Here is a 72089-nt window from a genome sequence, read left to right as displayed (position 1 = left end):
ATCTCAATGTGGTATCTCAATGTGGTTTTGATTTGAATTTCCCTGATGGCTAATGATGATGAACATTTTTTCATGTGTCTGTAGGCCATTTGTATGTCTTCTTAGGAGAAGTGTCTGTTCATGTCTTCTGCCCACGGTATCTCAATGTGGTTTTGATTTGAATTTCCCTGATGGCTAATGATGATGAACATTTTTTCATGTGTCTGTAGGCCATTTGTATGTCTTCTTAGGAGAAGTGTCTGTTCATGTCTTCTGCCCACTTTTTGACTTGATTATTTGTTTTTTGGGTGTTGAGTTTGAGAAATTCTTTATAGATCTTGGATATAAGCCCTTTGTCTGTAGTGTCATGTGCAAATATCTTCTCCCATTCTGTGGGTTGCCTCTTTGTTTTGTTGACTGTTTCCTTTGCTGTGCAGAAGATTTTTATCTTGATGAAGTCCCCAAAGTTCATTTTTGCTTTTGTTTCACTAGCCTTTGGAGATGTATCTTGAAAAATGTTGCTGTGGCCAATGTCGAAGAGGTTACTGCCTATGTTCCCCTCTAGGATTTTGATGGATTCCTGTCTCACATTGAGGTCTTTCATCCATTTTGAGTTTATCTTTGTGTATGGTGTTAGAGAATGGTTTCATTCTTCTATATATAGCTGTCCAATTTTCCCAGCACCATTTATTGAAGAGACTGTCTTTTTTTCCATTGCATATTTTTTCCTGCTTTGTCGAAGATTATTTGACCATAGAGTTGAGGGTCCATATCTGGGCTCTCTATTCTGTTCCATTGGGCTATATGCCTGTTTTCGTGCCAGTACCATGCTGTCTTGGTGATCACAGCTTTGTGGTTTAAAAAAAGAAAAAAAGGAGCTAGAGAGAGTGCCTTCCCACCAGGGATCAGGGAGTCAGGAGCCGGGAGAGAACAGCAGCGGGTGACCAACATTTTCCCCACTCATACTTCACTGTGTGCTTCCCTGTCCCAACCCTTGCTTGGTTGTTTTCTGCACCATCCTCTGGGGGGTAATGTGGTTCCTCAATCTAAATATTAACACAGAGGAGAAAGAAGCAGTCCAAGAGCTCCTCTTTTGGCTACTCTCATTTTCCAAAGTAAAGAGAACATAATTTTCTGAATATATGAATACTTTTGGGAATTATTTCTAAGGAACTGGCTTCCAAAATAGATTGGAACTAGCTGGTTAACACGAGATGTTAAATATCATTTTCCCAAGGGAGAACGCAGGAACACTGAACTTACCTTTGCTTACCCCTTAACACTCACAGCAAAGGCATCCATTCCAATAGTTTAAGTTCAAAAGTGTGGCATGATAGTAACTCAAACATTCAGTCTTGTTTCTTTTTTCTTTTTTCTTTTTCTCTTTTTGAATTTTTGGGATAAATGCAAAGTCAGAATGTGAAGATAATAAAAGGATCTGCTGGAAAATTCAACAGCACTTACTGAATACCAATGATACTCTGTAAGTATTCAGCACTTTATATCTAATGGCAAAGTGCTTGCTTTTAAATATCATGACATAAATGTGTCATATTTTTCAGTTAGCCTAACAGATTAGAGAAGCATTTCCAAATTAAAGATGTAAAAATGACAATTCATAAGAAACACTGTTAGGCCACACTGTATCTCTTTGGCGGTTGTTACAAGGATACTTCTTGCTTCAGTCTTGCATAATATCAACAGCACCAGGAGTAAAGAAAGAAACCAGGGCTTCAAGTCTGTGAGCCCCCATCCATAATGCCCTCCCTGGTCAGTATAGCCACGAACCCCACCCCACCACCAACCCCCCCCCCCGGACTTAAAAGTTATTTTGCATACTTCCAGCTAATTGACTGACAGCTAAATAAGATTTAGACCCTGAAAGCCACAGCAGCTTGGAGCTATTTTACCACACATTGCACGGGACGGAAGTATCACAAAGTGTCCTATTTGCATACCTTGAAGTCGAATAAAAGAAGGTCAGGATGGACAGAGAGACAAGCGTTAAAAAAAAATGATCCCTTCAGTTATTTGCTTAGTTTCTAATGCATGTTAATCTCCCTCTGTTGTATCTGTAGGTGTGGGAGGTCTATGCCCAGAGCCAACAGGCAGCGCTTTGTGAGAGGCACGGCCCTGCCGTGTCAGCAATGGGGGCGGGTTCTGCCTCGCTGGCCTGGCTGGCTCGGCAGCTCTGGGGTGCGGGCGGGACTGGCTCCTGTTCCGATCAGGCCACTTCGCAGCCTTGCTATTGGCCTACGGAGCAACTTGCTGCTGCCACGGGGCAAGCCGGGGTCCTGCTGGCTGGCCGGTACCTGGTGCTGGGAATCCTCCATTCACTATCCGACTCAGTCACCATCACACCACTTCTACTATCTGGCATGGCAGGCACCCAGACACCTCAGCACATTCCAGGAGAAAAAAAATAAGTCTGAACGATCATGGGGGATTTTTTTGTATAGCTCTCATGCCCATCTGCTGAAGGCCTTAGTATTTGCACAGTCAGGGAGAAAGAGAGAGAGCAAATCACCTTCCCTTTAGAATAGGAGGGAAATTATGTGCTGTGTTGCAAGATAATTAAGAAAGCAGCCAGACTCTTGTAAACTGATGCTTTCTGAACTAGAGAATTTCCAAATGCAAAGTGTTCCTGATGGCAAGATTAATTTCTCCCTGAGTATCCCGTGCATTCTTGATGTGTTATATTTCCTGGGTAAGGCCTGGGGCATGCTCCACAGCTGAAGTTTGCCTAAAGATACCTTCCTATATCCTGCCTTCCCTCTCCCCATTCTCTCCGGCCTTTGGAAAGGAAATGATTCAGTTCATTTTTTTCATCCATTACCAGCTATAGAAGATAACAGTTTATTTGAGGCAATCATATCTTCCCCCTTTAAATCAATAGAAGTTTAAAGTGATGCAGATGTAAGTCAGAGACAGATTCATCTCTCAGCACTGAATGTCTTATAGGAAATAACGTAGAGAAGTGCTAATCTGGGTCCAAAGAAAAAAATGATCCATTTTACAGTAAAGTGATTGTACCTAAAGAATGTTCTTCTGACATAATAGACTCTACCATAAATCTTCCTTGCTCTGACTTTCTCTAGCCAGCTGTCAGCTGGTCAGCTTTAGGCACTGGCCCAGGCACTCTGACCCCCCTCGGAGAGGAAGGCTCCTCCTATCCCTCCTGCCTCTGGGAAGAAGAGGAAAGGAGCACTCTCATGCTGTCCTGTGTGTGCTGACTAACTTCCCAGTGACAGGACTCCCTCCATTCTTCCGTTCCCCACCCTTCTTCCCTTTCCTCTAGCTCTTTTTCAGAAGATATGCACAACAGTTGATTGCAAGACTGCTGTGACTGCCCAGCAAGCATTTCAGATAATTTCTGGTTATAAATAAAACTTGCTCCTTTGTGAGCAAGGAACTGGAAGACAAATTTGGAGGTAATCTTAATTTACTGAAACTGTTTAATTAGCAGTCCTGTAGAATGATGACCGCTGGACTTTAGAATCAGTCTGAGTCCACATTCTCTCTCACTGTTAGTAGCTACAGACCTTGACTTTCATGGAACCTTCCACAGCCTCAGCTTCTTCATGTGTAAAGTGAGAATAATTCAGGAATTAAATGAGATAATCTGTATAAAGATCTTACTCTGTTCCTGGCACATAATAATGGTTTAACACATGTTAGTTGTCATCGTTAAATTCCAAACCTATGAATCCTTCCTAACAAAAACATCATATTTAAGGACCAAAAAATTATTAACAATAGCAAAATCCTCAAGAAGTCTTGGAAAACTGAGATTAAAATTGAAGAAATGGGAGCACCTGGGTGGCTCAGTCGGTTAAGCACCTGCCTTCCGCTCAGGTCATGATTCCGGGATCCTGGGATCAAGTCCCACGTCAGGCTCCCTGCTCAGCAGGAAGCCTGCTTCTCCCTCTCACTCTCCCTGCTTGTGTTTCCTTTCTTGCTGTCTTTCTCTCTCTCTCTCTGTCAAATAAATAAATAAAATCTTAAAAATAAATAAATAAATAAAGGTGTTAAAACTACAGAAAAGGCCCAGATGTCCATTGACAGATGAATGGATAAAGATGCAGTATATATATAAAATGAACTATCACTCAGCCATCAAAAAAATGAAATCTTGCCATTTACATTGACATGGATGGAACTGGAGGCTATTATGCTAAGTGAAATAAGTCAATCAGAGAAAAACAATTATATGATCTCACTTATATGTGGAATTTAAGAAACAAAACAGAGGATCATAGGGGAAGAGAGGGAAAAATAAAATAAGATGAAAAAAGAGAGGGAGACAAACCATAAGAGACTCTTATTCATAAGGAACAAACAGGGTTGCTGGAGGGGCAGGGGGTGGAGGGATGGGGTAACGGGGTGATGGACATTAAGGAGGGCATATAATGCAATGAGCACTGGGTGCTGTATAAGGCTGATGAAACACTGACCTCTACCTCCTAAACTAATAATACATTATATGTTAATTAATTTAAATTTAAAAAAACAAAAAAATTTGTGTGTGTGTGTGTGTGTGACACACACACACATACACACACACAAAGATAAAGGTGTTAAATAGCATGTGACAAAGCCAATATTTTACCATGGAAGGACTTTATATTTTACAGTAAACATGAAACTAGGAACTTAGCAGAATTAACGAAGGTCAGACCTCAGGACATAATATCTGCAGCCTTGGTATTATCATTTGAGCCTAGGAAAATCATTAAATTCTCACAAACCAAGCTATTTCTAAATATGAAACAATGCTGAACATGCTTTCTGGTCCCCAGAAAAAGATATTATAAATAACGAAGTAGTATTCTTGATTGATAAAAAGCATTCTCCCTGTTTAGGCTTGAACTACATCTCCCTAAAAGATATGTTTAAACCCTAACCCCCAGTACCTCAGGATGTGACCTTATTTGGAAATAGGGTCTTTACAAAAATCAATTAAAATAAGGTCATTAGGGCTTCCATCCATGTAAGTACCTGACTTATGGACTTACATAAAGGGACAGTTTGGACAGAGCCAGACATGCACACATAGAGACCACCATATGAACACGAAGGCAGAGATCCAGTGCAGTGATACGTGTACAAGCCACAGAATGCCAAAGATTGCCAGCAAAACTGGCAGAGATGCAAGGAACAGATTCTCCCTCGGAGCCCTAGAAAGGAACCAACACTGCCAACACCTTGATCTTGGACTTCCGGTCTCCAGAACTGCGAGCTAATACATTTCTGATGTTTAAGCCACTTAGCTGTAGTACTTCATCACAGCAGCCCCAGCAAAATAATAGACACAATGATCTCAACCACGACTATACTAAAAACCCTACTGATCATATTGAAAATTCTGTTGAAGACTCACAGATTCCCGGCCCTAAATACAAACAAACAAGTAACATGCGTTTAAAACCCCACTTGTTTTCCTAAACTGTTGGAGCTGCTACACTGGCAGCAACCTTGACCGGTCTGGTTGTCACTGCATTATTTTGTTGTGCTGTGTTTTGCTTGTTTTTAATTTTTTTTTTTTGAGTATGCATAGTTGGCACGCAATGTTACATTAGTTTCAGGTGTACGACAGGATGAGTCACTATCTCTATATGCTCTGCTATGCTCAGCCCAGGTGTAGCTCCCATCTGTCACCATGCAACGGTATCGCAATATCATTGACTGTATTCCCCATGTTGTTCCTTTTATTCCCGTGACTTACTCCTTCCGTAACTGGAAGCCTGTACCTCTCAGTCCTCTGCATCTATTTTGTCCGTCCCCAAGCCCTCTTGCTCTCTGTGTGTAGAGGTCTGATTCTACTTTTTGCTTGTTTATTCATTTGTTTTTTTTTTTTTTTTTAGATTCCACATATGAATGGAATCATCTGGTATTTGTCTTTCTCTATCTGACTTATCTCACTTAGCATAGACTCTTGGTTCATCCATGTTGTCCCAAATGGCAGTATCACATCCTTTCTTATGGCTGAGTAATATTCTGCTATATCCATGTATCACATTTTCTTTTTTTTATTATGTTATGTTAATCACCATACATTACACCATTAGTTTTTGATGTGTTCCGTGATTCATTGTTTGCATATAACACCCAGTGCTCCATGCAGAACGTGCCCTCTTTAATACCCATCACCAGGCTAACCCATCCCCCCCCTCCCCTCTAGAACCCTCAGTTTGTCCATTCATCTATCGATGGATAACTTAGGTTACTTCCATATCTTGGCTATTGTAAATAATGCTGCAATAAACATAGGGGCACATATATCTTTTTGAATTAGTGTTTTTGTATTCTTTGGGTAAATATCCAGTAGCCACTGAATTATTGTTACTTTATATTCTCTTAGATATCCATTAGCTTTTCTGTTGTTATTGTTCTGTTTGCTTCTCACCATTAAATCTTGAAAATATTTGACATGAAGACTTATGTTGTATTTCACTAGTTAAAACTGAGAATCAGCTTAGTCTAGAAAGCAACCTAGAATGTCTGTGGAGTCAAGTTAATTATAACCTAGTGTCTTACCTCATCACCACCATCCCTCAGACTCCCTTTCACCTTGATCATCATCAGAACCCTAATGTCCCATTAGGGATGTTCTTAACTCTAATATCCCTTTTGGGAAATTCCCCAACACTGATTGCCTCCTCTCAGGAATGAAGAGATTTAAATCCTTCCTGGTCCCTTAAGAGACCATCAAGCCTCCTTCCTGGGATGTGGAATCCTGAGCAGGAATACTTTTGAATTTCAGAGTTATCCCAGCAGCAACACAAAGGCCAGATGGTTTCTGCATCATGGCTGCTGCAGCCAAGCCTCTGGAGCTGGCTGGGACTGTCAGTTGTCCAAGATGGGTGCTTCAGCCTCTTGTTAATACCTGAGCCCCTGATATGTTTCCAATACGTTCTGGCTTTCTTTTTTTTCCTTCTTTCCTTCCTTTCTCTCTCTCTCTCTCTCTCTCTCTCTCTGACTTAAAATGACTGGAGTTGGTCTCTGAGCTTGAAATCAAGAAACCTAATAGATTATAAGAGCTAATGAAGAGAAACTACCAGACTAGGTGCAATTTCACCTCTACAAGTAGTGAGACATGAAAAAAATTTAGCCAGTCCGAGCCTGTTTGCTAATGCAGAATGTGAGTCTGCCACTTGCTTCTTAACCTCTAAGCCTTGTTGTGCAATCAGAGAAAGCTCTTTGTTACAGTTAGGCATGAGGAAAATACAGTGGGATAATGATGATGGTGATGATCCTCCATAGAGTCTCATAAAATAAATATGCCAGTAAAAGAATAGAGAGAGAGGTGAGGTGTAAAGTGGAATACTTAATTTACTTTAAAAATTACATAATAGAATTCTTTGTGAGGGTTGGAACAAAGTATTTGAAAATCACATTACATTTTCATGCACAATAAAATAGAAAACTCTTAAAAGATGCACTTAATACTACATAAATAATATTCCTCTGGGTTTATTGTCTTGTAAATGTGGATTTCTTTGTTTCAGATTTTCTTAAGGGAAATTCTACCTCTATGTGTACAGCTAAACCCATGAAGCCACCCATATCAGACTGTATAATCACAACCCCAAAATGCAATGCCTGTGAGATCTTTTATTTACACTTTAATGGTTGGTTATGTTTTTTCAATAAACATTTTATTGAATTATACATGCAAAAAGGTATAAAAGTCATAAAGGTACAGTTTACTGAATTATCACAAAGGGAACACCCCCACATAAACACCAGCAAGGTCAAGAAATTGAACATTCTGACAACCCCAGAAAACATCTTCATGCCCCTCCCAGGCCATATTTTAACTGCCTGAATTGCCCTGAATTTTAATACCCCAGAAGAATTTTTCCTGTTTTTTGTATTTTATATATAAGTGGAATTATAAACTATGTATCATTTTGTTTAAGGCTTCTATGGGTCAACATTACATTTTTGAGATTTATCCAGAGTACAGCAATGTTTCCTTCATTGCTGTGTATTATTCCATTGGATAAATATACCGCAATTGATTTATTCATTCAACTCTTTTTTTTTTTAAGATTTTATTTATTTATTTGCTAGAGAGAGAGAGCATAGGAGAGAGTGAGTGAGCAAGAGCACAAGCAGAGGAAGCTGCAGGCAGAGGGAGAAGCAGGCTCCCTGCTGAGCAAGGAGCCCGATGTGGGGCTCGATCCCAGGACCCTGGGATCATGACCTGAGCTGAAGGCAGACGCTTAACTACTGAGCCACCGAGGCATCCATATTCATTCAATTCTTTACAGAAGTTTGAAATGTTTCTAGTATGAGGCAGTCACAAATGACATTATTTTGAACATTCTTTACTATCTTTTGGTGTACATATGCATTTCTGTTGGATATTTGCTTGGGAAAGTGATTGCTGGGTCACAAGAGTATGAATATGTTCAAATTTTGTAGATACAAAACAATTTTCCCAAAGAGGTAGGGATCACCAGCAACGGACTGCATCTTTGTCAATACTTGGCATTATAAGTTATTTTAAATTTTAGATATTCTGATGGGGTTTACTGTTATGTCCTTGTAGTTTTAATTTGCACATCCTTGATTTTAACACAAAAGAGAAAAATTACAACATTTTTCATGATTTACACTCAGGGATACGTAGAGAGAGAAACTGTATCCCAAAATAGCTCAAAACATTACAACCTTGTCCTCAAGATTCAAGGTTGAATCTGTATGTGTGTAGGAGACAAAGTATATGACTGAGGAGTTCTTCAAACAGCTGCCGCCCAGAATTCAATGTTTATGAAGGGATAAGTAATAAAAACGAGCTAATTTGAAACTTACATATATTATTAAAATTCCCCAATAATCACAACTGTTTAAACCTAGACCAACAAATGTGTTTTTTAGGGAGGAGTATTTTGTCATGAAGTCTCTTCAAATTGCCTGTACATGGTGATTTTCTTTTCTTTTTTTTTAAGATTTTATTTATTTATTTGAGAGAGAATGAGAAATAGAGAGCACGAGAGGGAAGAGGGTCAAAGGGAGAAGCAGACTCCCTGCCGAGCAGGGAGCCCGATGCGGGACTCGATCCCGGGACTCCAGGATCATGACCCGAGCCGAAGGCAGTCGCTTAACCAACCGAGCCACCCAGGAGCCCTACATGGTGATTTTCAAAAGCAGATCACTTAGCTGATTTCATTATCATTTTAAAATTCTCTGCAGACAAACACACCCACTTACTGCCTGCACTCAGAAGGGACCACTCTCACCAGCCTGCCTTTGGTTGCCACTAAGGGGATTTTATGCCTATTTAGGGATGCTAATATGTTAAAAGCTGAAGATTTGCCAGTGCTTTATCTCTGTATTAATACAGACTAGTAATATCAATTTTTTTCTACCTATGCCAGTTAGAATATTTATTTCATTAGCAAAATCATCTGAAGTATCAAATTCTAGACATCTTCTGTTTATACTATTACTGTAAAAGAAATCTTGTCTAAAATAGAGTTGTGGCTCATTTAGATGATCATTTATTAGATGTTATATTCGATGGGGTTCAGTTATAGAAAACAGACATCACTCCAGGTACTTAATGATAAGGATTTAATATAGTGAGTTAGGGGCATATGAACTCCCTCGAAAGGGAGGAGCAAGATCTGGGATGCTGCAGATCAACATGGACATGGCAGAACTGGCCCACCAGAGCACTGCTAACTATCATAATTAGGAAGTTGGCAAGTCAGGGACCTGCAGTCTCAACTGGACCACCATCTGGGTCATGCTATAGGCAAAGTGTATTTCCTATAATTGTTGATCAGAGGATGGGGAAGCTACCACCTGAACTGTTGACTTTAAGACCATGCATGCATGATGAATTGTAGAAGGGCAAATGCAAATTAAAAATAAAAAAAACAAGTTTAATTCTTCTTACTGAAAAAAGTGAAGCACTTCTCCCACTCCCTTTTCTTAGAGCACTTGTTTTAGAAAACATGTAACTTCTTTAAAATGTATGTGACTGGGGGGATAGGAGCAAGATGGCGGAGGAGTAGGAGACCTGGATTTCGGGTGGTCTCAGGAATTCAGCTGGATAGGGATCAATCCATTCCGAACACCTATGAACTCAACAGGAGATCGAAGAAAAGAACAGCAACAACTCTCTGAACAGAAAAGCCACCACTTTCTGGAAGGTAGGACGTGTGGAGAAGTGAATCCGAGGCAATATTCAAGATGATAGATGCAAGGGTGGGGGCCTCCGTCCGCTGCTTCTGGCAAGTGATAGAGCTGCGGAGCACAAAATCAGAACTTCTAGAAGTCGGCTCCGCTGAGGGACGTTGCTCCGGTGGCTAAGTGGGGGGTGGAACCCTCACGGGACAGTGTGGTCTCGGGCCCCTCGGGGTCACAGAAAGACCAGGGGTGCCTGAGTGCGGCAGAGCTCTCAGGTATCAGAGCGGGGAAGCCGGCTGCAGAGACGGAGCCAAGGCACGGGCACTCATCTCGGGGTTGCCATAAACCGTGATCCGCAGCACAGTCGGGCCACTGCTCTTCCAGCAGGGACCCAACAAGCTGCAGATCCGGGCAGACTCCCCTTCCTGTCCCAGGAGGAACAGCGTGGGAGCGCACCACAGGGATCTGCTGGGTTTGGAGACTCCACACGTGCCAGAGATAGAAATGCTGGGTCACAGGCCAGGGGAGCACGGAGTGCGGCCGGAGACCAGGGAGACGGGAGTGATTGACTGCTTTTCTCTGGGGGCACACTGAGGAGTGGGGCCCCGAGTTCTTGGCTCCTCCGGGGTAGAGATTGGGAGGCCTCCATTTTCACTCTAGTCCTCCAAAGCTATACCAAAAGCTTGCAGGGAACAAAAGCTCCTGAGAGCAAACCTGAGCAGATCACTTAGCCCAGACTAGGCAAGGGTGGGGCAATTCCGCCTCCAGCAAAGACATTTGGGAACCACGGCAACAGGCCCCTCCCCCAGAAGATCAGCAAAAACAGCCAGCCAAGACCAAGTTTACCAAGCAACAAGAAAGGCAGAACTCCAGCACTAGGGGAATACTGCACTTAGAATCCATGGTTTTTTTTTTACCATGATTCTTTAGTCTTTCAAAGTTAATTTTTTTAACTTTTTCTTTTTCTTTTTTTTTTGAATTTTTCTTTTTCCCTTTTTCAACCAACACCTTATCAATCCCTTTTTTAAAAATCTTTTTTATTTTTCATTTTTAGAGTCATAGTCTATCCCTTCATTGTAGTTAACTTTATTTTTGGTATATATACAAGTTGTTCTCTCTTCAAAATTTTGGGATACAGTTGCTTCTAACAGACCAAAATATACCCTAAATCTCTAGTGTATGGCTTTGTTCTATTCTCCTGCCTGATCACATTCTCTCCTCCTTTTTTTTTTAATTTCTCTTCTTTCTTTTTTCAACCAAGTTCTTATCAATTCCTTTTATAAAATCTTTTATAATTTTCATCTTTACAGTCATATTCCATCCCTTTATCATAGTTACCCTTATTTTTGTACATATATTTTTCTTTCTTTAAAATTTTGGGAGGCAGTTTCTACTAACAGACCAAAATACACCCAAAATCTAGTGTGTGGCACTGATTTTGGCACAGATCACCAGTCTGATCATATTTGATCATATTCTTTTTTTTTTTCTTTTTTATTTCTTTCCCCCCAGTTTCTGGTCTCTTCTGATTTGTTTAGTGTATATTTTTCTGGGGTCGTTGTTACCCTTCTAGCATTTTGTTCTCTCATTCGTCTATTCTCTGGACAAAATGACAAGACAGAAAAACTCACCTCAAAAAAAAAAAAAAAAAAAGAACAAGAGGCAGTACCGACTGCCAGGGACCTAATCAATACAGACATTAATAAGATGTCGGAACTAGAGTTCAGAATGACGATTAAAAGATACTAGCTGGGCTTGAAAAGAGCATGGAAGATATCTCTCCTTTCTGAAGAAATAAAAGAATTAAAATCTAACCAAGTCGAAATCAAAAAGGCTATTAATGAAGGGCAATCAAAAATGGGGGCACTAACTGCTAGGATAAATGAGGCAGAAGAGAAATTAGTGGTACAGAAGACCAAATGATGGAGAATAAAGAAGCTGAGAAAAAGAGAGATAAACAACTACTGGATCACGAGGGCAGAATTCGATAGATAAGTGATACCATAAGACAAAACAACATTAGAATAATTGGGATCCCGGAAGAAGAAGAAAGAGAGAGAGGGGCAGAAGGTATATTGGAGCAAACTATAGCAGAGAACTTCCCTAATTTGGGAGGGAAGGAAACAGGCATCAAAATCCAGGAGGCACAGAGAACCCCCCTCAAAAGTCAATAAAAATAGGTCAACACCCCAACACCTAATAGTAAAACTTATGAGTCTCAGAGACAAAGAGAAAATCCTGAAAGCTGCTCAGGATAAGAGATCTGTATTCTACAATGGTAGAAACATTAGATTGGCAACATACCTATCCACAAAGACCTGGCAGGCCAGAAAGGACTGGCAAAATATATTCAGAGCACTAAACGAGAAAAATATGCAGCCAAGAATACTATATCCAGCTAGGCTGTCATTGAAAATAGAAGGAGAGATTGAAAATAGGAGAGATTAAAAAGCTTCCAGGATAAAATGTATGTGACTCTTTTTAAAAGTAAAATATCCCTCTAGCCAATTTTATCACCCAGGAATGTTTCTTCTAGGACCTGGAAACCAATTCTTTGAAGTACAATCATCAGGGAAGATAGTGCCCCTATCTTCCAGTTTCTGGGAGAAAGAGACACGAGGCTCCACATTGCAAACTTACCTCCTGTCATAACGATATGAGAGATTACTTTCCCTTTGGATAAAGGCAATGAGCAAACCCAGGTGGCTGCCCCAATTATGGGGCAAATTTAGGATCAGCTATGTGTGATGGACAGTGCTATGCAGTCCTCTCACTTAAGGACCAGTTAAGTGTTTACCATGAGAACATGTATGGTATGGGTTGTGCCTGCTTGGCTATGTAAGGGTAAGATTGCTTTTTGTCTGCAATCTCTTAGTGATTGTCTGTAATTCACATCACATCCCAGCTTATGCTTACCCAATAATAAAACTGTTTTCTTTCTTTTAGAACTTCGTGGAGAGGATATCTGAGTTGGCAGGAGATTTTGTTTTTATATTTCCCCAACACTGACATGCCTTTGCTCTGTGTCTCTGCCCCCATTTATTTTTTCACTAATTCAAGTCTTACATGAGGACATCTAATAGACAAAACCTAAATCACAAACAGAACCCTAACTTTTGGGTGAGCCTGGAAATGTAGTTTCATCCCAAAGAATAAAGTTCTAAATTTCTAGATAAGTAGTGAAGGCATTATAAAAATTATGTAGTCTACAGGAGCTTAAATGTCTCCTTCAACTCCTGGAGGAACTCCAGTACCTGATTTTTTTCTAACCACAAGCTGCAGCTAATACTGGTGTCAGTACATGCCCAGTGGCAGTGATCATGAAGGACCAGTTCTGAGCATCTGCCCTGCAATAGGCCCTGAGTGAATCACTTTATTTTTAGCTATCCCAACCCTGCAAATTGCATGTAATTATTTGAATTTTACTCATGAAGAAACTAAGGTTCAGGTTACATGTCTTGTCCCAAACTATACAACTAGACAGTAGAAGAGTCGGGATTTAAATGTATATGTTTTGATCCATTCCCCTACTTGTTTCATGATTTCCCCTTTTTACCCACAGGATCCGAGACAAAGCCAGTGGGGTTTTCTCCTGCAGAACCACATGGAGTCTCATTACCACTACTAAAGTTAAGAAAATGCTTTCAAGATAAAGAAATGGAGACTTTCCCAGATGTGGCTTAACTCGGGAATTTTATAGTACTGCCAGTCCATGCTCCCCTTCCCCCAGCCCATGCCTGCCTGACCATGTCCATGAATGGACAAGAGAGGGAGGCAAGGCAACATCAGAGCCCGGCTCCCCCTTTCACCAGCCAGATGATATTGGGTAGGTTACTTGACTTTTCTAAACCTCAACTTCCAAAATTTTTCAGAGATAAAAATAGCATCTGCCTCACAGGTTTGTGAGGACTAAATGAAATAACACATACAAAGGGCTTGCCTCATAGAATGCACTAAATAAAGATTAGTGCTCATGATTCTAGAATGATCACACTTAACACCTCACCAAGCAGTGCATTCTCATTCAAGACAGCCTTAGTTACTGAGAAATTATATCTTATATAGAACAGAGTTTTGCCTCTAGTACCTTTCATTCATTGCTCATAAGCATGCCTCCTGGGGAAAAAAGCAAATAAACAATCCTACTCTGTCTTCCGCGTGACAACTCTTTGGATATTTGAAGCTACATTTCCCCTACATTTCCCTATACCTGCTCCTCTCCGGGCTAATTCTTCACAGTCCCTTGTATTGACTGTGATAGGATTGTCAGACCCTATGCTACCCTGTTTGTCCTTGAGGCCCTCCCTAGTTTATCACTGTGAACAATACGGGGCTCAGAAGTGAGCACGGTGCCCCAGGAGTGTTACAGCCAACACGGAAAACTGAAAGTATTAACCTCCCTTGGTCTGTACAATGTAACTTCGCCTAACATAGCATTAGCTTTAAAAGCCTCGTTACACTGTTCACTTGTACCAACTTTGTGTCTGCCAGCTTCCCTCCCCTGACACACACTCATGTCTTTTGCATACGAATTACTCTTCAGCCAATTCTTCTCAATTTTATATTTGGAAATATTTAAGTGTTGGCATTTCCATTTTATTCCACTTTGTTTCACAACAGTTTTGACTATCATTTCAGTCTGTCAAGAGCTTTTTAATCTTGATTTCACTGTTCAGCATATAAGCAAGCACCCTGAATTAGCTGGAATTAGATTTGGCTATGAAAAAATGACACTGAGATACCATAATGTAAACAACACAGAAATGCAGTCCTATCTGATGTGAACAAAGACCGTAGATAAACACTTCAGCACTGAAGTGATAACTCTATGGTCGTCAGGGACTCTGGTCCCTTCAACTTGGTTTTATCATCCTAAACGCCTTCTTCACTTCATAGTTCAAGATGAAGGCTAGAGATTCAGCTGTCCTACCCACTCTCCAGCCAACAGGAAGTAGGAGAGAGCCAAGAAGTTGGTCTCCAGCCTATTTAAGATGACCATCCCAAAATGCCATTCCATATAACACTTTGGTTTATAGACCTTGAGTGATGATTTTTTTATAGAGGGAATTTTGCCTCTCGTACCTTTTATTCATTAGTGAGAATGTAGCCACGTGACCACAACTACCTATGAGGGAGGCTGAGAAAAATGCTCTCTCTGTCCTGGGCAGTTGTGTCTCAGGTCGAAAAGAACCATCCTATTATTAAGTCAGAGGGTGAGGAACAGGTACTTGGGGACAACTAACAGTGTCTTTCACAGCCTCCCAGATTTGTGTTCTTAGTAAATGTGAGAGCTTTCTTTCTATGACTTCATTCACATTATTGACAAAAATCTTCTAAGAGGACCCAGCCAGGGGCACATTCAGCCAGTGAGAGCTCCTCCCATGTCCAGCGGCGAAAGGTGCCTAAACCACACCGTTCATTCACCAAGTCCCCTAAATACGGCAAGGCTGGGCGTGAGGACTGTAGGATGGAATAGAGTTGGCAATGTCAACGCTTGCACCGTATCCCGCACAAATGAGGAAATGAGGGCGAGAGAAAGAATTCAAGAATATGCATGCCCTTGCTTTTATTGCTTTTCTCGTCATCATTTTCTCTGTAATACTTTGGCCCGTGTGTCTTATGTGATTTCTTTCTGCTAAATTAAGGAAGCTAAAACCAAACTCTTTGTAGCTGGTTTTCTCTACATTTTCAGTTCTGTATCTCAGATTTACCATCTTCTTCAATGCAAGAACACTCCCTGGACACCTGTAGGTACCAAATGGGGTGGAATGTCATAGACGCCACTTCAGGCTCAGCAGAGCAGTGCTTCTCAGATATTAACGAGCACACGAACTGTGTGGCAGACCTTGTTCAAATACACATTCCGATTCAGCAGGTCTGGGGCGGAGCCTGAGCTTCTGTCTTTCTAGAGATCTCCTTGGTGACGTCAGTGAGCGCCACACTTGGAGCAGGGAAGAAATGAGGCTTCACACTCATACCTGAGGCCACAGACCTTGTCTGCTCTAGTCCCATCTTCCTAGCACCTGGCAGTGTCTGTAGCACATAGAAGTGGCATTATAAATATTTTTTGAATAAATGAATTAATAAATAATAACACCTATGGCTCCATGAGGCAGCATAAGCTATCTATGGAAAGTAAAATTCAACTTAATTTAATTCTACTCATAATTACCACGTTATAAGCAATTACCAGGTAATGCCATGAACTGCACTTGATACTTTCATGCCATTCATTATTTAGTGCTCACAAAAATCCTGAGCAGTATGTATTATTTCTGAAAATGAGGAAGCTGAGGATCAGAGAGATTGATTTTCCCAGAGTCCCAAAACTAGAAATTTTTTTTTTTAAATGATAGAGCAGAGAACACACAGACCTGTGCAGTTCTAAGATTCCACCGTACTCCGCTGCCTCCTTCCTCTATGAAGGAAAAAATCCTGACCCCCATAGTACCAAGCTCATTTGACAGGGTATTTCCCATGCTCCTACTCAATCCCATCTCTTTACCAGCTCTGGAAACAAGGAGGAGTTAAGGGGACTGTTCCAAAACCTGTCACTATTCCCGTGACAGGCTCACCCAGCAGTTTCCTGTCCACACAGCCTCAGCTCAGGGGCAAGCAAGGCTCCAGAGCACCAAGCGTTGCCTAAATCTCCATGCGACTCTGGGTTCAGCTTTATTCACTGCCCCCAACAGAATAATCCATTCCACAAGCAACATTTGGGGGAAGTTTCTATACCTCAAATATGTCTGTTGGACTTATCTCTAAAACTCAGAGCTCATGGACATTTTAGCAGTATGAATGTTTTTCTTCTGTTTGGGTCACTGCATGCATAACATTGTTATAAGTTTTTATTTCTTTTTTTTAAAGATGTTATTTATTTGAGAGAGAGAGAAAATGAGAGAGAGAGAGAGAGAGAGAGAGAGAGGGAGGGAGAGCACATGAGAGGGGGGAGGGTGAGAGGGAGAAGCAGACTCCCTGCCGAGCAGGGAGCCCGAGGTGGGACTCGATCCGGGGACTCCAGGATCATGACCTGAGCCGAAGGCAGTCGCTCAACCGACTGAGCCACCCAGGTGCCCCATAAGTTTTTATTTCTTTCCCCTACCTCTTTGTTGTGCTCAGTGGAAGATGGTGAAAATAAAAAATTGATAAATGAATAAGCGTTTACTGAGATTTCTCAAAACAAATAACAAATGGCTCATGTGTAGGATTGTGTGTGATAGATTTAAAAATGGCCAAAAATTCTTGGCAGCCCCTTCTACCACAAGATGGAATCTGTTTTCACACTTGCTGAATTTGGGCTAGTCTTGCCACTTGCTGTGACCAGTAAATGCAATAGAAGTGATGGCGTTGGGTTCTGAATCTGGGTCTCAGGAAGCTGTGCAGCTTCCATTCTTGCCTTCTTGGGACACTACAGCCCAGGCTGATCTGTTGGAGAAAGAGAGACCACGTGGAGCCAAGACAAGGCATCCTAGCTGAGCCTCCCTAGACCAGATAGCTCCCAGCCAAGCTGCTCAAAAACTGCGTCCACATGAGTGACCCTAAGCAAGCACAACCTAGGTGACACACAGAACTGGGAGTCAATAAAATGACCATTGCTACAGTAGTTAACCGGTACAGTATGTATTATTAATCCTTCGTGTTGCTATGGGGATCAGAAACCATGATTGTAACATACCTAGTCCAGGGCCTGGTATATATCATGAGCTCAATAAATGTTACACATTTTATTGGGTTGTTTTATTTTTTTTCAAAGATTTATTTATTTGAGAGAGAGAGCGAGCGAGCAAGCAAAAGTGAGTGCAGGTGGGGAGGGGCAGATAGAGAGGGAGAGAGAATCTCAAGCAGACTCTGCACTCAGCATGGAGCTGGAGGCCAGGCTCAATCTCACCACCCTGAGATCAGGGTCTGAGCCAAACCCACAAGTTGATTGCTCAACCAACTGCACCCACATCTTATTATTTTTCAACAAATTGTGTATTTTAGAAGTTGTGGAGAGTTAAAAGTTAAATAAACTTTATAAGACCAACTTGATTAACTTATTTTAGACCAATTCAACTTATTTTATAAGAACTGATGTTATACTTAATAAACTATGGTTAGAAATAAAAATTTACATTGATATTTTAGGTTGCCTAAAGATAATTACATTCATTACAGAAAAGCAACGAATTAAATATTAGAAGGAATGATTTGCAATCATCTAATCCACTCCCTGATTGCAAATAATTCAATGAAGTCAAGCAATGTTTGATACTATTTTCAAAGTTCTTAAATAAAAAATATTCCAAGATTTCCCTTTGTGACTTTTTACTCCATTAGGCATGAGTACTCCTTTATTCTCAACAAATTCCATGTAAGACCCTTATCATCTGGTTGCATGCTCAACTGAAAGACCTTATTGCCACATTCCCATCACTACTGTGCAAACATCTGAGGTTCTTTCTATGTTAATTATATTAAGACTCTGGTTTTGTGAAGAAAATGCTGGTAGGCAATCTTCTGGCGAGCCCCATCTTGATAAATAAACTTATCTCGGGAAAAGTTGCTCTCACAACAACCCTGTGATGTTAGTCAAATAAGATATTTTCCATCTTGTTTCTTTGTTTGCTTATTATTTTACCTTACCCTATTTTATACATGAAGCATTGACATTCAAGGAAATTGAATACTTTTGCTAAAATAAGAGTGATAGTACAAGGTAGAGTTGGTATTCTAATCCTCCATAATCTGCAACTGACTATAAATTGAATGTTCTTTTTACTCTTCCACTAATTATAATGACATTGAAAGCAGAGCTTCACCAAGGGGGCAGTACACCGTACTAGCAAAAACTGGTTCTTGGGGGTGTAAAACATTTTGTTAGATATTACAATGGCTTATGGCCCTCTGAAGAGCCACAGAACATAAACAAATATAAAGAATATCTGTGGTATTACAATGGAATATTATGCAGCCATAAAAAGGAATGAGATCTTGCCATTTGCAACGACGTGGATGGAACTGGACGGTGTTATGCTGAGTGAAATAAGTCAATCAGAGAAAGACATGTATCATATGACCTCACTGATATGAGGAATTCTTAATCTCAGGAAACAAACTGAGGGTTGCTGGAGTGGTGGGGGGTGGGAGGGATGGGGTGGCTGGGTGATAGACATTGGGGACGGTATGTGCTATGGTGAGCGCTGTGAATTGTGCAAGACTGTTGGATCACAGATCTGTACTTCTGAAACAAGTAATGCAACATATGTTAAGAAAAAAGAAAAAGAAGATAACAGGAGGGGAAGAATGAAGGGGAGTAAGTCGGAGGGGGAGACGAACCATGAGAGACGATGGACTCTGAAAAACAAACTGAGGGTTCTAGAGGGGAGGGGGGTGGGGGGATGGGTTAGCCTGGTGATGAGTATTAAAGAGGGCACATTCTGCGTGGAGCACTGGGTGTTATGCACAAACAATGAATCATGGAACACTACATCAAAAACTAATGATGCAATGTATGGTGATTAACATAACAATAAAGAATTAAAAAACAAAAACAAAAAAAGAATATCTATGGTATTAAAATTTCATAAGGGTATGGGTAATAAGGGAAAAAATGTCCAAAATGTTTCATTAGGGGGTGATAATGAAAAGAAAGTTGAGAAACACTGGCATAATTTTTCCCCCTTTTCTTTTCTCAGCTTTACTTAAGGTATCACTGGAAGATATTTAAAATGTACAACATGATGACTTGATATACATATACATTGTGAAAAGATTTTCCTTATTAGGTTAATTCACACATCTATCATCTCACATATTTACCTTTTTTTCCCCTTGTTTTTGGGTGAGAATATTCATGTTCTACTCTTAGCAAATTTCAATAATACAAATACAATTATACAATACTATCAATGACGGTCACCATGTTATACATTAAATTCTCAGAACTTATTCATCTTTTTTTAAAAAAAGATTTATTTATTTGATAGAGTGAGAGAGCACAAACAGTAGAGGGAGAAGCAGGCTCCCCCCCGAGCAGGGAGCCCGATGCAGGACTCGATCCCAGGACCCTGGGATCATGACCCGAGCTGAAGGCCGACGCTTAACCATCTGAGCCACCCAGGCGCCCCAGACCTTATTCATCTTATAACTGAAAGTTTGTACACTTTTACCTCTATTTTCCCCACTCTGACCCCTGGCAACCGCTTTTTCACTCTCTCTTTCTATGAATTAAGTTTCTCTTCTCTCTTTTCTTTTTTTTTTTTTCTTTTCTTCCTCCTTCCTCCCTCCCTCCTTCCTTCCTCCCTTCCAGTTCCACATATAAATGATATCATTCAGCATTTGTGTTTCTCTGTCTGGCTTATTTTGCTAAGTGTAATGCCCTCCAGTTTCATCCATGTTGTCAAAAATGAAAGGATTTCCTTCTTTTTAAGGCTAAGTTATATATAACATTCTTCTCTATATAATATTCACTTTCTGATATAAATAATTGCGTTTATATATTAATATAATATATATCAATATATATATTATATATTACATTTACTTTACCCATTCATCTAATGACAGACAATTAGGTTGTTTCCATTTGGTTATTGTGAATAATGCTGCAACAAACGTGGGAGTAGAGATAGCTCTTGAGTTAATGGTTTTATTTCCTTTGTACATCAGGAGTGGCATTGCTGGATCACATGGTAGTTTTATTATTATGTTTTGAGGAAACTCCATAGTGTTTTTCAGAGGGGCTCCACCAATTTACATTTCCACCAACAGTTCCCAAGTGTTTCCTTTTCTCCATATCCTTGCCAAAATATGTTATCTCCTGTCTTTTTGATAATAGCCATGCTAACAGGTGTTTGGTGATATCTCATTAAGATTTTGATTTGCATTTCTCTGATAATTAGTGATGTTGATCACCTTTTCATGTGTTTGTTGGCTATTTGTATGTCTTCTTTGGAAAAATGTCTATTCGGTTCTTTGCCCATTTTTCAATTCAGTTAACTGTTTTTTTGCCATTGAGTTGTAGGAGTTCTTTGTATATTATGGATATTAACCCCTTATTGAATATGTGGTTTGCAAATATTTTTTCCCATTCTGTAGGTTTCCTTTTAATTTTCTTGATGGTTTCTTCTGCTGTACAGAAGCTTTTTAGCTTGATGTAGTCCCACTTGTTTATTTTTGCTTTAATCTATTTTTAATCCATTTAATCCAAATCTTTAATCCATTTTGAGTTAATTTTTGTGTATGGTGTAAGATAGGGGTCCACTTTCATTTTTTTGCATGTGGCTGTCCAGTTTTCCCAGCACCACTTATTGAAAAGACTACCCTTTCATCATTGTATATTCCTGGATACTTTGTCATAAATCAATTGACCATATATAGGTGGATTTATTTGTGGGCTCTCTATTCTGTTCCATTGATCTACATATCTATTTTTATGAAAATACCATATGTTTTAATTACCATACCTTTGGAATACGAGAAATGAGAAGGTGTGATGCTTCTGGGTTGTTCTTTCTCAAACTTGCTTTGACAATTTAAGGTCTTTTGCGGTCCCATACAATCTTAGGATTCTTTTTTTTCTATTTCTGTGAAGAAATAGAAAAAATAGAAAGCTATTAGAATTTTTATAGCGATTGCATTGAATCTGTAGATTGCCCTGGATAGTGTGTACATTTTATTAATTCTTCCAACCCATGAACATGAAATATCTTTTCATTTATTTGTGTCTTCTTCAATTTCTTTCACCAACATCTTATACTTTTCAGCGTATAGAACTTTCACCTCCTTGGCTAAATTTATTCCTAAGTATTTTATAATTTTTGATATAATTATAAATGGGATTGTTTTCTTCTCTTTCTGATCCTTATTTGTTAGTGTACAGTAATGCATCAGATTTTTGTATATTGATTTTATATTCTACAACTTTACTGAATTTGTTTATTAAGTCTAAAAGTTATTTACTGGAGTCTTTCGGGTTTTCTGTATATAATATGTCATCTGCAAACAAAGATAATATTACTTCTTCCTTTTCAATTTGGATGTCTTTTATTTCTTTATCTTGTCTGATGACTCTGGCTAGGACTTCTCCTACTATGTTGAACAAAATGGTGAGAGAGGGCATCCTTGCCTTATTCCAAATCTTGGAGAAAAAGCTTTCATCTTTTCATCATTGAGTATGATATTAGCTCTGGGCTTGTGATATGTAGCCTTTACTATGTTGACGGACATTCCCTTTGTTCCCAGTTTGTTGAGCCTTTTTATCATGAAAAAATGTTGAATTTTGTTAAGTGCTTTTCCTTCATCTATGGAGAAGATCATATGATCTTTTTAAAAGATTTATTTATTTATTTGAGAGAGGGAGCAGGGGGAGGGGCAGAGGGAGAGGGAGAGAATTTCAAGCAGCCTCCCTACTGAGTGTGGAGCCTGATGAGGGGCTCAATCCCACAACCCTGAGATCATGACCTGAGCTGAAACCAAGAGTTAGACACTCAACCAACTGAGCTACCCAGGCGCCCCTGTCCACTTTTTTATGACTATTCCCAGTACCTAGAAAATGGTACCTAGTATATAATAAATGTTCTTTATAAAACTGAAGAATAACGAAATTTTATCTCACATTATTCAAAGGTGGGAGTATAGCTAGCCTACAAGAAAGACTAGAATCTAATCAAGAATATACACAAGAATAGGGGCACCTGGGTGGCTCAGTCATTAAGCATCAGCCTTCAGCTCTGGTCATGATCTCAGGGTCCTGGGATCAAGCCCTGCATCAGGCTCCCTGCTCAGCGGGGAGCCTGCTTCTCCGTCTCCCCCTCCCCCTGCTTGTGTTCCCTCTCTTGCTGTCTCTCTCTCTGTGTCAAATAAGTAAATAAAATCTTAAAAAAAAAGAATATACACAAGAATATATATATATAGTTTAGTTAATGAAAAATATTTACTAAAACAACACAATTTTAATTTCCAGAAATGTATTCTTTCCAATTACCTTGTCAATGGTTCATTTCACTTTTACTTTTGCTAAAGTTCCAGGAACAGGAATCTAAAGTACTGTATAGATCCCACTAGACATGGCTAAATAAAATAAAGGAACCTAAGGAAGCACTGTTTCCTCTCAGCACAGAAGCTTGCCAAGTCCTTGGATTCATATTTTAACAAAGGCAACTCAGAGAAGACAGTGTTAAATAGTGGCAGTTTAGTGAAATAATGAAATTATTTCCTAATACACTTTTTGTAAAACTTTTCACATTCTAAGATGAGAGAAGTAAACACGACTGTCATCAGCAAAAACCAAAATATATGGTTATACTAATTCTGACCCATGTGCAGTTGGAAGAATAGATTTTTTTTATCTCATTCCCATATTATGGCCCCTTATAAAAATTTCATGGTATGGTAAAGTGAAACATCAAATAAAATGAAATTTGACATCTGGCAACTCACATAAATATGGAGAAGATTGAAGTTTTTCCTCAGGTTACTATCAAATTTAAGTTATTTTACTATTATAGAAGTTAGGAAAACATATAGAAAACTGATTTTTAGAATAAAATCTCAAGAGTCTCAATTCATTATTCTTAATTTGTTTTTGTTTTTGTTTTGTTTTTTTTAAAAAGCTTTTCTATAATAGTTTTTTTTTCTGTCCTACCCAGAAAATCTTTGTTCATTCTTTGGTAATATCAGCTCCTACCTTCCTTTGGACAGTTTGATTTTAGCCTTATCATGTATAGAACTGCCATCATAGTGCCTGCCTCTGCCAAAAAGGCGGGGGGGGGGGGGGGAGTGACACATGACTCTAGCCTAGCCAATCAGAGCACTTCTTAGCAATAACCACAGTAATTGGTCCAGAGGGGGAACATATGAGCCAAATTGGCCAGAGTCTGTCCCTGGGATTTTTACATAGCAAAATAGGTAAACACACATTCTCACTTTTTCCTGGAGTCACCAAACTTGGGAGACTCTAAGCCTGGAGCTGGCTAATTTCCCACCCCCACCACATGTAAGAAGTGATTGCTCTGCAATACAAAAGACCAAAGCTAGCAAGCAGTTAAAACAAAGACAAAAGATCACTGTGGTGGTGGTGTTGTGTCCAGGTTCCATATCTGAAGTTCCCCAGGGTTGCCTGATCCCTGCAGCTTTTCCTAGGCATCTCAGAAGGACCCCTTGAATGGCCTCATTAAAACAACCTAATTGCTTAAGCTTTCTTAAATTGAGGTTTATGTCATTTGCAAACATAAGAATATTAACTGTAGTCGAGATAGCTGTCATCCCCAACACATATGCTTCCCTCCCACAGTAGGTTTTGTAACCAGGAAACTGCCAGCAAGTCAGGAACCACACTTCCCAAGCTCAAGACATTTAGGTTGGGCCATCTGAGCTGTGCTCACAAATAGAAATGAGTGGAAGTAATGCGTATTACTTCCAGATCAGGGTTGCCGAGAAGTGGTCCCACCTTTTTCACCCTCTTTTTTTTTTCTTCCACTAGTAGATGCAGATAGTCCAGTGTTAGGGATGGTGAATCCCAAAGATATAATGAGCCTAACACCCTGGATCACTAGTTGGAGAAGAATTGCCCCTGATCTCTTTGGGAGTTTATATGATTGAGAGAGAAACTTCTATCATACATTTTTGAACAATTATATATTTTGAGGAGTGTATGCTATAGCAGCTACTCCTATCATAAGTAATACACTAACTATTCTAATCTCTAATTTTAATATTTTTCATGTCAATTGAGGTTTTCTCTGAGCCTCAGAATGAACATGAAAGATAGTGTAGGAAAGGTACTGCTTTAACCAAGCCTAGAAATATGGGACGAATTTATTGTGTGATAAAGAAAGGGAATGGCATTCTGATAGAAGTTCATGCACAAAACATGGCAGCAAGTAGAAGCATAGAATATTTAGAGAAAAGAAATTCATCTCTTTTTCATGAGGAAAGGAGAAGGGCAATGGGAGATCAGTTGAAGTAGCAGATGGGAACTTCTGGGTTCCCATGACCACACTCATTATATCCCCTCCGAGGACAGAAAGGACAAGTAATTCTTTAGGGAACTTATTGCTAGGATTCATGGCATGTGTATCAGAAGAAAATGCTGATACTCTGCACAAAATTAGCAGAGTTGGGGATTAGTCTAGTTCCAGAGGCACTAAGTTTCAAATTGAACTTGAACTTGAGGGTAGTTAATGGCTTTTGCAATAGCTTGGAATAAAACTGCCTAGTAAGAATTCTTTGTATGGGATGATGACAAACTAATGTAAATGAATCCTCTCTCTTGGGATGGAGGAATAGGGAACACAGGGAAAGACGATCACAGAAGCTATGGCTACAAACAAAAAAGTGCAAAAATATCGTTACAGTTTTCCATCAGGCTTACGGAACAACCCAGTTATGGAAGTATCAGGAGCCAAAGCTAATTTACAAGAAAGTAAGACATTAGCCCAGGTTACCTGGTTTTATCTTGATTTCTTGTGCTAAAGCTCTGTTATCATTGGTGATCTGGGCACACCACTTCCACACCACCTTAGAAACAAATGCACTCAACCTTTTATGCCACACTAAAAAGTTAGTATTTTATCTTGAAAAGGCAAGCTACTTTTACAACCACTCAACAACCATAGTATCAGCTCCCAGGAAATAAAACAATTGCATTTTTAGTCCAGGCTTATTTGACCTCTTTTTACATTAAGTGAAAGAAATAAATGGATTAGAGGAAATCAATTGAAACAACTGTTTTATAACCCGTGAAAGTAATATTTTAAAATAGTCCATCTGTCAACAGGACATTGATACTTAGGAAATTCTGTGGATAAATTTGGCAGGGCTTGAGTCTTCAATGTTGCAATTACGAATCTTGCTGGCCAGGAAGTGGCCATGGAGGCAAAGGGGATACTGTCAAGACACTGCCAATAAATGAGATAAAAATCAAACTGAAGAATTGCACATCACAAGACACAGAGTAGTTGATTTATCAGTCAAGTATTTTATGTTATTTTGGCAATCAAAGTTTCTCAACCTGTTTTTCACAAGATGTTATTTGTCCTTTTACAACAAGTTTCCTAATTGCAGATTTTTCAGTCTATAATATGCTAAGCAAAATTGTAAATGTCTGAGAAAGGGTTTTAAGCAGACAAACTTATTTCACCAACTTATTTTGTGTTGTAACTTTTTTGGGTAGAATATCTCAAACACTGGTCGAAATTACCAGTGTAACTAGTTTCCATGCACCGTTGTCACCAGAAAATTTTTAACTCAGTGTTTCAAATTTAGACAAAGCAATTGTTTAGTATTATAATTAGATGAAAAGTTTTACTCAAAGAATTTCTGCACCTGGGTTTACCATGGAAATCTCGGTCAGAATGAAAAGAGCCATATTTACCAGAGGGGTCTATAGGATCCTCTCCCTGGAAAGTGAGTAAACATCCTGTACATGGATTATCCCAATCTTTTGATCATACAAGGATGGCCCTGTTTATCCTAAGAAATAACGTGCATTACACAAACAAAATTATTTTATGATACAGCTACTTGGAAAAATAGAATATTATTCACTCCACTTATATCCAAGTGACTAAGCTAATTTCCTTTTCACCTTGGTGACAACAACAAGAATATTCTTTTAGACTTAGAATTCTAATAGATAGACTACATCTTTCCATTAAATATGGCCGTCTTCCCCGGGCGGGGGGGAAACTTCTTTGAAAGATGGGTATGGATCTGGCAGCAATGCAAAAAGCTAAGTGAAGGAGCCATTCCATCTCTCTGAATTAAGATACGATCTGTAAATTCTATAGAATAAGAGCATTAAGATTTGTTTCTTATCATCGTGATGATAACTAATAGACTGATTTTGGTTTTTTGTGTTTTTTTTAAGATTTTATTTATTTATTTGACAGAGAGAGACACAGCAAGAGAGGGAACACAAGCAGGGGGAGTGGGAGAGGGAGAAGCAGGCTTCCCGCCGAGCAGGGAGCCCGATGCGGGGCTCGATCCCAGGACTCTGGGATCATGACCTGAGCCCAAGGCAGACGCTTAACTGACTGAGCCACCCAGGCGCCCCTTGGTTTTGTTTTTGTTTTTTTTAAAGATTTATTTATTTATTTGAGAGAGCAAGGATGAGAGAGAGAGAGAGTATATGAGAGGGGGGAGGGTTAGAGGGAGAAGCAGGCTCCTCGCCGAGCAGGGAGCCCAATGCAGGACTTGATCCCGGGACTCCAGGATCATGACCTGAGCCGAAGGCAGTTGCTTAACCAACTGAGCCACCCAGGCGCCCCTGGTTTTGTTTTTTAACATCAAATCTGCACCAAGGAAGCTTACTTAGCTAAGATTTTCTTGTAATACTGAACATAGGCTAAGGAATATTTTGCTTTATATTTTCTTCAAAATTCCATGGTAGATATGTGAATCCACCCTAAGAACAGTAATCACTACAAAGTGGATGAATTCTGTGTAGGAATCAGAAGATGTGTGTCCAAGGTCTAGTTCTGCTACCATCTTTGGACAATGAGCAAAACACTCCAGGCATCATTTCCCCAACCTAAAATCAGAAAGTTAGAATTGATCATTCTAAGGATCCTTCTAGCTCGCAAAAGGCATGATTTGAAAATAATTTTTTAATCTATCAGACAGTTCAGCTGAAATACAAATAAGTAGAATGATAGTGGGTCCTGGTGTCTCATGTGTATCCCAATTACAAAGTAATGCAAAGATTTCTAAAGGGTATTTCAATCGATGTGCTCTTGTCTTGTGCAGCCCATCTCTAAAAGGAAGGGCCTATGAATCTCATGTAGTGGGTCTAGGGCACCTCTGGAGGCCTGTGGGGAAGGGAGTCTGGAAGGAATGAGTTCTGCAAAGTTCAAAGCTACACATATTTGCCCCTTTGACAAACCATTCATATACTACAAAGATTTCCATTTTGTTCTCCTTGGGTTTGGCAGTTTTTCTGAACTTTCCAGTATGAGTTTTAATCACAAATAGGAGCTACTATGTGGGCCCAAGTGATACAAAATCTTATATGGACAGTCAAGATACTCAGAGGCTTATTTTAAGAAAGTTTATTTTTACACCTTTGAGGCATTTGTGTGAATACTCATGACACCTAGTGGTCAAAAACTGGGAAATGGGCTATTTAAGGAAGAGGAAGTAGAAATGGCCCGAAGGAGAAAGGCTGTAGATTAAAGGAAACACTGTTTTGGCAAAACACTTATTCCTAACGGGGTCTAATTCTGAGGTCCCTTATTTAAGAAGAAAAACAATGCGAAGAAAACAGAAAACACACGGCATGAAATGATTCTTAAAAAGAGAAAGTCTAAGGAATCTGGAAATACATCAACTGAGAATGAAGAACTTCATTCATTTGTGTTCTGCCTACCCAACATTTTGAAAAATAATCATTCGAACAGCTGTGGTCTGCCATGGCAGAGTCCAAACACACACGGATCCACACTGGTCTTTAGGACTGGTGAGCCGGCGGGTCAGCATCTTTTTATTTTCCGTATATTGATGCAGTCATAAAAAAATGGTTCCAACAAAAGTAACCTCCAATTATTCATGATAAATCGAGTTTGCAAAATCTCCAAGGAGAAGAGATGTAAAGCTGGAGTTCCTTTTTAAGAAAAATAGATTATGTCCTCTATTAAAAAAAAAAAAAAAACCTGAGAATCAGAAATTTGATAATAGAAGATACACAGAAATAGAATGGATTTCAAAAATTAATATACCGCAGGAGTGCAGGCAGGAATGAGCACGACTATTTACACAGACAGCCCTGTTAATAATAGTACTAGAAGTGGTTACAAGTGACCCTTCCTTTTGGTTCTTCCCTCAACATTACGGCATTTCTCAATGAGTTCCATCCTAGGAATTTTATCATAGAAAGCTGATTAGCTCTACTATCCACCTCTCTACATAAATTAAATATATTCCATCCTTTAAAATGAGCCATAACCTATTGCTTAGACCTCTCCTATCGGAAATATATTCCAGAATATCACTGCTTTTATCAAAGTTTCCCTTACAACTTGTAGGGATGGTGGTGGATGGGGGTACGTAAGTCCTCCCCTTTTGAAAGTAAAGCCCTAAATATTCTGCATCTATATGCTTTGCCTAAAAAGGATGTTTCCCATTAATATGTTAGCCTACTTGTTAATTTTCATATTTAAATTAATTTAAGATTTCTTAAGAATTATTTATTATTTTAGATCATGTATATTACCGCTCCCCTTTATTATTATAAATAGCCCAAACTGGGAGCCTCTGGAATCTTTTCCAGACCCAGAATTTTCTGAGAATTTAATAGGCTCAGTGGATGCTATTTCCCATTACTCTGAGGCTGAAAGTTTAAATTGGAGTTAGCTGATGTGCAAAAAAAATAAAAAGAGAGTGAGAGAGAAAAAGAAATCAAGTTCTCAGAATCCAAAGGTCTAGTAAACAAGTTTTCAGAAAGGAGAAGCCGGAATACCTTTCATGCATTGAAGTTTCTCTTGAGATCTGCCTCACAGCCCTTCTGGAATTCAAGAGAATGGGACCTAGCAGAGGATCCACCGTAACCATCTGTGTATCATTAGACAAGTCACACAAACATTCTTGGTCTTCCTTTCTTCATCTTCTAAAATGAAGATATTGGACTAAATGATAGCTAACTAAAGTGCCCTTTGGCTTCAGAATTTGATTTTTTAAATAGTTTATTGTATCTACTTTTTCTTGTTTTATTATCTCTGCTAATTATGATCAAGTTCCCAGTTCAGTACTCTTTGAGATTTTAACCAAGAAGAGGAAAACAGTGATAATATCTGTATTCTCACTGCTATGAGAAAATAGAAAATAGAAAAATAAAAAAATGTACCAGAAGATTATCTTGAAGAAGAAAGAAAAATAAATACATACTTACTATAGGCAATGACATATGATATTAGTTTTATGTGAGATGTACAATAATTTATGACAGTTTTAAACATTGCTGGTCAGAAACTTAGAAATTGGTAATTTAATGTTCAAAAGTGGGAAGGAAGTAGGCTTCAGGATGCAAGGGTTCACAAACTAGAAATTGTTTTTAAACAATTCTGCACATTTCCGGAGAGATTCAAATATCTGATATTGGGTTGAATTCTCTTTAAGGTTCCCTCCAGCCCTGGAAATCTAAAATTCTATATTTATTTCTCCTGGATTTTTCTACCAGATGTCCCTTCCAAGTGCCCCTGGGCTTGGAGTCATTTGATTCCATGACTCCTATTTGCTGAAGAAAACCAGAATATGTCACCCTAAAATATTATATGCCTCTTTGCCATACAAATTATTTTGGGCTGAAAACAATGAAGCAGTAATGGCGACAAAACCGCCCCCTTTCTGCTTAAACACAGGACATTGAGTCTGCTTTTACCGGAGATAAACTCTTAGCAGCCCAGAGAAGGCACCAGAAGAATCTGCAAACAAACCTTACTAAACTAAACCTTTATCTTCCTAGTAACTTCTTCACCATTTACTACCTTAAGCCCGAACCCCTTTGTTTTGTCAATTCTCCACAAATTTATTGTTTCTTTGGATAAAAGATATAAAAGCTTCCTGCTCCAGTCACTTCTGGTCCTCATTCTCTTGTGTGGCTTCCATGTACATGTAAAAATTCGATAAAACGCGCATGCTTTTCTCCTGTTCATCTGTCTTTGTCAGTTTAATGTTCAGACCCAGCCAGAGACCCTCAGAGGAGCAAGGAAAACTCTTCCTCTCTTCCACTGCCAACCCACAAGGACAGGAAAGCCAGGTAGTGGACTAATAAAGACAGGAAGGGAAGATGCTTTAGAATAAAGATCATATTCACTGTTTTTACCATTTTCGAACTTACACAAAACAATGAAGTATAGGTAGCTTAGAAAGAGTAAGAAATAAGAAACAGGAGAGTAGGCAGACTAGTATTACCAGGCAATGCCTGGAAGAAAAAAAAAATCAGTATTTTATGTTTGTTTTCGGAATACTGTTTTTTGCAATCTAGCCCCTTCATGTTCCTTCAAGAGACGCATTCACGTGGTGTTCAAGTGCAATTTGCAAGTAGGTGGCGTGGCTTGTATATTTACAATAGCACTTCTCAGGAAGTGCTAAAGTAAATCCTGTGGCTGAGAGGATCCTTATACTTGAGAAGCATCGATTCAGTTCCTGTGATATTTATTTAATGTATAAAGTGTGAGCGAACAAATACCATGCACACCACTCAGAGTGTACCTGCTACCCTGTACCAGTGGACATAAGAGGGTTAAAAAAAAAAAAAAAAGGCAAAGCGATGGGGTCAAATCTGCTAATGTTCCTTTCTCAAATAATAAGTTTACCATAGAACCAGGTTGAAAACTCCACACACTAATCTAATATTTCAAAGCCGTTTCTTCCTTAAGCAATAAACACGTTTTTTAAAGGTAGTGAAAAGATTAATTGTGAGGGAGGGAAACACAGGATACATAGTGATTGCAGAACCTTTATCTTCCCTTTTAAACCAAGTTCCTACTCTGTTAGCCTGCCTTTATGGAAGCTTATCAGGGAGTAGTTGCATATGCTTGACTAACAAAGAATTATGGAATTTAAGGAAATCTAAACCATGCATATTACTTTTATATTATACTTTAACATATGAATTCTGTTCAGAACAACTCTTGTTTTTAGATAGCATCTTTGTTTCCATGTCAGGCTACTGTAATGCACACCTATTGAGGACAGGAGAATTTCTTCTTGTTCTTTTTTTCTTTCTTTTTTTTAGAGTGGGGAGGGGCAGAGGGAGAGGGAGAGAGAGAATCTCAATCAGGCTCCACATCCAGCATGGAGTCCTACATGGGGCTCGATTTCACGACTCTGAGATCATGATGTGAACCGAAATCAAGAGTGCAAAACGCTTAACCGACTGAGCCGTCCAGGCACCCCTGGAGTATTTCTAACCTAATGAGAGTTGCCCCAAATAAATATCAGCCTATAATAATAATTTCTCGCATACTACACCATCACCCCACTTTCCCCACTATCTTCTCAGCCAGCAAGAACTTCCCTGTTTGACAATATACCAGACTATGTGCCCTTGTCAGTCTCCCATAACCTCTAAACTCATCATTTGGCTCTACCCTGAGCAAATTGGACCTGTGTCTTCTCGCCCTGAAATGTGTCTTCCCTTCTGTTACATATTAGCAAAACAACCTTCTGGGAACCTACCTTCTACTTTCTCGGAGGGTGCTTTTCTAGAAAGGAGTGCAACTTTATCGGATCTTCTGCTTATCCCAGAAACAATGCTTTTAAAACACACTCTTGTCTTACTGGATTTTAGCAGTAGGCATTCCACTCACTGTCCAATAATCTTAGAAAATGCACTGACTCCCAGATGAAATTAAATACAATGCCATGAATTCCCTCTCCTATTGTGAGTGATAACGATATTTGTATTGGTAAATAGCTATTAGTTTTCTTGGGGAGTTATTGTAAAGGATCGGGTCAAACATGTATTCATATCCACTAAAAAATTCTAGCACAGTAATTGGGGGCAGAATAATTTTAAATGTCAGATAGCGTAGATAGCGTCCACTGAAATTCGTTCTACCTAATTATCAAGTAAACCACATCGCTCCTCAATCCTATTAGGAGTATTTAGCAGTTCAATCTGTTGATCTGCACTTTAATACTTAGACCCTGGAGTCTCTTTAAATTGAATAAAACAACATAGCTTGGACTTTGGTTATCTATAAGAGCAAAAAACTGAAAACAATCCACATGACTATCAACTGAGTCTTTTTAAAGTATGTAATTATTAAAAAGAACAAGGCAGCTCTATATGTGCTGATAAGGACCTATCTCCAAGACAGGTTGTTAAACTAATAAAGCAAATTACAGAGATACATACACAATTATGCCTGCATTTATAAAGAATATTTCTAGAAAAATAAACAAGAAACAATTTACCATGACTGCCTCTAAAAAAGAGACCTGAGTGGCTGGGCACCGGCGTGGTAGGCAGACTGTTTACTATATAATTCTATAATATTATTTTCTGAATTCTATAACATGTGCACTGAATTAACTTACAGATTCAGAGATTCAACATGATTTTTTAATTTAAAAAAATTGCAGAGGTACTGGAATAAGACAGACTTGGGCTAGTTTCCTGATAAGGTTACCAGATAAAATACAGGACACCCTGTTAAATTTGAAATTCAGATAAAGAATGAATAAAATAAACTCTAGGTCCTGATTCCACAATTTGTTTTGTTTGTGACCCTAGGAAGTGAGTTAGGGGAGGGTCCTCTGAAGCAGAAGGAAGGAGAGGAAGGCAAGCAAGGATGAGACCTCATGCGGAGCCCGTCCCACGAGGGAAGTCCAGAGGGCAAGCTCAGCCTCAGGTTGTCCCAGTCTGTGGCAAGGGAGCCACGCTTTTGTGCCCCACACTCAAGCCGGCAGCACTGGTGGGGAAAGGAGGGCAACATAAATTCTCAGGCACCTCCAGCCCTCTGTAAGTAGAAAGCCTCCAGCAGTGTGCGGACCAGTCTGGCCAAGAGGAACCACACGCTGCGGCTCTGGAAGCATCCCCAAGCTGGGAGAGCGAAAGGAAGGTATAAAAACATATCCAGAGGCACAAGAAGCAGATCACGCGGAATAATGGTGAGCAGGGCCACTGCTATTCCTGGCTCTGGTTCCTGAACCTCCGTATTCCTCCTGTTGGGTACCCAGCGGTATGTAATGCCTGTTGTTTTATGGTTCAAGCCATATCCTGAAGGATCGCAGACCCCACTTTTTGCTGTGCCTTCAAGAGACCGTCCTGTGCTCTATCAGGCTAAAATCTTCCGAGTGAGGGGGTTTGTGGTACGTTCAGTGGATCCCATGGTCATTTATACTTTGTCACACCTCATCTACCAGGAAGTGGGTGCACTGACCCAAGGTGATGTTATTTCACAGCCCAGACACTCTGTAGCCGAGGCCCTACAGCAAGAAGGGAAACCTTCTATCTGGAATATATGTCTGCCTGATCTTGATGAATTTAGCCATAGATCCCTTTGAGAAAGAGCTGGAAAAACCCCTGCTGTACATACTTACCTCAGCATAGCAGGGAGTCCTAACCACTTATTGCTGCATATATCAAATCATGGTTTTAAACAACATTTTTTTTTTTAATCTCTCATGGTTTCCACGGGTCAGGAATTCCCCAGGGCTCAGCACAGCTGCTCTGAGTTCTCCAGAAGCCAACCCGGAGGCAAGAATTTTTGTGCAAGCAATTTGTTAAAGGAAGTGCTTGGGAGAGACCTGTCAGGGTGAGGGAAAGAGTGGAGGGGAAGCCTGAGCAGGAAGAGGAAATCAAGACAGTGTGATCTCAGGCAAAGTGCTGCAGAGGATTGGCTCAACTTGAACAGCGCCGCTCTGGAGTGTCACCTACATCTCAAGAGTTGTTCTAACCTGATGCAAGGGACCTGAGCTTTCACACTCCCACACCTATCAGTCATTGTTTATTTGCCACCTCCGGAGCAGGGTGGGTACTGGGTGGGGGGTAAACTCCCAGGCGTGTCTGGATCTCTGTAGGTGCAACGCCAGTATCCACTTCATATTGCTTTTAAAGCTCTGTTCCTTGATTCTTTTTTTTTTTTTTTTAAGATTTTATTTATTCATTTGACAGAGAGAGACAGAGCAAGAGGGAACACAAGCAGGGGGAGTGGGAGAGGGAGAAGCAGGCTTCCTGCTGAGCAGGGAGCCCGATGTGGGGCTCGATCCCAGGACCCTGGGATCATGACCTGAGCCGAAGGCAGACGCTTAACGACTGAGCCACTCGGGCGCCCCTGTCCCTTGATTCTTAAAAAGGAAATAAATATTTGTATCTACCTCATTTTTTAGGATAAATGAAACCATGCAAAGTTCTTACCTCGGTATCTGGCACTATTGCAAGAACAGTACTGAAATTCATTATTTGGAACAAGAATTATCCAAAATATACTCTTGGTTCCACATGTTTCCTCTAAATCCTATATCACAAATATTTCATCACAGGCAGATATACTCCATTAATTATCAAAGGCAAATGTGAGTATGAGGAACTTCTGAAAGGCTCTGGACATTGTCACATTAAAGGAGGTTCAGGGAAGCCAACTGTAGATTCCAGCATCTCACCCCCCTCTGACCAAGAACTTGCCACTAGGTTCTTCTAAGTTAGCCTACATACCAAGAGGCTTTGTGCTAGCTGATTCAGCTTTGTTGCCTCTGTTGTTGTTAGTAATATTTTACTGTAGAAAATTAACATTTAAAACTTACATAGCTATATATATTTTTTACATGGCTAATTTTTAAAAGAAGTTTCCTATTTAAAAATATATGAGTTTTTCATGTTTTAATACATTTCTGGACAGTCAAAACACTACCTGGCACCTAGAAAAGCCTTCAAAAAATAATTTGTCCAATTAATGAATTACGGACTATTAGTCAAATGGTTGGAGAAGGGGAGGATAATTACAGATCTGTCATCTGTCATCCACCAGTTCAAATCCAAAAGCTCTGAAAACTGATTTTCTTTTTAATGGTTTAGCTGGTAGCAAAATCTAATTGGAGCAGAACTCATCTGGCAGCAAAGCCTGAGGTAAACTGATGCAGGGCCATGTATAATCTTTATTGGTCTCACTTTATGTGAATATCCATGTGTCACTGCAGGTATATTAATGCATTTGATTACAGGGTACCGCCTCCAGGTGCCTCTGGCGGAGTTGCATAATAGATGGGTTACTCTATGGTTTCATGTGTGCTTTATATTGACTTTCTAAAATGCAAAACAAATTCTGAATTCAAAAATATATCTGGCCCTAAGGACTGAGCTATGTGTGTCCACCTTTTACTACGATTCTACTTCATTTTAAATCCTCCAAGGAACCCAGTCCATGTCCACCCTCCCCAGCGCCCAGCACAGCTCTTCCTCCTCACATGTACCTGCCTCCACACCAAGTTCCATCCTCTGGCCATTGACTCCTTCTGCTGAAAAGCCTCTCTCCTTTTCATCTCCGGCCTGGCTCCTTTTCTTCCTTCAGGTTTTAACTTAAATTTCTCCCCCCAGAGAGGCTATCCCCAGCCTGCCCATTATGGTTCCTACTGTTATTCTCCATCAAGCATCCTCTTTAGTCCTGCACAGCAATCATGTCGATCTATAATTATTACTTTCGTTTTTTTTTTTTTTGTCCATCTCTCCCTCCAGACTCTAAGCTCCATAAAGTCAAGAACTTTTCACTTTTATTCAATTTTGTATGCCCAGCCTAGCATGATGCCTGGTACACTGTGGGGGCTCAACACACATTGGCTGAATTGAATGAAACATGAAATCAGTCAATTAATCCATCTCAAACATGCGGACGTTGGGGTGGCACTCAAAGACCTCATCAGCTAACTAATTAAAACTAATACAATAAGGAAGACATGACTTATATAAGAGATATATATGTCATATATAAGTTTGTTCTTGGTATAAAGTATTTCTCCTAGATCAAAAAGAATGACTGCGGGTATACAGAATTTAGGTATAATGAAATAAGAGACATGATCGAGATAATGTGATTCTCTACTTGGCAAATACGCTGATGACATTTTTATGAAATCATCTCTTGGATTTATTGCCTTCATTAACACTGTATTAACTCATTCTGGTCTGGTGTCTCATTTCTTATTTTAATGTGTCTTTGTGCCCCTGATTTGTGGAACTGAAATAGCACGATTTCCCCATCAACTGCCCAAACATACAGAATCAACACTGATTTAAATTTTCTGGGATCCTAAAATTATTGCCTACTTCCAGAATAAAGAATTTAGGTTCCTTCTAAAGAATTTAAGCACCTTTTACTGACATGTTAGTCATTTCAACATGAAAGCTTTGAGATTATCTCATCTGTGTTATGATTTCTCCAAGGTTTCTGGGCGTGGTATGCATTCTATAAAATGATGCACTATACAGGTCAACCTCCAGAATTGGCAGTTTTCCAGAGTCTGCCTGTTCCAGAAAGGGTGGTATATTTCTTTCCCTTGTTTCTACCCTGCACGGTTAAGGAAGGAAGCTGAATTTAGTGGTTAGTGCAACAGACTGAGTCAGCAAGCTTAGTTTCTATATTTGGTGGTGTGATTTACTGAAAACCTCTGTCAAACCAACTCTGTCTCAATCATGAAAGAAGTCTTTGTTCTCTTATATGTAACTTCTCCAAACTTCTGTGTGGAACACTATTGTCATTACTACTATTCTGAAATTCTGAAACATATCACCGGGATTTTTCTCCCTTGTATTTCTTTTAGGAAAGTAATACACCAACAAACAAACCAAGCAAGAAACAAACTACACCAAACACCAGGACATCAGTGGCATAACCACACAGATGTCACATGACCTAGCTGGGCGATCCACACAGATGTAAATGAGAAGACAGGCCCTTCAAGTTGTGCCCAAGTAAACACCACAGCCTTGATAAAGCCCAGCAAATGAGAAAGCAAAATTGTCCCATCATAAATAAAACATTGGTCCTTCAACTTGTCCATGAGGGTTGACTTTAGAATAAAAATTTCTCTACCTTTAGATATTTAATTGTATAAAGGAAAAACATGTTCCTCATTAAAGTAGTTTAAGTGCCTCTTGGAGGCAAAATATTGTGTGGGGTAGAAGTTTCCTTAATCAGGTACTACTACATTCTGCAACTTTTTGAGGTCAGCTGTGTCTACTTGGCCTATGTTATGAAAAAGGCTGAGTAAGCGCTCTGGGGACCTAGCTGAAGGGTAAATCCTTCTTAAATATTTTTAAAAGATTTTATTACATCAGTGTAGAAAAATGTTCATTGAACTATAGTTAATAACTGAAAATTTTTCAAAAGCTTGAACAGTTATCAATAGGCAATTGATCAAATAAATAATAGAATTGAAGTAAAGTTAAATGTTACGAAGTTAAAAAACAATGTGGGATAGGGTGGTACAAGATAGCGGTCTAAGAAGACCCTGAACTCCCCTCCACCCATGGACACAACAAATCTATACAGCCACATATGCAGCAATTCTCTCTGAAACACAAACAAACCAACCCTGAAAACCAGCTGAACAGATTCTCCACAGCAAAAGATAAAATGGCCACATCAATACTGGTAGGGGAAAGCAGAGACAGGTCTCTCCAAAAACCCCACCCCCAGCGCAGCAACCTACAATCAGGAGGAGCTAGAGGGAACCTCACAAATACTGAGCTTCTCCCTGAGGAATTAGGGTATGTGCCCACATCAGGCACCCAACCCTTCGGCCTTGCACCAGAGAGATGAGCCCTCAAAATATCTGGCATTAAAAACCAATGGGGCTTACATTCCAGGAGAAACATAGGTCGGTAGGGAACAGAGATTCCACTCTCAGAAGGCTCACACACAGACTCATTTGTTCCGGGACCAGTGCAAAAGCAGCAGATTGAAAAGAGCCTAGACCATAGGTAAGGGAAATTCATTTGCTAACCTTAAGTCATCTGCGGGAGGGGCAGAAGTTTGTTGGGACTTTCTCCAGATTGGAGGCACAGGCAGGCACCCTCTTTAAGCACTCTCCCTCTGCCTTGCACGTGCAGGCGTGGGTGGGCGCCCTTTTTGCATTCTCCCTCTAGTGTCAGCAGGTGAGCACTCCGCCCTCCACACCACTCCTGCATTTTTATATCCTAACAATGAACTCTCAGAAAGAGAATGTAAAAAAATAATCCCATTTACAATTGCATCAAACAACATAAAATATCTAGGAATAAATTTAAGCAAGGAGGTAAAATACCTGTACTCTGAAAACTCTAAGACATTTATAAAAGAAATTGCAAAGATATTTTATGTTCGGGGACTGGAAGAATTAATATTGTTAAGATGCCCATATTACCCGATGCAATCTGTAGATTTAATACAATCCCTATCAAGATTCCAAAGGTATTTTTCACATAAATAGAACAAACAACTCTAAAATTTGTATGGAACCACAAAAGATCCTGAGTAGTCGAAGCAATCTTGAGAGAGAAGAACTAAGCTGGAGACATCACACTCCCAGATTGCAAACTATATTACAAAAACATAGTAATCAGAACAATATAGTATTTGCATAAAAACACACTCATAGATCAAAAGAACAGAATAGAGTCCACAAATAAACCCCTACATATATGATCAATTGATTTACAACAAAGGAGGCAAGAATATACAATGGAGATAGGACAGTCTTTTTTTTTTTAAGATTTTATTTATTTATTTGACAGAGAGAGACACAGTGAGAGAGGGAACAGGAGCAGGGGGAGTGGGAGAGGGAGAAGCAGGCTTCCCACGGAGCAGGGAGCCGGACGTGGGGCTTGATCCCAGGACCCCGGGATCATGACCTGAGCCGAAGGCAGACGCTTAACAACTGAGCCACCCAGGCTCCCCAGGACAGTCTTTTCAATAAATGGTGGTGGGAAAACTGAAGAGCCACATGCAAAAGAACGAAACTGTACCACTGTCTTATACCATACACAAAAATCAACTCAAAATGAATTAGACCTACCTGTAAGAACAGAAACCATAAAACTCATAGAGGAAATCATAGAGGGTAAGCTCCTTGATATTGCTCTTGGTTATATTTTTTCAACTCTGACTCTGAAGGCAATGGTGACAAAAGCAAAAATATACAAGTGGGACTACATCAAACTAAAACGCTTCTGCACAGCAAAGGAAACAACTGACAAAATGAAAATGCTACCTACTGAATGGGAGAACATATTTGCAAGTCATATATCTGAGAAGTGGTTAATATCCAAAATATATGAAGAATTCATTCAACTCAATAACAAAAAAAAATACATAGTCCAATTGAAAATGGACAAAAGATCTGAATACAGATTTTTCCAAGGAAGACATGCACATGGCCAAATAGGCACATGAAAAGATGCTCAACATCACTCATCATCAGGGGGATGCAAATCAAAAGCACAATGAAATATGATCTCACACCTGTCAGAATGGCTATTATCAAAAAAATAAGAAATAATAAATGCTGGCATGGATGTAATTATAGGGAACCCTTGTGCCCTGTTGGTAGAAATGTAAATTTGTGCAACCACTATGGAAACTATGGTGAAACCACTATGGAGATTATTCCTCAAAAATGAAAAACAGAACTACCATATGATCCAGCAATTCCACATCTGAGAAATTCTCTGAAGAAAACAAAAACATTAATTCAAAAAGACATATGTATCTCTATGTTCACTGCAGCATTATTTACAATAGCCAAGATGGGGAAACAACCTAAATGCTTATCAATGGATGAATGGATAAAGAAGATGTGGTATATATATAAAGTGGAATACTATCCAACCATAAAAAGAATGAAATCTTGACATTTGCAACAACATGGATGGACCTAGAGGGCATTATGCTAAATGAAATAAATAAAACAAGAAAGATACCATATGATCTCACTTATATGTGGAATCTAAAAAACAAAACAAATAAACAAATAAAACAAAACTCAAAGATACAGAGAATAGAATGGTGGTTGCTAGTGGGGTGGGTTGTTGGGGGGGTGAAGTGGGTGAAGGGAATCAAGATGTATGAACTTCCGGTTATAAAACAAGTAAGTCATGGGGATGTAATGTACAGCACAAGGACTATAGTCAATATTATTTTATTATATATTTAAAAGTTGTTAAGAGAGGGTATCTTGAAGGTTCTCATCATAAGGGGAAAAAAACTTAATTTTTTTTGTGACTTTGTATGAGGACAGATGGTAACTACACTTATTGTGATGATCACTTCATGATGTATACAAATATCAAATCATTATGTTGTACACCTGAAACTAATATAATGTTATATGTCAAGTATAACTTAAAAAGTAAATATTTGAGTTAAAAAACAAGCATTGCCAATAGAATATTGGTTTGTATGATCCCATGTATAAAATGTTTTGGGTCTATATGCATGTAAATGTCTAAAGAATTATTTGAATATTCATAAGCAAATATTAATATTGATATTCTATGGAAGTGACACTTCCAGGTCTCTTTATTTTCTTCTTTGTACTTTTCTGTAGTATTTTTTCTGTAATATTTTCTAATATACTATTTATCATTAAAAATATAAAGCTATTTATTTTAAAATGCGTTCACATTTTCCTTATAACAGATAGATAAGCAAGTAAATAAGAAATTAAACATCACCCCAATCCCAAGAGATTACCACTGTTAAAATTTTTCTATACTTTTCTACATATATGCATGTATTGTTACATAAATGGGATAACATGTACATAATATAGTCAGAATTTTTTTCACTTATAGTTACATATGAGACTTTTTTCCAAGATTTTAGTAGTCTTTCTTTATTCCTGTTAGTATTTTATCATATGCTCATACCATTATTATTTAAACAATCCCCCATTTCTAGAAAGTTCTGTGCGTTTCAGTCCTCTGCTAAAGTAAATAGCACTGTGATGAACCTCCTCATACCTAAACTTTCAACTATTAGGAACTCTTTTTCTAATTCAGTAGAAGATGAAGTTAGCTCATCTACCATCAGACAAAGGCCAATTATTTCCCTTGTTGCCAAAAGTACAGCTGAGCCTTTCAGACACTGCTGGATCCACAAATAAATGATCCATGGTGAAACCAGCCCCGTCAGTTGAACTTGTGGCTCTTGATTCTCAAATCTATGCCAAATAATTCCTCACTATTTTATTAGGTCTTTGTCACTTTAAAGAAATTTTTAAAAATATTTTGTCCAGTATTTTCAGTTGTTTTTCATAGGAGAGTTATTTCTAAATATCAAGTTTTCCATTACTGAAAGTGAAACTAGGTTTGTTTGTTTGTTTGTTTTTTGTCTTCTGTCATTTCCTACTTGAGACCCTCCAGTGGTTTTTCGTGACCCTCAGATAATCCCAGATCCCTTACTAGCAGCTACCAGATCCCATATGCTCTGTCTCCTACCCAAATATTAGACTTCATTTTGTCCATCATTGCTTCTGTTTCAATAAACTTCTGCCACTCTCCCATTTGGTTTGTCCCCACTCTGGGCTATTGTCATTGCTAACCTCTCTGCCTAGAATGCGATGTCCCCAGACATTTACTTGCTTACTTTCTGCTCCTTATTCAGGTCTCATTTCAAACATTACCTTTCTGAGAGGACTTCCCTGACCACCCCAAATAAAGCAGCTTCAACCCTACTCAGTGCTTATCACACTACAGTTTTCATATTTTTTCTTGCTGCATTTCTCACTCTATGCCATTTGTTATAATTGTCTGCGTTCTATCTTCTCACGCTAGAATGTCAGTTCCATGAAAAAGGACCCTGACCCGGCTCTATCTTGTTCACCATATCATGTATCACCAGCACCATTGTAAGTACTCTTTTCAAAGTATTATTATTCTCTTCTCAGACATTTTCAAGGTGTGCAGAGGGGAAGAAGGAGGTATAGGAAGGAGATGGGCTTGATTCCAAGTAAATATTCACATATGAACTTGTGACTGGTCCTGACAAACCAGATGTCATAAGACTCAAGTTATTTTCCAGTTGCTGTGGGACCAGTAAGGAGTCATACTACCCTGCCTTTCACAATACTTCAAAACATGTGTCACTCAGCTTTTTAAACCAGTCTATCAGTTTCGTCATTTCTTCCCACTAACCCACAGCACACATGATCCACCAAGCGGCAGTGAATTTTGAGAGCAACAGTAAGAAAGGAGAAAAGTGATTACATGAAACCCAGGGAAAAGCCACCATTATACCCATAAACTTAAAGGTGAATTTAAAATACAACAAATATTAATAATCATTGATCAGTAAGCATCAGGAATTGAATAATAACGTAAGTTGCGTAGACAGCATTAAAATCTAGTCACTAAACACATGGTTCCCAACATTTCAGTGATTATAGCACAAACACCAGATTTTGAGAAAACAGTTGAGATTAAGACTCAAGAAACCACTGAATAAAATAACAATAAATGTGACATAATTAGGCTTGCAAATAGCAAAGCCTCACATTGCCTACAAAGATCACAGGGTCGTGATTCACCATAACCATTCATCCTTGGGGCACTCAGATTCTGTTTGAAGGAAACGTATGAACTTGTAGGCCTTGTAGCACTCAAGGACATGATCCAAAAGTTAAGTCATCTCTTGCCTGTACATTTTTCTTTGGTGAGGGTTTGATTTATGTGAAACCATTTTAATTGTAATAAATTGTATCTAATTCGTACCGTATTCCACAAACAACTCAGGTGAAGTTCTGTGACAGACATTGCCTGTTGGCGGTACTCAGCTGTAGTAAAATAAATTTTAAATGTTCCCCGAAATCAGGCAGTCTTTTTCCTGGTAAAGCAGAATGTCATGACATACCAGTTCAGGAAAATGAGGGCATGAATTCCTTGCTCCCTATTTCACTCATATTCTATAGTCATCAAGCACATTACTTCTAGGGTAAGTAGAAGACCTGATGAAATTTGAATGATGTGTATGAAGGGTAAGAAATATAGTTTTCAAAAATAAATTGAAGCAAAATCTTAAAGGGTCTTAAGTAACATTAAAATATGTTAAACAGGCACAAAGAAGCCATTAATTAAAGAATTTAGGGATGCCTGGGGGGCTTAGTGAGTTAAGCATCTGTCTTCAGCTCAGGTCATGATCCCAGGGTCCTGAGGATTACGCTCCCTGCTCAGCCGGGAGGTTGCTTCTCCCTCTGTCTGCTGCTCCCCCTGCTAGTGCTCTCTCTCTCTGACAAATAAATAAAGTCTTTAAAAAAAGTATTTAATCATTCAACAAATATTTATTGAGTTACTTCTGTGTGCCAAGTTGCTTCTTAATTGAGTACTGAAGAGAGGACACTGTAAAAACAAAGCCCCTTCTTCATGGAGCTTACTTTCCAGTGGGAGAGATGGATAATAATTCTCCCCCCATTTTTTAAAGTGAATATATAGTTAGGACTGGTGGTAAGGGCAAGGACAGCGTGAGGGAATAAAGAGTACGGGGGAGGGGTGATTGCTATTATATATAGTGTAATCTGGGAATGACTCATTGCTAGGGTGACATTTGAGAAGAGACCTGAAGGAAGTGAGAAAGCTGAGAAGCCTGGGCTGCAGATTCCTCATGGAAGATTGTTATAGGCAGAGGCAACAAGTGCAAACATCCTGAGGCAGCACACAGCATCCTGTGTCAACAACCATTGGTGGCTAAAGGAAATGTTTGAGAGGAGAGTGGTAGGAGAGAGAGGGGATGTTGGGCAGTTGGGAGACACAGACAAGATTAGATAGGACCTCTGTAAAGACTTTAGCTTCTTAACAGAGGAGTATATATTTTAATGCTGTTTTTTTAAATGATAGCTCTAGGAGAATAAAAATGCCGACGGGAGAGCAGAGGAGAGATGGTGGTGTTTGAACCAGGGTGGTATTTGCAGAAAAGGTGAAAACTGAGTTCTAAATATGTTCTGAAGGTAAAGCTGAAAGAATTTGCTAATGGATTAGATATGGTATAAAAAAGAAAGGAATTAAAGCTCACTCTCAGGCTTTTAGGTTGGGAACTGGAAAAACGCCATTTCTGTGTATTGAAATGGAGAATACTGCAAGAGGAATAGGTTTGGGATCAAAAATAAGAAATCTGATTAAATTTTAACAAAAAATTCAAAAAATTCAATTCCTCAACTGCACTTGCTACATTTCAAGTGCTCAATACCCACAAACATGTGGCTAGTGGCCAGTGTGTTGGATTGTGTGGATGTTATAGCCTGTTTCATTGCAGAAAGTTCTATTGAGCAGTACTGGAGAGACATTGGGCCTTTACTATTTGCTGGGCCCTGGGCTAAGTGCTTTACACACATTATCTCATTTAATATTTAAAACAATTCTAAGAGTCAGGTAATGTAGTATCTTTTTACAAAGAAGGTAACTAGGGATCAGAAGTCAAGTAACTTGCCCTGAGTTACAGAGTTCTTAAAGGGTAGAGAGCCAGAACTGGATTACAGGACTGTCTGCTTCCAAAGCCCAAACACTTACAACAGCACATCATCTTTTAGGAAGATTTAACTAGTTTGAAATTAAACATGGCATCCATAGGGAAATGTCCAGTGGGTTATTGGCAACAAATTGTTGACGCAGAGAAAAGAAAACAGGAGAGCTGATAGATCTGGGGTAAAAGCAAATCTCCCAAGAGATCCTGTGTGTTGTAGAACTAAACAGGATACATTCCAGCATACCACCAGTTAAGAGAAAACAAAAATATTCAGTGAAGGCACTACTTTATGTCTTTTGCTAAGAGGTCAATTGACATTATATGATTGCTTAGCAGAAAGAAGAGCTTAACTGACACCAGGTAACTGAGCTGAGATACATTTGCTCTACCCAGGGTTCTCAAATGGGTAGGATGCCATACCGTTATAGGACATATGGAAATGTACGGGGTGTTTAGCGTAGACTGATGGGAACTATGAGCATTCTGTGGTCATGATCTTAGGATGCAGAAAGTCTTATGATGCTTGCCATACTCCAGCACAGTGAAAAATTCTCTCACCCAAAATGTCAACAGTCCCCATGTAAGAAATGTGAGCCTACTGTTCCTCAAGCAACACTCCACCATCCATGAACTGAGGCAGTATAGGCATTAGAACAGGGTGGCAGAATTCCTGAATAATAGTCATCAGTAGAACAGGCTTGACCGTCAGACGAACTTGTGCTCCAATCTGTTCTCCGCCTCGTACTCACTGTATGGGTTGCAACCCCATTACCTAGACTCTGAGCCTTAGTTTCCTCATCTAAACAAGGCATAAAACAAGAGTTAATGCACATAATCTAGGGTGGTTATGAGAATTACAAATCTCTTCAAATACTTGGCCCAGTGTTTGGTTCAGGGAAAGTTGTATTCAGTGTACACTATTGTTAGAAGTGAAAAAAGGATGTAAAAGGAACTCTGGCTTAAAGACTAAAATAAGATGGAAATTCAAATAGAAAAGGAAGTTTAGAGCAGCACTGTCCAATAAAAAGACATGGACACAAAAATGCTAGCATATGTAATTTTAAAATTTTCCCTAGCCACATTAAAAAATCTAAGAAACAGGTAAAATTATTTTTAATATATATTTAGGTAACCAACTATATCCAGAAATGTTATTTTAACATGTAATCAGTATTTTTAAAGGGAGGCATTTCACCCTTTTTTTGTATCAAGTTTTTGAAATCCCATGTGTATCTTACTTTCAACACATCTCAGTTGAGATGAGCCACATTTCAAGTGCTCAATAGCCACCTGCAGCTCATGGCTACATATTGGACAGCATAGGCCTAGAGTGTCAGTGAGCTGAGCTCTTTCCCTGACTGCTAGCTTTCAGTAATTCTTAAGATTCTTACCAGCTAACATTTCAGAGTAGTTTTGCAAAAGCCTCAATTATTATGTTGAGGGACATTATAGACTCAGGATCTTAATACAAGCTGATGAGAAGTGGTGTCGTAGAATGACTGAAGAGTCATTGAGTGGACTCCATGAGATGTACATTCCCAATCCAGCTCTACTAATTCCTATGTCCTTGAACAGCTAAGTTAGTAAAAACCTGTTTTCTTATTTGCTGAATAGAGATAATGGTACTAGTTCCCCTAAGTATTGCTCTGCTGATAATGCACATAAGGCTTTAGCCCAATGTCTACAAGCTATTTCTCCAAAGGTGAACTGCAGATGTTTGTATTTGACTTTGAGAAGCAGAACAGGTGTTCACTAGAATTGTTATTCTTTATATATGCACACAGGAAGTATTTTAGAGCTGTATTACTTCTACATCTTTTGTTAAGGAACCCACTGAGTCCTTCCAAAGCTGTGAGGGCAATGATTTGACCTTGTGTCCAGATATGCTTCAACCTCTACCACACTGCCTGGCACATGGTAGGCCCTCATAAAGTTAATTAAAGGAATTTGGGGTTGCAGAATTCCTGAATAATAGTTACAAGTACACTATTAAAAGTATGATCACTGGTCAATGATAGTAATCTAACTTTTATTCTAATATTTAAATTATAAAGTTTATGTAGCTCTTTTTTTAATGAGAATAGTCTTTTGCCAGAAATTTAAGATTCTTGAGTTGATATAGAGTTCAAATAGTGTAGGGCAAGCTTAAATGATTGGTAGTGTATTTGCCATAGAAGTAGCTCTACATATAAATTACTAAATATGATCTCAATATAGTACCCGCAAGACTACCCCAGATTTTATTCAATTCATACTTATTAAAATTTACGACTAATTTCCTATGAAGTTAAAAAAAAGCATACAACACTGGCATAGCACAAATTTATTTACTAACCAAAGGGATAATCCTAATTAAATCAACACTTTGAAATAGATGCATGTAAAATGTTTGTGATAAAGATAATTGAACACAGTAATGAAAAAAAAAGCAGTATGGAGATTTGCTCATTGAACTGAGCTTGTTCATCCTCACAGCTAATTCCTGTCCACAATGATGATGGAATTTTTACTCTACTTTTTCATAGACCCGAGTACAGGTGACATTATTCATGATGCATTCCTAGAAGAAAGAACGATATTAAAGAATTAGGTTAATCTTGCATCGTAGAGCAATGGTAGTAGTTAAATACTAGGATCAGCATCCTACAAAACTTTGTAATCTACTTCATAGATGGAGAAAATGAATTTTAGAATTCCTGGGTTTGAAAAGCTAGAACCTGTTATTTTGCTTATGACATGTGTATGCTTTACTGCAAACTAAAGTATTGATTTGCAAAATCTAAGTATTCATTTGAGCACTGCAAATGTTGTTCCTTATTTTAAAGAAATGGAAAGATGTATGTCCAAGAAGGGAGTTCAGTGGCTTGCCCATGATTTTACTGTAATGCAGTAGTGAGCATAAACTAAAACCAGCTCCAGGTACATACTGTGCTACATGTTTACCTTGCTATTTTACAATTTTTTTCTACCCAAACCTAGTTCTCATGTTCATGATCAGTGATATTGAGCAGTTACGTGAACTCTGAATGCAAACAAAAGCCTAATAAGACATAAGAAGTTTGGCACTTACCACCACTAATTTCCCATTTTCCAATTTTCTTGTGATTGTGCTTTCCTTCCCATCCCATTCCTGATGTTGAACCAACGCGCCGTCTGTGAAGTTGCAGACAGTCTGCAAAAATACACTTTTTAATCTTCCAAAGTATGTTACCAGAGAGATGCCATGGCTCATAACTTCCTTAATCAACATTTTTTCATCTTTTCCTTTCTGGGTCCACTTCATTAACCCATACCAATTTTAATAATATAGTTTATGCTTTTCAATCTAGACCCTCATATAAGAGACACTTATTCTCTCTCATGCTCCTTAAACTATTTTTCCCCAAATAGTGACTGAGTTATGAAGTTGGTACTTTCACTAATTGGTCAAACTCAATTCATCAGATAATTTTACTTTTTCATTAAGTTTTGCCTATAAACAGTAAGAATACTAATACAATTTATTGTATTTCATTCTACAAGCTTCCGTGATTTTGTTAAGTTATGACTGACCTCAGTTTTTCTGCCATCAGCTGTAGTTTCTTCAAACTTCTCTCCCAGGTTACATGAAAACTGTGTTGTTTTCAAAGTGCTCTCAGTTTTTATGGTGAGGTTTTTGCCGTCAGAAGAGATGACACAATCTGGTTTGGCCATTGCACCCACTTTTCGCAGAGCCATTCCCACTCCTGTAGAATGGTTTATCATGTTAACTAACAGGAAAACCAAAGCTATAGTTTACATAATAAATGCAGTAATTCGATTGCAGTTACTGTGTGGTACATATTTCACTTATTCGCTTCTCAATAACAAGGGTAGACACATACGCAGCGCTTACCATGTGCCAGCACTTAAATATATGAATTAATGGAAGCCTTGCAACAACTGTGTGAGAGGTAGATAGCATCCATTTTACAAGATCAGAAAATGAGGCACTGCAGTAACTTACCCAAGCTCATTCAGCTAGGAAGTGATGGAGCTGCAACCAACAGAGCGGGCAGTCTGGCTCCAAACCTTAAGCTCTTGGCCTCCATGCTATGCTGGCCCTCAGAAAGTTAGGGAAGAAATCTGGACTTCTAAAATGGATGTACTCAATTCTGCCAAACATTGTATTATAGGACTCCAGCACACAGTCTGACACATACAAAGCTCTTGATAAATATCTAATAACTACACAAAATCCAAATCAATTCAGTTCAAAGAGCATGGTGTTTTAAGAGTTAACTGCACAATCGTGATGCTAATAAATTGGGAACATTTTATCCTCAAAAACAGTAAGCATTTCAGAGCTGTGGAACTCAATTACTATATTGATATCATATTTAATTTATGATCTATGTATTTCTCCCTAATGGTAACATTTACAAGGAAACTTAGATCTAGGCCAAATCCTGGTTTCACAGACGAGACTACAACCTAAGCAGAATAACTGGGTTGATGATAGAAACTCAGCTAGGCTTGCAGTGTCCTCTTGGTGCCTTCTCTTTTGCCAGTGTGGGGGCTGGTGCCTCGTATTGTTAGATGAGTCATTATTAATTCTCACTTTGGACAAATACAGGGCTCTGCTCTTCCCACATCTCGACTGCTCTCTAATGAATTGAGCCTTGACAACTTTCATGACTCTAGAACCCTGGAAACAAACCACCCAATGAACACATTCACTTTCAAAGGGCAGAGAACAGCATTCTTTATTTGGTCTTCACACAAGTGAACACACACAGACATTTCTTGGCTATGAGTGCAGTAATTGGCTTTTTCCAGAGTTATCTTGATCTAGATTTATAGTGCAAAAAAAAAAAAAAAGAGAAAAAGACTGCATTCTACTTTGACTCACAGTATCATAAATACACTCAAGATTCACCACAGAACCAGCCTTCACCTGTCATTGTCTTGGATAAAGGCTAACGAAGGAAGGCTTCTGAAGTGCCACAGGGACTAGGTTTCAGTAGAGGGTCTTTGCAGTAACTTCTGCACCAGAAAGCTGTCATGTTAACATTTGTGGGATGGGCAGCTTCTAAAGCAGCCTCAGGGTCCCGGAAGTTGTCTTAGGGCTGGAAGCCCCTTTTCAGAGAAGATCCATGCTATAGTACTCCATCCCACTTCCTAGTGGCCTGTGACCAAGGTCCACTTTTGTTTGCTAATCTACCCAATGTGTCAAGCAGAATACAATCATTGTCACTGGCTTAGAAAAGGACAATAACAGAGAATCAAGTACTATTTTGAGAGAAGAGAACTGGAATCTTCCTACAGAGACTCCTATTGCTTTGAAAGGCTTTAAGCAGTGGGGGGCCTTCTGCAGGGCACCCCCCCCCCATCTTGGGTGCAGTTGGAAAGCAGCAGCCACAGGAGGGCTCTGCGGTTTTCCAAGAAAACCCCACTCCCTGCCTCTAGGCCCCTCACCCTCGAGACGCAGAGGGCAGGGCAGCAGCACGTGGCCATCCGTGGGCACAGCAGGCCCCGCCGTTGCCCTCGGAGAGGTCACCTGCCCACCGCGGCGCTCAGGCGGGGCAGAGCCGGCAGAAAGAAGGTCGGCGTCGCCAGCGCCACGCCTCTAAGCGCCGCTCTGTGGCTGCGAGGCGAGGATAACCCGACGCTCCACCGGGAGCTGCTCCAAACCAAAGGGCCCGGCTCACCCGGGGAGGGCGGGCGGAGGGCCTGCGGGTCGGGGGGAGAGGCGGCCCGAGGGCAGAAGAAAAGCCGAAGCTGTCGCCCCATTCAGACCTTCTAAAGGGTTTCTGCTGGAAACTGCGCCCTGTGGAGAAGAGGGGACCCGCACGCCATCTAGGAACAAAAGATGAGGCAATGCGGGAGCAAGGTGGGAAAGGAGTGGGTGCGGCCACGATGGGGCGAGTGGGAGAGGCAGGATGGCGGCAGGAGGAGGGAAGATGAACGGTGGGAAAAGAAAAATCGGGGAAGTTACGGGGGCTGTCTGAATGGGGTTGAAAGAAGTGAAGCCTAGGGTGGGAGGAAGAGGAGTGCGCTAAAGGACAGGAAGCGGTGCGGGTGGCTGCGCGTGGGCTAGGGGAAAGTTGAAGAGAGCTGGGTGGCCCATGAGACGGAACATCTCAGAATCCGCAGGCGGGCGGCAAGCGCAAGCTGCTCTCCCGGCTGCTTGCCCACGTGCTGGTGGGGGGTGGAGGGAGGGAGATGGATGGGGGTACAGGGGTTTGGGGTAGACAGCCGGGCATGCCCCGCCGCTGAGCTCAGCACGCTGAAGGGGACCTAGGAACAGACACACACACACACACACACACACACACACACACACACACACACACACAAGCTCAGCACGCTGAAGGGGACCTAGGGACAGACACACACACACACACACACACACACACAAGCTCAGCACGCTGAAGGGGACCTAGGAACAGACACACACACACACACACACACACACACAAGCTCAGCACGCTGAAGGGGACCTAGGAACAGACACACACACACACACACACACACACAAGCTCAGCACTCTGAAGGGGACCTAGCAACACACACATACACACACACACACACACAAGCTCAGCACGCTGAAGGGGACCTAGGAACACACACACACACACACACACACCCTCGCCACGTTACAGGCGCCGCTTGGCCGGGAGCCTCACCTACTTCCTTCATGTATTCGTCAAAGCCTTTGCTTTCCACTAAGCGCCATCTTCCTACCAGCTGCTGAATGGTGGCCATGGTGGGCGCGGGCCGGCGGGCCTAGCGAGCAGAGCAGAGTGGGGCGTCGGGAGCGTGGCTTCCGACCAGCCGGCGCCCCTGGCTGCTTTATAAACGCGGCGCGCGCCGGGCGGTTCCGAGAGGCCAATGAGAGACGCGCCTCGCCCGGCCCCCGCCCCGCCCCCCCGCACGCCCCCAGAGCCTCTCTCCCTAGGCCGCGAGGCGCGAACCCGTTCCACCTGCCCCGGGACGGCGGGAGGTTGGGGGAGCTCCCCCCGCCCAGCGCTTCCTACAGGCGGGGACTTGTCCCGCGCGCCCCACGCCGCCCCAGACGCCAGCGCCTGAAGCTGGAGGGGCCCCACCTCTCCAGCGCCCCACCGTTCTACCTCCAAGCCACCACTCTTTTTCCTTCGAAATACTCCCAACGAATCGACTAGCCCTTGTTGGGCTTGGGGGCAGGAATTGATTGATCGGTGGTCGTTTGGCTGATGGACTTCTTGGCCTCCTTCATCTCCGCTTCTAGTCAGTGGACTAATCCACATCCCGTACCTTCCTGAGAGAACCTGATCTCCCCACCTTCAGGACACCCCCCCCCACCTCTCTCCTCAACTCCCTCCTCCACCCCTGTCCAATTAGGGCCTCAGGGCCAGTATGTACCTGATTTGAGTTAGATGATTTTATCAGAAGGCACAGGGTAGGGGAAGATTTCGGTTTCCAAACTAAAACTCCTCAAGAAGTTTCAGTTTAAGTGACCGTCATTGCTATTAAATGTACCCATCAAGAATATGTTATTCGTTTACCTTCCTAGTTGAGTGAGCCCTTCATAGTTTCTTCTCAGACTCCCAAGTATTTAGACTCCAGCACTTTCCTCTTTGCCTTTCATTATAATGATACCCTGTATTTGTTGTGTAAAGTATTACACTTTTCAAAGTGTACTTGTCACAGTATCTTACCGGGTGATCCCAGGTCCCTGTGGGAGTGAGCTGGGATGAGGTGAGAAAGTTGCCACACAGAGAGGCCAGCTGCCTTGATGGAGATAAGGTTCATTTACTGAGCTAGATGGTGAGATGAGATGAGACAAGGTTCATTTGTGCTAGATGCTGTGCTTCCTATGCACTTTCTATCCATTAACTCTGAGTTACACTAAATTTTTGCTAGTGGTTTCCCAATTTTTTGAAAGAGGACATGAGGCAGGGAATGTTCGCAAAGTGGTAGAACCAGAATCCCTGTCCAGTCCTCCCGTCAGACCTTGTGAAACAGGACCACACCTGGTTGCCTCTAGCTCACTGTACTCAAGGAGCTAAGAGCAGAGGCTACAATCTCCTGAACCATACATACCAAGACACTGGTTCACGTTCCATCCTCAACAAACTGAAATCTGAGGTTGGTCATTTCCCATCATGCCTCAGGACATTTACTCCCCTGCACTATATCTTTTTTATTTCAAATTCCTGCCCTAATTTTAGGGTCACCCCAGTTTTTCTTGTGGTACCATTTTAATAGTGAGGGACTCAGGCCGTAGAGTTGTGCCATTAAGAGCCCATGTGGCAGGGCGCCTGGCTGGCTCAAGTTGGTTAAGCGTCTGCCTTCAGCTCAGGTCATGATCTCAGGGTCTTGGGATCAAGCCCCACATTGGGCTCCCTGCTTGTGCTCTCTCTCCCTCTCTCCCTCTCTCTCAAATAAATAAATAAAACCTAAAAAAAAAAAAAAAAAAAGAGCCCGATGTCCCACACTTGAGGCTCTACCGCTGAGAAAATGTTCAAGTTCTGAAGGCAGCTAAGTATGTCATTTGCTCAGTGATGCAAGGGCTAGCTTTTAGACACTTAGGACAGCCTGCTGCCCCAGCCTCCTAGACAGGCAGCTACTGTGTGTTTGGACTTAATGTGCTGATTCAACATGTTTTATCCATGTTTGTATAGAACATGGTAATAATAGTCAGGACTCTGTACTGGAATACTAATTTTTAGGTGATCATAATCAACCATGTCACAGAAATATCAAAAGGGAAATGGCACTATGGTACTAAATACGTAAGTACTTAAGAAATAGTTTTTATACCAGAGGTGTTACTAAAAGTTAACTTTTATTTTTTTTATTTTTTAAAAGATTTTATTTATTTGAGAGAGAGAGTGAGAGACAGAGCAAGAGAGGGGGGAGGGTCAGAGGGAGAAGCAGACTCCCTGCTGAGCAGGTAGCCCTGTGTGGGGCTCGATCCCAGGACCCCGAGATCATGACCTAAGCTGAAGGCAGATGCTTAACCAACTGAGCCACCGGGTGCCCCTAAAAGTCAACTTTTAAACACCCTCTTTGATGTAATGAGTGGAAATAATCCTTTTGTGGTTAATACACACCACAAACAACAGAAAGATATAGGCCAAATTACCTGCTAGAGTCTCTCCTGGAGCAAAGAAGAAGGGCATGGAGATGGCTTTGCTGCTGTGAGCGACACACTTCATCCCTTGTGCTCTGGTACTTCTCATCTGTGAGATATATATGGAAAGACATTGTAGTAGATTATTTCTAACATCCCTCAAGCTCTGAATTCAGATTCCCTTCCTTTCTTAAAAATAATGGGAATGGATTTCAAGTTCTGAAAAACATGAAGTATTTCCTTAACCTGCTAACTGAAGTTCTGTTCTAGGCCACTTAACTTGAACCCAATATGAAACGTAAAAACCAAAATGTTGTAAAAACAAATCTGATTAAACTCTTTGTATGACTTTATGGGATGGTTAAGTAGCTCTTCAATGGAAAAAGGGAGAATTATTACTTGACTGAGATTAATTATGTTATAATACAGGGACAAGGAAAAATAGTTTTATTCTAAACGAATCCTTACAAATTTAAGTCACTGTGCTGGTCATTAGTTTAGGTGTTACATCCTGTCTTCCCTTCATGCTGGAGGATAATGACACGTTATTCATATAGATGAAAATGGTTGAAGCATCAAAACTTACCAGCAGCTCTCCCCCTCCGTAGCTCTAGAAGACCACCATTTGTAAGACAGATGCAATTTTACTTAATATCTCCAAAAACTCAGTTTTCTCATCAATGAAATTAAGAAGATAAGAATTACAGCAAATGATTTTTTAGGTCCCTTTCAGCTTATCTCCTCTAGTAGTTCATGGCCCTGAAAAATATACTCAAAATTACTCTATTTCCACCTAGTGGTAAAGCGGAATATTTCTCTTCACTTTCCTTTGATGAATGTTAGTAGTCGGTCAGCTTCCTATTCCACAAACTCACACATAAGTTTGGTGTGTATTGTTTAATTTTATTTAAAGACAACTTCCTAGTTACAGTTTGTATAGCTAAATCTGCCTTCCACAAAACTGACTGTAGTACATAATCATTTCCTAAGGACCATAAGCGTTGTTGACCGGGAAGTATGCAGCTGGTAGAGAAAGAACATCATATTAAATCAGTCACTGGAGAGAATACACAAAGCAATCCATGTTCAGACAACTGAGTCTTTTCTTGGTACATGTGCAGATTAAGCAAAAAAGGAGGCGGGGCAAAGTGAACACTATAAAGCAATACCTCTCAAAGTTTAGTGTGCAAACAAATTACCTGGGGATCTTGTTAAAATGCAGATTCTGCAGTTTCCATAGCGGGGCACAAGATCATGCATTTCTTGCAAACGCCCAGGTGAAGCTAGTGTTACTGGTTTGGGAACCAGGCTTTGAATAGCAAAGCTGTAAAGTATGTAAGAACTTGCATATGGCTTTGACACATCAGGGTGACTTTCACTTCCCTGGATAAGGATGTCTGATTATATCCTCATAAAAATGTAAAAAAAAATATGGAAAAGACAGGAAACTGAACAAACTCACTCCAAAAATTATCTTACTGAACATTTGGACTTTTTTTCTAATTAACCTGAGGCAGCTATTTTTCTGTCTGTTCACCGGAAAGTGTGACAGAAGACTTCAAAGGGGGCAGGGAGGGTGGATACTATGTCATTTTAAATCTAGTTTCTCTCTTAAATTTTATAGCCAGTTTTTTTTGTTTTGTTTTTGTTTTGTTTTGTTTTTTGCCCTCATTCTTCCATGTCTTTCTCACTCATGCTGTGTACACCCTGCTTAAAACCAGATCTTCCTTAAGAAAATCCCATTTGGGGGCGCCTAGGTGGCTCAGTTGGTTAAGTAACTGCCTTCAGCTCGGGTCATGATCTGGAGTCCTGGGATTGAGTCCCACATCCAGCTCCCTGCTTAGCAAGGAGTCTGCTTCTCCCTCTGACCCTTCTCCTCTCATGTGTTCTCTCTCTCTCTCTCATTCTCACTCTCGCAAATAAATAAAATTAAATCTTTAAAAAAAAAAAAAGAAAAGAAAAGAAAATCCCATTTGGAATCCGTTCCAAAAGAAAATCCTAGTAAGTGGATAGAGCATGGATCTGCATCTTGTCAGTTGTCTGTAGCAGCAAAACTTCCCAGACGAGTATAAGGTCAAGTTTTAAATCCTTCAGTGTATCCAGCCACAACAAGCTACCATTTATCAATGGAAGGTTGTTTTCTTTTGTTTTTGGTAATAAGATTATTTCTCATTAAAGCATTTATAAAAATCGAGTTATTTTATGAGTTTTGTCCTTCTACTTAAAGCAGTTTGATTCCTCCCAACATGTCTGCAAATGGATAGCCGTTAGAACTTTCCAATTGCTGGGGCACATGGATGGCTCAGTTGGTTAAGCAGCTGCCTTCGGCTCAGGTCATGATCCAAGGGTCCAGGGACTGAGCCCCGCATTGGACTCCCCGCTGAGCGGGGAGCCTGGTTCTCCCTCTCTTCTGTGCTCGCTCTCTCTCTCTCTCTCTCTCAAATAAGTAAAATCTTAAAACAAAACAAAACAAAATGTTTCCAGTTGCCTAAATAATTCATCATAACTATGCGCTTGATAAATTAACTGGATGTGAGAATAGAGAGAAAATGAGACATTGCAAAAGTTACAATAAAAGTTATAATTTAAAAAAACTTACAATAAAGATTTTTGGTTTTAAATAAGGCAGAGGGTATAATGACTCATCTCAGTATAAGATCAATCCATTTCTCTTGCTTACACAGATCTTCCTACTGTCCAGACTTATATATTATTGGGTATTACATTTGTCATTAGCTCATGGCAACAGATTTCAGAAATATGTAGCCCTTTCATGCCTCATGTGGGTGGTATTCAAAGTGTTCCAGGTCTAAAACAACATGTAAGGGGACATCTTGAAATGCAGCGGGAAGAGACTTGTCAAGCCACCTGCAATAAGCACAAAATGTTAGTTAAAACACTGTGCTTATCAGGTAACATGGTCTCAAAACAAATCCCTGAGCAACCTTAACCACCTCAAGCTCACCTCCAGCAAAATTGGTGCTCCCAATATACATTATATTATGTACAAAGTCTGGGGCTGGCCCAGCTCCAAGCACACGGACAAATTCATAAAGGGTACTTCTGCCCTTTAAAAACTGCAAAAGCAAAAATCCTCCAGATTAGATTTTTTCCACTGGAAGAGGCCAAATTCTTTTTTGCAGATTATACTTTCCCATTTTTCAGTCTCACTTTCCATGTAATATTCTGTGATTTAAGGTTTCCCCCCCAGACTCTTAACACTATTTAATCATTTCTCTTTATTAAGAGTTATCCATAAGACTAGATTTTTAAAGTCAAATCTACAAAACCACAGGGTTGCTTCTTTCTAAGCTATTTGTCCTGATGGGTCAGGCCCATCGCTTTCTTTCGTCTGAATTAGCTTTTAAGACAAATCATCAGAATTTAGTAACCTACCTAAATCTGACCGAAGACACTTTCTCAATCCTAACTCTCATGCTCTTTACTTGGTGGTGGGAAGAGCTACTCTAAATCCCTCAAAGACATGCACAGTATCACAAAAACAGCATCAAGCTGGTTCTGTGCACTCCTCTAAAGGAGCCAAGAGGCAGGATGGATCCCTTTGTTTGTCCACCTGTAAACACCGTAGGACGCTCTTTGTTCACTGGCTCACTTCTGCGTTGACCATGCTTAAAGATACAAATCCAACAGCATGTAGTGAAAGGTTTATTTTGCTCTCATGCATTTTCCTGTGCTGTCCTCACTCTTCTATTCCTGCATTCCTCCTTTTACAGCAAGAGTTTCTCAATTGAGTGACTCACAAACTAACAAATAATGAGAAACCAGTCTGAGTTTCCAATGAACCACATTCTGTTTTCTGGGTTGGCTGAACACTGTGGTTCCATACAGGACTGGAAGGCCAGGTGGGTGTTACCATTGAGGGCAACCATGATCTTGGTTTGGGTCTAATTTAGAAGATGGGATAAAGAATATTTGTGCTACAAATCTCAAATGTTGTCCCCTACTTTGCAGATAGTTACATAGTTAATGTACCAGGACAAAGCCGGGGTTCCTAATGGCGTTTCTGCTTTGGTAGGCTAGCAGAACTGAGCGCACTGTTTTTTGCATAGCCAAGGTATGGTGCTGTCCTGGTGTGATTACAAATAGTGCTCTCTTTCACTCCACGTAAATCAGATTGAATGATGTTGGGTGAAGAGTTGTGAGATTTAACTCTTATCTGTCAGGCAGCTCCAAAGCCTAAGTTTCAAGTACAGCATTATCATGGCACTCTAGTATCGTCTAATGAAAAAATCTGAAGTTTGCTTTACAGGAGGGAAAAAGTGCTATAGGGCCATAGTCAATCTTTCCCTACTCACATGGCATTATGCAAATATGTCATATGTGGACTGCTCTGCTTACCCACAAATGAAGGGCTAGCGGAGCTGTCGACACAAGACAGATTCTTTTGATTCAATTCAGACTACAATTTCAGACCACCTAATAATTATGTGGAATGACTTTTAGCCCTTGTCTTCAAGGAGTTTGTTAACCTAAGCTTACACCAGCTAAGGAACTGCCTTTTTAAAAAAAAAAAAAAAATCCTTTGTTTTAATTCAGCACATTCTGGAAATACCCAGGTATTAAATGTCTTTGAAAATGTCAGCTAAATTCATTTTATCTTTATAATATTCAGTGAATTTTCCAGGAAGATACCACACAGTCTTTTTGGTGGGGAGGGGATACATAGTCTTATTGCTTTCAATTGTATCCTGGAAACTCTAGAGTTTTGTTTGTCTCAACAGGTCATCTCTTCGGCAGGAACCAGGTGGGTGTACTAAATGGATACATCCTGTTTAAAACGAATGTGCCAAATGCCACAAAGCCACCGTCTAATCAGCAGATTAGAAAGATCTTGTCTGAGAAATACTGTGATGCAACCCACATCGCTACCCAGCTCACCCTGTGTTTTAGAGTGAGTTCCTCACCATGAACTTGGGAATAAACTGACACTTGGCTGTCCCCGAGGTTGTGTGGCGCATGCTGAGATACACAACTTGCAAACTAAAATCTGCCAGTGTACAAGTCAAAACAGGGATTCTGCACTACCCCAGCCTGATTGGTAAGGACCAGAAAATGCTGCTGTGCCCCCTTTCTCGTGTCATTGATATGCCCTTTGGAGAGAAGAGACTCAGAAGCAAAGCTTAATGATTTTACCACACATGTTCTGACACCCTATCTTTCAATAGAAACTATATGTGGTTCCTGGGGGAAGCATGTGGCTCTGTTATGACGAGTTTTATTGTATTGGTTGCATGGTATAAAATAGTATCATGTCTGCAGCTGTGTTATCAGTACATGATGCAAGGTAGTAAAAACTCTAGTCACTCCAAACAACAACAAACCTGATAGAGGTATCATAATGAATCCTCTTAGAAGCTGCAGACCCAAACCAGTCTTGCAAAGAACCCCTTAAACTGAAATATATCCTGAAACTCTCTTTTCTTCTACTACTCTAGAAGAGTACCAAGCTTCTAGAAACAGGAAAGAATGTCATTTACCAGCGTCTCTTTGAATGTTACTTACTATATGAAAGTTATTTATGTCATTTACTGTATGAAAAAAGTGTTGTTTTAATTGACTGCCTTTCCATTGTATTATAGTTTTGCATTTTGGTTGGCATAACCATTCCTGATGTATATTTACTGAAACGAAAGTTTGGTTCCATTATGGAACGGAAAATCATAACTATCTAGTATTTCACTTGAAAGCAAGTGGGGATATGACTCATAATTAAAATAAAAAATCACTTCAGAATTCAACAAACCCTTCATTTATCACTTTCCAATAAACATGAATAGTGAGTGACACTAAATCTTGTGAAAAATGTAACAGGTTTCCTTTTGCTTTAAGCTTTACTGAGCTAGTGGCCGGCCGCAGCCTCTCATTTCATAGGGCAAAGCTCTAGTTCTTTCTCACACACTGATCTTTCTCAACCGAAAGCCTTAAGTCCTCTGTGCTCCTAGGGAACCGAGCTAGTTGAAGTCACTAGCACTTACTTATTCAGAAGTAAAACTTGATCTCTGGTGTCCACACCCAAGTTGTATAATTTTTAATTGCACATTTTGGCAGTAATTCCTGGTCACACCTGATCTTGGCCCAATTAGTTGTGGCTTGAGCATACATATTATTAGCAAATAATTTAAAGTTACATAGTTTCATTTCTGAATATACATTTGGGACTTGGATTCAGAACTAAAGAGAAATCTTAAAATCCTAGAATTCGGAGGAATTATAGAGGTCTTCTACTTCAACTAAAGCCTATTAAGTTTCTCTCAATACAAATGAAACGAGTCTCTACTTAAATCCTTCGGGTGATAGAGGCCTCGCTTCCTCCCCAAGAAGCCCTTTCTATGTTCTAATGGTTCTGATTGGGAGAAAGCCATAATCTCTACTGTGCTGAAATCTGCTTCCAGTAATTTCTAGCTATTGGTCTTAGCTTGACCCTCTGAAATAACAGAATTTTTATTTATTTTTTTAATAATTTTTTATTGTTATGTAAATCACCATACATTACATCATTAGTTTTTGATGTAGTGTTCCATGATTCATTGTTTGTGCATAACACCCAGTGCTCCACGCAGAATGTGCCCTCTTTAATACCCATCACCAGGCTAACCCATCCCCCCACCCCCCTCCCCTCTAGAACCCTCAGTTTGTTTCTCAGAGTCCATTGTCTCTCATGGTTCATCTCCCCCTCCGACTTACTCCCCTTCATTCTTCCCCTCCTGCTATCTTCTTTTTTTTTTTCTTAACATATATTGCATTATTTGTTTCAGAGGTACAGATCTATGATTCAACAGTCTTGCACAATTCACAGCGCTCACCATAGCACATACCCTCCCCAATATCTATCACCCAGCCACCCAATCCCTCGCACCCCCCACAACTCCAGCAACCCTCAGTTTGTTTCCTGGCATTAAGAATTCCTCATATCAGTGAGGTCATATGATACATGTCTTTCTCTGATTGACTGAAATAACAGAATTTTTGCTCACTTATCCTTCCATAGGTTTATAAGGCCTATAAGTATTTGATGATGATATTTCATCTGTATACCCAAATGTATTATATATAAAAGACCTGAGAGAACTATAAATAAAACTCTTTAAGTATGTATGCATGCGTATGTATATGAGTGCATGTATATATATATAGAGAGAGAGAGAGAGAGATAAGGAGACAGAGAAAGAAACATAGAGAGAGGGAGGGAGGGAGGGAGGGAGAGAGGGAGAGCGGTATGAGTTATAGCAAAAATAATAGTGAAAAAGAATAACTCCCTTTTCAATTTCGAATAAGCTTAGAGGCTAGGAAGGACCAAATAATGTACTGAAGCTGTTTAGCAGGACTATTACAAAACATTCTAAAAAAGAATCATTTCCACTCTACGTAATTAGAATATTTGCATAATCTAACTGCAGTTGGTACCTGAATAAAGTCTTTCCATAGTAAGAAATAACATAATCCCAAATCATAGGATTGCCAAGAATTCCAAATATATTCTGTAATTATTTAAGTATTAAAAAATACTTTATAGGGAGAAATATTCAAATGAAAAATAAGGTAAGAGGGTTGGCCTAAAAATTAAATTATTTCTATCAATCATATTTGGTCTATGAATTGATGATTACAGCAATCCTAGTGTATGGATTTTAGCTATGGAGAATTTAACACTATAATTAATTATGCAGGTGCTTGGCCTCCACCTTTGTTCCTCAGGAAAACCATATATCATGACAATGTGTCATATAAACAGATGATGGACACAATTTGCTCACTATCCAAGCTGTAACAGGAACTTCTGGGTTCTTTAGTTAAACTTCTTCAAAAAAAAATGTCATGATTTCTGTGGCCTCAATTGTCCTGTGTCTTCACTTAAACTGAAAAAAGATTATCTTAAAAAGATTATTTAAGAATTGAGCTAGAGCAGCTTTTGTCTCTATCATAACCACCCTTCAATACTTTAAGATACGCCAGGCAAAGAAACACTAGCATCTCTCATAAAACAATCATTTTATTAACTATCCACCCCAAAGGCACAATGTTGAAAGAACAGTGGCCTAGGATGTAGGAGACCCTCTTCCTAGAACTTACTCTGCTATAAAATAACTGTATAAACTTAGATTTGTGTATTCTCACTGTAAAAGGAGAAGAGAGTAAATCAAGTTTCAAGCACATACGTATTAATTTCATATCTTTAACAATCTAGAAAGAAAGCTGCTTTGACAATAACAACAAAAAACCCTAACTATGTCTTTTGATCATCTGTCATCTAATTTAAGGGTATAGTATAATGGTTGAAAATTAAAATTCATGCTATTGACTGTTTTCAGACTCAGACTCCTGAGCAAATTTCATAATATAACCTTTATTCTTACTGCTCAGCCCCCTCTGCCCAGCAAGATCTTGCTGAAGGGGGCGTTATAAGTAGAGAGATGGAAAAGTTCCTGCAGTCAAGGAAACTGCCAGGGAGAAATTTTCAGTGATTGGGGGAGTGGAGAGGGGGTGGTTATTCACACATGAGATCCACAGTAACAGCTCACACACACACACACACACACACACAAGTCAGCTTCAAATATCTACTAAGTGCAAAATAAATTTCAGATATATTTAACTTTATTATTCAGATGTAAATAAGTTTCAAATGGAACCATTCCAGTCAAATAAGACTTTTCCCACCCTTTCTTTTTCCTCTCTTCCCCAACTCTAAGGCAGTCAGAGTAGCCTCTCAGAGGCAGAAGGATAGTTGAGAAGTCTCCTCCTTTCCTGATGGAGGTGTTTCAATCTGCACAGAAGCTGAAGGACAGGAGGAAGCTGCTCTTTGCCTGAACAAGGAGGAGGCCCTTCTTAACACCCACCAGTCCCAGCTGTATTGACTTACGCTTGTGCAAGAGGCACTCTCTTTTGCCCCATATTTCCTCCTCCTTCCTTAACCCGACTCTTGTTTTCCTTTTTCTTTCCTCATCTGCAAAGGATTTCTGCTATTTCTTGAAAAAATTGCCAGGGTCTATGCTCAATCTATTATCTAAATCAATTAAGTCAACTGGATGCCACTGAAAACAAATGGCACGAAGACAGCGTGAGTAGATTTGAACATGAAAACCTCACTACTAGGTTACTGAGTGTGTTCATTTGTTTTTACTATCACCAGACCCTTGATGATTCCATCATTCTGCACATGACTCCATGGGCTGAAGAAAAGGTGATGAAGAACATTGATGATGTATTGGAAATTAGTGACCATTCGTGTAATTAAAAAAAAAAAAAAAGACAATCAAGAGGTTGGGAATGGACTTTGTGGTTAAAGAAACTTTGGGTACTGGAAATACCGTGGAGATTAAGTCTCTCTTTATCTTCCATTTATTATTCAGAGATGACATCTCCTTTTCTTCTTCACCTACTTAAGGTGTATGGGGCAAGAAGGGGAGGTTCTCTTTGAAGGCTACAAGTTTAACTTGCTCATTCAGTTTCTCCTTACCAACAGCAAGAAGAAAAATTATATATTTATATACATTACTTACAAATAAATTCAAGAAGGTGATTCTCCTTTCTTCTCCACACCATCTCCAAAGTCTCACTCAGCTTTTCAAAGACAAGTTAAAGTAACAGACATTTCAGTTTGAAAATTTATTTCTGGAATTGTTCCTGGCCCCAGGGATCATTTAAGGTAAATGATCATCTCTCACAGGTTTTCTCTTAACTGAGTAAAAAGTAGGTATAGTTTATAAGAATTTCTGAATTAAGATTATTAGGGTTTATAAGGAACTTTAATAAAAGGGTTTGACCTACTTAAAAGGAATGGGTCAGAAGTTTTAGGCACCTTTTGTCAGTTTAATTAATGCTACCTTCTGTAGTAATGTATTGCAAAAGTTCTGGTATCTTCAGAACTTTCATCCAAACACTATGATAAACAGAAGATACATTAGGGAGACCTCAGTGTTCATCTTAGCAAAATGTCCAGGCTTAATGCCTCACCCTCTGAATGGCTTGCTTTGACATTGCTCTTTTCAGGCCAATGAATCAACAACAATTTACTAAGATAATTTTAAAATGGTTACTCACACATGAGATCATCATACTGGTACCCTGCCATATGTTATTAAATTGTCTCAGGTCACAGCAAACCCTTTCAGCTACAGCGTGAACAGTTACAGCCAGGGAGTAGGTCATAATGAGAAAAGACCAAGAAGACGGCTTAGTTACCTGCAAATGCAATTATGCTGCATCTGGGCAAGGATGATGTTTCCTCTGAGCTCCCAACCTTACTAGCAAACATCAAAAATTAGGACTAATGTAAAATAGGAATCCTCATTCACAGCTGATAAGATTGTAAATTAGTACAACCACTTTGGAAATCTGTTTGTAATTACCTACTGAACTGAACATTTATACCAAGAGACATGTGCAAAACTGTTCATGGTAGTGATATTTGCAATAGCCCCCATAATGGAAATAACTCAGATTTTCATGAACAGCAGACCGGATTTTTTAGTGTGGTATAGTCATACAATGGAACAGCATTCAGCAATGAAAATGAAATTACAGCTACTTGGAACCACTTGGATGACATTTCTTAAACATAATGTTGAGTGAAAGAATCCCCACAGATTAAGAACCTGAATATCTACTTATAAAAACATCCAAAAATAGGGGCGCCTGGGTGGCTCAGTCGTTAAGTGTCTGCCTTTGGCTCAGGTCACGATCCCAGGGTTCTGGGATCAAGCCCGCATCAGGCTCCCTGCTCCGTGGGAAGCCTGCTTCTCCCTCTCCCACTCCCCCAGCTTGTGTTCCCTCTCTCACTGTGTCTCTGTCAAATAAATAAATAAAATCTTTATTTAAAAAATCCAAAAATAAATAAAACTAATCTATGGTGTTAGAAGCCAAGAGAATGGTTTCTTTTGGGGAGGAGAGAAGGAAGAGCCATTGGGAAGGGCATGAGGGGGCTTCAGCGTGCTGGCAAAGTTTTCTACCTGGAAGATGATTACATGTGTGAGTTCATGTCATATTTTATCAACCTGTACACATAGGATTTGTGCACTTGTCTCTATCTAGTGTTAGGCTTTAATTAGGGTTGTTTAGTTTTAAAAGGAAGATATAAGCATTAGTGAAAGAACTTAGAAATATCTTGTCTCAGGGAAAAAATAGTCAATAGTTCAATAAAATTCTACATATATTATTAATCCTAGCTTATAAAAGAGTCTCTTAAATTATTTTAATTAGCTAGAGGATCTCTAACTTGAAAGTTTTTACTCTGTCAATTTTAACCGGTCCGCTGAGTACAGCTAGAGTTGGTTGAAGGTGGCAATTAAGGAAGTCGATTTTGAGGGGGTCACTCAATAACTTTTGATCTTCTATATGACAAGGTCACACTAACAACCACAGAGGTGAGATTTAACTAAGAAATATCTGCAGGCTCCTTTTGGAGACTAGTTGTATGATTTGAACAAGTCATTTACTTTCTCTGTTCCCTCATCCTTAAAAGAGAATCATAATACCTGTTTAAAGGGGCACTAGAATACTTGCATGTATGTATGTATTTTTAAATAACACACATTATTTAGTTAATGGTAACTACTATTATGAATAGAACAACCTAACCTATTTGCTAACAAATTAAATAAACTGAACTGACATAAAAAGTAACTTCTCAAGGTTTTTATTACACGTTAAAGCGTTCCGGGGCGCCTGGGTAGCTCAGTTGGTTAAGCAATTGCCTTCAGCGCAGGTCGTGATCTCAGGGTCCTGGGATTGAGTCCCTGTGTTGGGCTCCCTGCTCAGTGGTGAGTCTACTTCTCCCTCTCCCTTTGTAATCTCCCTCTTCCCTCTGTGATCTCTCTCGCTCTCTCTCTCAAATAAATAAATAAAATCTCAAATAAATAAATAAATAAATAAATAAATAAATAAATAAAACATTCCAAAAGTACAATCCTGGCCCCAGCAAGTAACTGGTTTAGCTCACAATATCTGGAGCGGGTATTCTCTGTGGTTCCAGATACTTTCTTCAGAATCTAAGCTAACAAATGTGCCCCTAAGACTTACTTGGTACTATGGTTTAGCTAGTGTCCCCCACATAAGGACTTCAGGCATCCGTCAATGACTTTCACTTGAACTTTTATCATGAAATGCCTCTAGGAAAAGGGTAGAGGAGAAAAGAAGACAGGACATGAGCACTGGAAGGGCAAAAAGAACATCATTATTAACATAAACAGGGGCAAGGGAAGAAAATATGTAATTCCTGCATATTCACAGAATCCCTTGAAAGGAACATGTAGATTAGGAATTTGGTCTGTGGTATGTCATAGGGAAACTTGTACGTCAGCTGTACAACCAGCAGGACACAACCTAAACATTAATATCTTAAAGTTTTAGCTTCTGGTCTGTAAAATGGATATAAATTAGAGCTTTTAAATTATTTTTTTAAAAGATTTTATTTATTTATGTGAGAGGGAGAGAGATAGTGAGAGAGAAAGAGCACGAGCAGGGGGGAGAGGAAGAAGCAGGCTTCCCGCCGAGCAGGGAGCCCGATGTGGGGCTCGATCCCAGGACCCTGGGACCATGACCTGAGCCGAAGGCAGACGCTTAACGACTGAGCCACCCAGGCGCCCCGAGCTTTTAAATTCTTCTTTGAGGTAAAATTAATGATTTAATTCTTTAATTGTTAAAAAAAAAAGCTCTTATTAGTCTTTCTGTTGTTTGTTTTTTACATCTGCAGAAAGTACATCAGTCTGAAGCTACTAACAAGAGGTGGAGAGTTAGTAAAATTCATACAGACCACGCTCCCTTCTGTGAGCCCAAAGTCTGCTTAAAATCATCTCAGTTGTCTTAGGGGCTTTGAATGCCATTCAAATCATGTACTATTACAACCACAGAACTTTATAGGTAAAAAAAAAAAAAAAAAGGAAACAGACTTCCCAGAGCTCGTTCCAGCCCAGTAGCCAGAAAGGCAGAGAACGACCATGTCCTCATCTTATCTGTCTTTGAAACTTCCTCCAAAAATTTTGTTTTGACCTAAAAGTATTGGTACTGACATAATTTAATTAAGCATGCACGAAACTGCAGCGTTCCAGAATCTGAAATTGATATAATTAAAGTGAAATGCAAAGTGTGCACCTCTGACACCATTTTTTTAATGTCACACTCCATCACTTCTGTTTAATATCAAATCACAAGAGAGATTTTTCATCTGTTAATTGCATTTTACATGCCCTTCATCGTTGGCCTTGAAGCAATTAAATTTGAGAAAAATTATTGAAGCAAGGGCTAAGGTCCAAAATAATCAAGTTCGCTAAAGTTGCTTTCATTTAATAATGTCTCTAGCAGATAAATTACCATTCATAGTTTCATGCTACTACAGCTTTTTTACTCTCAAAAATACTTAGATTAAAAGCTGAGAGACCTAGAGAAAGATTTTTATTTTCAAAATATTTGTGGAAATCTAGCAAAAAGAAAGCTGCTCATTTCTAATACTGTGTTATAGAAATTATTATTCTTTATGTTGAGTATACATTATTAGCAAAGAGTAACAATAAAATTACAATTTGTCAATTTTCATTACCCCCATCCATGTGTCTCATGAGCTACAAAGTATTCTTGGCGGTGTTATGGCTCAGGTATTCCCTGTAGGCTTAGCACAGAGGACCTGAGAATTTGACTTCTAGCCAGTAAGAAACCTAACCCACGACATTTTTGATTATTGGGTTGAATCATATGAAGTTACCCTAGTTAAAAAATGTAGTTAAGAATTGTCAAATCCAGGGAATTTCATATAATAGAACCAAATAGCTGATAGGTTTTGAATACAGGCCCTTGGTGTCCCTGGAAATATCTTTCTCCATTAAACTGATATAAATATATATTTTGGAATTATTATTTGATCAAGGGCTCTTCTGTTTACTATTCTCTATCTTTTCCTTATCCATTTACTCCTTTATCCTTTGAGCGGATAGCTTCTATTCTATCATCCCAATTGAGACTCCTCTCTCCAAAATCACTGATAATTGCTCAGGAAACGGCAAAATCCAAAAACCTTTTCCTATCACCTCGGCCCGTCTACAGTCTTGGCCGATTTGATCATTCTCTCCTTTCAAAGTGTTTCTTCTTTCGTGTCCATGTCACTGTATTACCCATTTCTTGACTTACCTTTCTAAATTTTTCTCTTTTCCATTCATCACCTAAATGAAGGCATTCTATTAGTCTCAACTTTCATCCTTTTTCTTGCTCTATAGATTTATACTTTGATCTTAATCTTCTTCACCCTGAGAGAATGAGCTCTTGTTGTGCTTTTGGGCCACCAGAGCATACACAGCTATACTCTTCTTTCCTCTTACTCAATAAAAATGTGCCCTTTCCCCTCTATTAGCAATCCCTCCTTATGCAATCACCTGCCTTCCCACTACCCCAGGTTCACTGATGCTTTATCTTATCCTTTGTCCTACACCCTCAACCCCTTCCTAGAGGCTCAGAATATAAACTTGCTTGATTTTATCCTGTGATATAAAGAAAAAAAAAATCTTTTGACTCTATGCCACCGTTTAGCTACTGCCCTATATCTTTTTTTTTTCATTCACAATCCCACTTAAATATTCTAACTTGTTTTAATCTTCGTCTCTTTCTAACTTTTATTACCTAATGTCTTAGGTTGGACAACTCCAGAAGGTGACTCTGATGATAATTTGATGGGAGTGGCTTATTTGGGAGACAATCCCAGCCAGGCGGATGGGGAGGCAACTTAGAGAAGGAAAAAGAGTCCAGATAGGATGTGTCAATTCATAGGGTACTACTGTAGGAAACTGAGATTTGAATCTCCTCGAGGACATTTGAGAAACGATGCAGAACATGTCCGAGAAGTTTTCCCTCTTTGGAGGTGGGAATCCTGGGGTACTTACCCATCAACTCTCATCCTGGATCACTGAGCGTTGCTCCTGGTGACATTGACACTCTAGCCCTTCTGGCCAGCTCCAAGACAAAGCTGGGCGCCTGCCGGCCCCCAAGGTAGAAAGTGGCAGGTGTTTGCAGTAGGAGGCCATCAGCAGGTATGGGAATGGCGAATGCCGAAGGAGGAGCACCAACTGTGCCTACTACACCCACTGTAATTAGCCTCCAGCTTTTACCACTTCATTTTGTGGTGTGGAGCCAATGATCTCATAATTGCCCAACCTAATGAAATTTCTTTTGTCCTCATACTTGCCCTCTCTATAGGCAGCATTTCGGTCTTCATTCGTCAGCCTCCTAGATATTTTCCTTTTCTTGGCTTTTAAGAAGCCACTCTTTCTTGCTTCTTTCACCTCCATGCCAATTTCACCTCCTTTTCAGCTGTCTCTTCTACAAGTGTTGGTGCTTCACAGGGCTCTGCTTTGGATTTCTCATCGTGCACACTATTCCTTAGACATCCCTTCTAATTCTATGACTCCCGCAACCACTTACGCGATGTTGACTTCTGAATCTGCATGTCCAGCCTAGACTCTTCTCCTGAGGTCGCAGCCATGCATCAGATTGTATCCCATGCTTCTGCTGCCCAGAGGATCTGATCATCTTAGCCTGAATATCAGAAGTACTCAATCGCAGCACTAACAAAACAGGAGGATTATCTTCCCTTAAAGACACGTGTTCTTCCTCTTACGTTCCTTCTCAGCTAACCGGTAACACATCGGAGAACCTGGGAGTCATCTGAGTCCTTCCCTTTTGCCTTACTCTTCACATCCAAGTAGTGACCAAGCACTGCTGATTTTGCCTTCTTTTAATGCTCTCCAGTTCATTCTCTCTTAACCATGTTTTGCCTCTAACCTTACCTCATCACTCAGGAACCTTCACCCTGATGCTAGAATGGTGTTTCAAAAACATGAATCTGATCAGTTGCTTAGAGGAAAAGCCCAAATGCCTTATTACGATATGAAGAGCTCCATGAGTTGGCCCCAGCTGGCCTCTCCAGCCTTATGACTATTTCTTCTCCCCACCCTCCCTGTACTCTAATCATTACAATGCCCAAGTTGTTCCATAGAACTGTAAATCTCCATGTGTTGATTTGTTTAACTAATACTTCTGTATAGTACATATAATGCTATATAATTGAAGAATTTTACAAATATTAAATTATTTAATCCTCATAACAACCCTATGATATATGTACTATTCTTATCCTCACTTTATAGATGAGGAAATTGAGGCCCACAGAGTTGAAGTGATTTGGCCAATGTCACGCAGCTAGTAATTAAGTGCATGGCCAGAATTTAAATCCAGGTGGTCTGGCTTCAAAGTCATTTTCATTGACCCCCCATCCCCCACCACCACCACAATGAGCTGGATTTGTGAACCTCGTCCCTCTGTGCCTGGAACATCCTCACCCACTTCCAGGTCCTTGTCTATCAAATCTTTCTTGATCCTTCACGAGTTTGATAGACTCGATCTCTTTTCTCCTTTGAACCCCCTCTGTAATAAATATAAACATACTTACACTAATTTCTGTATGTTTTTTTTAGTATACACTCCTTGACTGCCTCTCTGACTAGTTCCTATAGTTTTCTCTGACTCTAAATGTTGAATATTCCAAGATTTTCAATTTAATTTAGCCTTTGAGCTCTTTTTCTCTCTATCTGCTCTCATTCTCTTGGCGATTTCATCTGCTTCGGGCTCGAACACCATCTGTACAGGACAACTGCCACATTGATATCTCCTGCTTACAACTCTATCCTGAACTCTGGGGACATATAGAAAACAGCCTCTTCCATGAATGACTTCACCCGGTTGTCTAAGGGGTATCTCACCATTCCGTGTTCAGACAAAATTTCCGATCTTTCCTTCCTCCCACAGATTTCATCTCGGTGTTCTCCCTCCTAGCCAATGATAATGCCATGCCTCCAGTTGCTCAGGGCAAAACATGGTGGAGTGATCGTTCATTACCCCTTTTCTCTCCCACCCCATAATCAATCCATCAAGTCCTATCAGTCTCCTTTCGAAATATATCCAGAATGCAACCACTCTCTACCTCTGCTATTAACCTGGTCTAAGCCACCGCCGTTTCTTACCCAAATTAGTCTTCTGACTGATTCTGTTCTTGTCTCTTTATTTTTCCCAGTGGGAGCCTGAGTGATACTACAGAATATAAGTCAGATCATGTCACTCCTCCACGAAAATCCCTCTGATTGGTTCTCTCCTTCTTAGCAAAAGCCAAATTCATGTCAGCAGCCTACAAGTCCTTCCTACATGAGCTGTTCCCTGTCACCTCTGTGACCTTATCTCCTATTACTCTACTGCAGAAACCCTGAGCATTCTTGTCAGGGTTTGTCATTCTTCCAGTGTCATTCTTGTCATTGTCATTCTTCAGGTGTTGCAGGCCATGATCCTAACCCAGGGCATTTGTACTGTGGTCTTGTCGCTACATGCCGCTCTGCCTGGAGCATGTATTTCCCATACATCCCATACATCCTTGCTCCTTTACCCACATCTGGTCTTTGTGCAAATGTTATTTTCTCAGCAAGACCTTCCCTGATCACCCTGTTCACAAGTGAAAGCCCCTAGGTCTAACATTCTCCATCTTGCTTTTAGGCCTTACTTTTCTCCATATCACTGTCTAACAGTATACATTTCACTTCTTCATTTTATTTTCTATCTCTTTCCATTAGGGTGTAAATTTCATCTAAGTTTGCTGCCCCAGTCTTAGCACCAGGCAGTGTCTATCATAAAATCAGTACTCCAAAAAAGTTGGCCATTGTACCCATCAGTCTGTAGCCCAGAGCATAGAACATGTTAGGTCTTTGGTAAATGTTATTTGAATGGATCAGTACATTTGTGACTGAATATATTTTCTTTTTATCATATCCCTAAGCTATCCTAAAATCTCTATGAAGGTAACCCCAATCTCTATTTCTATTCCAAACCTTTCTTCCATACCTCAAAGTTGTGATGCCAACAGCCTCTTGTTTATCACATCCTAGGTGGTGTAGCACCTCCAGCTCAAAGAGTCTAAAACTAAACTCATCCCC

At 39.8% G+C, this 72089-nt stretch overlaps 1 protein-coding gene and 1 long non-coding RNA gene across 2 annotated transcripts; one reads left to right on the top strand and one right to left on the bottom strand.

Annotated features, from left to right (window-relative positions):
• Positions 1–47343: 47343 nt before the first annotated feature.
• Positions 47344–51839, bottom strand: FABP5 (fatty acid binding protein 5). The gene is made up of 4 exons (XM_035727403.1): positions 51683–51839; positions 48588–48760; positions 48106–48207; positions 47344–47595 (listed from the first exon to the last, which is right to left on the bottom strand). The coding sequence occupies exons 1-4, from the start codon at positions 51759–51761 to the stop codon at positions 47542–47544; spliced, it is 408 nt and encodes a 135-aa protein (XP_035583296.1). The 5' UTR covers positions 51762–51839; the 3' UTR covers positions 47344–47541.
• LOC113914955 lies at positions 48772–64864 on the top strand. Its single transcript, XR_003517553.2, has 3 exons — positions 48772–50886; positions 58854–59170; positions 63263–64864. It is a non-coding gene; the product is annotated as an uncharacterized LOC113914955 (long non-coding RNA).
• The last annotated feature ends 7225 nt before the right edge of the window (positions 64865–72089 follow it).

This window comes from Zalophus californianus, chromosome 4 (assembly GCF_009762305.2).
Source record: "Zalophus californianus isolate mZalCal1 chromosome 4, mZalCal1.pri.v2, whole genome shotgun sequence".
Lineage (NCBI taxonomy): Eukaryota > Metazoa > Chordata > Mammalia > Carnivora > Otariidae > Zalophus > Zalophus californianus.
This window is presented reverse-complemented; position numbering and strand designations above follow the sequence as displayed.

Excerpts from the sequence above, each read along its gene's own strand:
- FABP5 (XM_035727403.1), bottom strand. The coding sequence starts at position 51,761 with ATGGCCACCATTCAGCAGCTGGTAGGAAGATGGCGCTTAGTGGAAAGC. Across the intron at positions 48,761-51,682 it reads CGAATACATGAAGGAAGTAG|GAGTGGGAATGGCTCTGCGA; the intron begins GTGAGGCTCCCG and ends ACCATTCTACAG. Across the intron at positions 47,596-48,105 it reads AAAATGGGAAATTAGTGGTG|GAATGCATCATGAATAATGT; the intron begins GTAAGTGCCAAA and ends TCTTTCTTCTAG.